The following is a 69991-nucleotide window of genomic DNA, read 5'->3' as shown; positions in this document are numbered from 1 at the left end:
AACCGATTCAATGGAACATTTCACCCTATTTATACTATTTAGTTTTAACTTACTATATCTCTACCAAAAGTGAATTTGAGTCAATCCTTCCTTATTCCAGCATAGTTGTTAACAAAGTCTCAAAACTCTTATTGCCTTGAAACAGTACTCCATTTCACAGTTATATAATTCAACTAAGATCAGTCCATCAATGGCAGGCAAATCTAAATCCCTTGTGCTAAACATATGTACACTGAACCTCATTACAATGTAAACGACCAGCCAACTTCAAACACCCACTAATCGAAAACAAAACCAGCGAACACAATCATAAATCCGCGTACATTGCCAGACAAAAATACTATTAAAGAGCGAAACAAATATACCTTCGAGAGTATGTCCTTGGCGAGACCAAGATGGGCTTGACAGTACTTGCAACTATACAAATTCCCTTCAAGGAAAATCAGAAATACCTTTCCCATTGTAATGATCCTCTCTTCTCACCAACAATCAATTCGTCTTCTGAAAAAAACAGATGAAAAATGCAGGTAATCCCCAGCAATAAACCACTAGAAAAGACGGCAAAAATTTAGAAAAAATAAAATGCACAAAACGCATGAGCATTATTCAACAATCTAGAATTTGCCGTGAAAATACATTGGAGGAGACCAAATGAAGATCGACAGAGCAGCGGTTCAAGGAAAAAAAAAGGCCCAAGCAACGCGATGTGATCAGAATCATCTCTACGTATTTATAGTAGTGTGCGTGCGTTGCTTGCTTGGAGAGTAAATATCACGAATAAAGATCTCCACTTATCATATTTAGATATTCCATAAAGTGTTTTTATTTGTTCCAATGTACTAAATATATGTTGTATAATTATATAATATTTTTTTATAATTTATTTGATTGATATTTAAAAGTTGATTAAAATATATTTTAAAAAATAATGAGAAACTACTTTATAATTTTGATATATTAATTAAAAAAAAGGTGATAATATTTTATATAATTTATTTGATTGATATTTAACTGACAATCAAAATATAATTATAAAAAATAATAAAATATTGATATATGAATTAAAAAAAAACTTTAAAAAAAAGAGAAATAATTCATTAGATTGATATTTAATTGTGGATCAAAATATAATTATAAAAAATAATGAGGTATTATAGCATGAATATATAAATTTAAAAAATAAAATGGAAAAAAATGGAAAAATAGAACAATGGTTGAACCTGCTACGCGACCCTTTGTTTTTCCTTTTATTTATTTATTTTATTGTTATAGATATATACATACAGATTACCACGGGCATATCTACGATAGGAAGTATCACTGGCTTTAATATTTTAAATATGTAATTATTAATGCATGAAAAATCAAATGTGCGCACTATATTGATTAGTAGGTAGAAACTAACTATAAATATAAATCAAATACACAATGTTGTGTTTTGTTGGAAATAGTTATATTGTTAATTATCAAGTGAATTATATTTTTATTATTATATAAATCGATTGGTATTTATTTAAATTTAATCAATAAAATATGCACCATGGATAGGGATGGCAATTTTTCCCACGAGTTTAGGGCTCCGCGGGAAAAACTCGAAACGGGAATGGGGATCCCCGATTTTTTCGGGTTTGGTTTCGGGTTCGGGGATTTTTTTAAATCCTCGATTTAGTTCGGGGCGGGTATGAGATTATTATCACCCTCCACGAAATCCCCGAACCCGCCCCAAAAATAATATCAATAATAAAATAATAGTACTATTAGTATTAATAATATTATTATTTTTTAAAATATCAATAATAATATTATTATTAATATTGATATTGTTATTAATATTAATATTATCTCTAATAATAATATATAATAATAAATTTTGATTTGAGAAAATCTTCGAATCCATCCTCGTCTTCCTATATTAATATTTTTGAAACGGGGATGGGGATGGGGGGAAGTCCCCAAACCCGAAAAAGCGGGGATGTGGACAGGGATGGGGGTGGGAATAGAATTCGGGGATGGGGATGAGGATGGGGATGACAAACCCGGCCCCGACCCGGCCCATTGCCATCCCTAACCATGGATGAATCTTTATATATATATATATATATATATATATATATACACACACACACACAAAATATAGACATTAAAATAAAATAAAGATGACAATGAATTGGATTTGGATATGATATCATATCATTCTCTCGTTTTCATTTATTCTATCACAAAAACTCTTATAAAACGATATCACGTATCAATTTTGTGATATCGTTTTTTTAAAAACTAAATATTTTATAAACAATTACAAAATATCAAAATTAATTCATCTCAACAATATTATCATATAGAAATTGCACAAGTTCCAACCTAATAAATTTTTTAGTTACATCCAAATATCATTATTTAACAAAAGCATATTCAAATTAATATTTCTTTAATATAAATAAAAATATATATATATATATATATATATATATATCAGAATTTAATCGGATATTCATATCAAGAATGAGTATGAGTAGAATGTTGCTAGACTCGTCTTTATCTCCGAACCAAAAATCTGCATACCCAATAACCTAATTATCTAATAAGGTCCAAAAAATCTCTTCACACTCTCTTCCATTTGAGTTGTATATCGGATTATCATACGGATTTGGAAAAAATTGTCATCCCCAATATAAACTATATTAAATAATTTATACCATATGTAATGTACCGGAAATATTTTCAATAAGAGCTTTTCAAGTTTGTCGAGAAAACAGATTATTTATTCATTCAATTATATTTTCATGAAAACAAACCAGTCGTCCAATAATTACCCAATAAACCGGATAAGAAGCAGTTAAGGCCGACCCTCCAACAGCCCTGAGATGGATTCACCCCCTCAATCCAACGGCCACCATCCCTCCACCTCTATCTCCATCACTGACACTTGTAATCTATAACCCAACCAAATACTACATCGCCACACGCTCAAATCTTGTATACCAATTTTCTTTTATCCTAGCTCCTTCACCATGGCCGCCGCCGCCGCCTCCTCATCCTTCATAGGCACCCGGTTCCCGGAAGTTCACTCTGGACCAGGCCGCGTCCAGGCACGCTTTGCTTTCGGGAAGAAGAAAGCTCCCTAGAAATCAGCATCAAAGACTGTTACCGACCGACCATTGTGGTATCCCGGGGTCAAGGCTCCGGATTATCTCGAAGGTACCCTTATCGGTGACTACGGATTTGACCCGTTCTGTTTGGGAAAGCCGGCTGAGTACTTGCAGTTTGATTTGGACTCGCTCGACCAGAACCTGGCCAAGAACAACGCCGGGGATATTATCGGAACCAGAACTGAGGCTGACGACGTGAAGTCCACGCCATTCCAACCTTACAGCGAGGTTTTCTGGCTGCAGAGATTCAGGGAATGCGAGCTCATCCATGGCAGGTGGGCCATGTTGGCAACTCTCGGAGCCCTGACTGTCGAATGGCTCAATGGCATTACCTGGCAAGACGCAGGAAAGGTAGTATCATGTATCAAAATATACCAAGGTTTTTTTACACCGAACATTTCGAACTATATATTTGTTGATTTAATAATTCAAAACGATCTCAACAGATTGAGCTGGTTGAGGGATCGTCATGCCTTGGGCAAGCACTTCCATTCTCAATGAGCACTTTGATCTGGATTGAGGTGTTGGTGATCGGGTACATCCAGACCCAGTTCCAGAGGAACGGCGAGCTTGACCCGGAAAAGAGGCTTTACCCAGGTGGATCATATTTCGACCCGCTGGGCTTAGCGGCGGGCCCGGAAAAGAAGGCGACCCTTCAGCTGGCTGAGATCAAGCATGCCCGCCTGGCCATGGTGGGGTTCTTGGGATTCGCCGTGCAAGCCGACGCCACCGGCAAGGGCCCTCTCAACAACTGGACCACCCACTTGAGCGATCCACTCCACACAACCATTTTCGATACCTTTGGATTTTTCTCTTGAACTGGGTTTCCATGTTATCTAAAGAATTTCAATGCTTCTCCTCGTCGATCTCTTGTAAAAATGGCGATACCCCGACTTTCACAGTGAAACTAAATCAGACTGCTACTTATCTTTTATCGTATAGTGATTCGGATTCCTACCATACAATTAAAACTTTAGTTAATGATGTAGAGCGGGTGAATTGGGTGAAGAATATGTGGGCAATTTCATCGGGTCGGATTGTTTTGATTGGGTGGGAATAAGAAAATAACTGAGATGTGTCCCAGCCAACTACTTTGCTCCCGAGAAGAAATAATGTTATATGAAACACGAAGGTAACCTCGTGAATGGACGTAAGAAGGAAATCCGGGGTGATCATTTCCAAACTTAAATCAGTATGAAATAAGAAAAAAGAGGAACCCTTTCACAAAATGATGCAGGCCATCTGTATTTTTTTCATACCCCTTACCCTAAACCAACCTGGTATTTATAACAACAGCAAGAATGATGACCTTGCTAGTATTCACCTACTAATTATAGTTAAGTGGTTGCGCATATCTTGTTGTCTGACACCTTTTCTGATATGTCAATCCGTATCTTTCACCTTACCAAATCATTTTGATTTTGTTAGTAATGATTATTGAGAATTAGATGTCCCATATCGCTGAACTCGAGTGAGGTGCGTTTTTTGAGATGACCCAGGTAAACAGCTTCCTGGGGAAGTTGCGTGAGAATCTGGGCTTCTGGTAGCCCGGGTAGAAGATGTTCCGGACATCCACTTGCTCGGTTTCTGAAGCATTAATCTAACTTATGTACTTTGATTTGGGCTATCCACATAATATCCCTGGTCATCCAACACCCGGGATCTTAAGAGGGTATCAGTTAACATTAATCAAGAAACAAGAGATTTTGTTTCTCCATCCAAAATATATTTATTTGCTTTATAATTATATCATATCTATTTAGAAAGCGAAATTCTTGGTGATAGCACCGATTATATACCCCCAATCCGGGTCAACTATGGTACGAGTTTTTGGATAGTCGAGAAGCCGAGAAAGTTAAGTAAACCAACCGGTGCTCCGATGGAACGGGGCTTATAGTTAAGCCCGGGTAGTACAGCTAGCAAACAGTGCTCCACATCACGGTTGTCCCACTCGCTCACTCCGGAACATGTGTCATCTTCAAATTCGCAGGTACGGGGTGCCATGACTTGATCATCAGGAGATCTTTCGGCACACATAAGAGTGATGTGATTAGATCGAAGTAAGTATGAATTGTCAGACTCAACAATGTCAGTGGACAGAGCATAGAAGATCATCTCACCATGACTAGCAGCTAGAGACTGAAAACAAAGTCATCATTCGCTTTTGTCCTATAAATACTAAGTTTGCTTTATATTAATGCATCCAAATATTGTTGCAATAAATGCGCATACTCTTTATACATCCTCCAACAAAAAGAAATCATTGGACCGACTTAAATATCGGAGTAGCTACGTGTCGAAAATTTTACCTGTTTTCGACACCCCACTATCTTTGTTATCTGAAATATTGAGACATACTAAGAACCGAACACCTATCATGCTGAGTCCGACATGTCAAAGCAAGAAGGAGCCTGGCCCAATAATTGTCCACCGCACGCAGACCCAATTTGTCCGGTGATCATCACTTGGGAATGGTGATTCTAATTCATGGGAACTGGGCCGTCTTTTAGCTTCCTTGTCGATACATCCGTGACTCAATAATTCTCACCAAGTTCATATTCGAATCATTCATGGTGATTTTTCCACGTGGATCGGTACTTCTAAAAATATACGTGATATTCTTGTAGCAATTAAATCAACGCTAATTGGGTCATAGGATCTAACCAACCAATTCATGTATTCTCACCGTAATTTGAAAAAAAAAAAAATTGGAATGTAGTGTCGCAAAACTATTTATAAATAGAATCATCAGAAAATATCCATTTTATGTCGGTTTTCCAATAATTTCGCACAAAAACTTTTGTGAACCAATCTCATGAGGCAAATCTCTTATTTATGATACTCATGAAAAAATATTATTTTTTATATCAAAATTATATTTATTATCATAAATATCAGCATAGTTGGAGATTGTGTATCAGCTAATCCATGTAATAATTCAAAACACAAAAATTCTATTTCTGTTGTGAAAAAGTAAAAATTTATGGTAAAAAGTAAAAATCTCAAACTCTCAAAATTTACCAAACTACACACTTTATAATATTTTTCTCTCTACTCAATTGTGATTTTCTTCACAAATGAGAGATCTATTTATAGGAAATCTTTACAAATAATCCAAAAATAAAATACATCATTACCTACATCATCACACACTAATTTTCAATATTTACAACTCTTATTTTCAACATTCAAATATTCAATACACACATTTTAAATATTATTTTCCAATACTCCCCCTTGTGATGATTATCATGATACGATGATGTCTTCATTACGTGTTTTTGTACTGCCTCGTTAAAAACCTTACTAGGAAAAACCCATTGGGATAAAAACCATAGTAAGGGAAAAAGAGTGCAGTCACGTAAACTCCCCCTCATGTTGACACGAACAATTCTTCACAAATTTCGTAGATTGCGCATCCCAATATTATATATGTGCTTTCTGAATATTGACGTAGGAAGTGCCTTTGTGAAGAGATCTGATGAGTTTTCACTTGATTGAATGTGACGAACATCAATACATCTATTCTTCTCAAGCTCCTTGGTGAATACGAAGAACTTAGGAGGAATATGTTTAGTTCTGTCGCTTTTTATGTATCCTTCTTTCATTTGAGCAACACATGCAGCATTATCTTCATATAGTATCACCGGCTTCTCATCAGATGATAATCCGCATGAAATTTGGATATGTTGGGTCATTGATTTTAACCACACACATTCACGACTTGCTTCATGTAGTGCAATAATCTCGGCATGATTTGATGAAGTTGTTACGAGCGTTTGTTTCTGAGAACGCCAAGATATTGCAGTGCCTCCACGAGTAAATACATATCCAGTTTGGGAACGTGCCTTGTGTGGATCAGATAAGTATCCAGCATCAGCATAACCAATTATACTTGGATTAGCATCTTTTGAATACAAAAGTCCCAAGTCTGTCGTTCCTCGTAGATAACGGAATATATGTTTAATTCCGTTCCAGTGTCTCTTTGTTGGATATGTGCTAAATCTTGCCAACAGATTCACGGCAAAAGATATATCAGGCCTTGTACAATTTGTAAGGTACATAAGGGCACCGATGGCACTTAGATATGGTACTTCTGGACCAAGAATATCTTCATCATCTTCACATGGACGGAATGGATCCTTTTCTATGTTTAATGATCTAACAACCATTGGAGTACTTAAAGGATTTGCTTTATCCATATTAAAACGTTTAAGGATCTTTTCTGTATAATTTGTCTGGTGAACAAACATTCCACATTCTTTTTGTTCAATTTGTAAACCCAGACAATACTTGGTTTTTCCAAGATCCTTCATTTCAAATTCTTCCTTCAAGTATGACACAACTTCTTGAATTTCTTTATTCGTTCCAATGATGTTTAAATCATCAACATATACAGCAATAATTACGCATCCGGATGTTGTTTTCTTAATGAAAACACAAGGGCATATTGAATTATTTACATATCCCTTTTTCATCAAGTGATCACTTAGTCGATTATACCACATTCGACCTGATTGCTTTAACCCATATAATGATCTTTGTAATTTCACAGAATAACATTCCCTGGGTTTTGAACTTTGTTCTTCATGCATCTTAAATCCTTCAGGGATTTTCATATATATATTACTATCAAGTGATCCATATAAGTAAGCTGTAACAACATCCATAAGACGCATTTCTAAATTTTCAGATACCGCCAAGCTAATCAAATACCGAAACGTAATTGCATCCATCACAGGAGAATACGTTTCTTCATAATCAATTCCAGGCCTTTGAGAAAAACCTTGTGCAACAAGTCGAGCTTTATATCTTACTATTTCATTTTTCTCATTTCGCTTTCGAATAAAAACCCATTTGTATCCAACAGGTTTTACACCTTCAGGTGTAAGGACTATAGGTCCAAAAACATTACGTTTATTTAGCGAATTTAATTCAACCTGGATGGCATCTTTCCATTTTATCCAATCCTGCCGATTTTTACATTCACCAAAAGATTTTGGTTCATGATCTTCGTTATCATTTATGATGTCGATTGCCACATTATAAGAAAATATATCATCAATTTCATCTATATCTTTTCGGTTCCATATTTTTCCAGTATTAATATAATTGATAGAGATTTCATGATTCTCGTCAGTTTGTGGTTCTGACAGAACATTTTCATCATCATGTGTTTCTTCAGGAACACCATTCTCTATTTTGTGATCATCATGTGTTTCTTCAGAAACGTCATTCTTTATTTTGTGATCATCGTGTTTCTCTATGAATTTTCTTTTTCGAGGATTTTTATCCTTGGAACCGACTGGCCTTCCACGCTTCAGGCGTTTAATGACATCATGAGTATCTTCCATTTGTTTCTTTGGAATTTCAATTCGAGCAGGGGCATTTGCAGCATGTATATATGATTTAGTTACCCCTTTTGTGTCTGCAAATGCATCTGGTATTTGATTTGCTATTCTTTGCAAGTGTACAATTTGTTGTACATCTTTTTCACATTGTTTTGTTCTTGGATCCAGATGTAACAATGATGATACATACCATGTAATTTCTTTTTCGGTATGTTTCTGTTCTCCCCCTAACATTGGGAAGATTTCCTCATTAAAATGACAATCAGCAAAACGTGCTGTGAACACGTCGCCTGTCTGAGGTTCAATATATCGAATGATTGATGGACTATCATAACCGATATAAATTCCAACCTTTCTTTGAGGTCCCATTTTCTTTCGTTGCGGTGGTGCAATAGGCACATACACCATACATCCAAAAATTCTCAGATGAGAAATGTCTGGTTCTTTACCAAATGCAAGCTGCAATGGGGAGTATTTATGATATGCACTTGGTCTGATGCGAATTAATGAAGCAGCGTGTAAAATTGCATGTCCCCATATAGAAATATGGAGCTTTGTTTTCATAATCATTGGTCTAGCAATCATTTGCAGACGTTTAATCAATGATTCAGCCAATCCATTCTGTGTATGTACATGAGCAACAGGATGCTCAACAATGATTCTCATAGACATACAATAATCATTGAAAGTTTGGGAAGTAAATTCACCAGCATTATCAAGTCTAATTTTCTTGATTGTATAATCGGGAAATTGATTCCTCAATTTTATTATTTGAGCAAGTAATCTTGCAAATGCAACATTTCGAGTTGATAATAAACATACATGTGACCATCTGCTGGAGGCATCAATCAATACCATAAAGTATCTGAATGGTCCACATGGTGGATGGATTGGTCCACAAATATCACCCTGAATACGTTCAAGAAACATTGGTGATTCAGTTTGGATTTTGACTGGTGATGGTCTTATAATAAGTTTTCCAAGAGAACATGCTTTACATTGAAACTTATTATTCTGAAAGATCTTCTGGTCTTTCAGTGGATGACCATGTGTATTTTCTATAATTCTTCGCATCATTGTTGAACCAGGATGTCCCAATCGATCATGCCAATTGGTTAATATCGAAGAATTATCAACTACTATGTTTGATTCAATGGGACTTATATGTGTATAATGCAATCCAGTAGGGAGCATTGGTAGTTTTTCAATCACATATTTCTTTCCTGATTTATATGTGATAAGACACATATATTTCTCATTTCCTTCATTCATTGTTTGAGTATCATACCCATGGGAATATATATCATTAAAACTCAACAAATTTCTTTTCGATTGTGGTGAATATAAAGCATCATTGATCAAAAATTTTGTACCATTAGGTAACAAAAATTGTGCTTTACCACATCCTTTAATCAAGTCTACATGACCTGATATTGTATTCACCGTTGTTTTTGTTGGTTTTAGTTCCAAGAAATATCTTTTATCTCGGAGGATAGTGTGCGTTGTACCACTATCGGGTATGCAAACTTCAGCTTTGCTCATAGCATTTTCCATATTTGAACTTCAAAAAAATTATGCAATGAAATAAATTACTTGCAATATATATTTAAATATAACACAAATCATAATTATACAATAAAACATTATTCTATGAATACATGAAAAATAGATTATTGTACATTTATATTCTACCATTATATTGTTCATTTTTAGAGAAATCGTTGAGAAAATCTGCAGCATCAATATTGTTCATTTCTATCCCACCAACATATTGATCAATTCCAGAGAAATCATTCATAAAATCACCAGCATCAAAATGAGTTGAATCACTCAAACGGTCACTGCGTTCAGTGAAGTTGGTCTCCTTTTCTTTCCCCTTTAATGATTCTTTATAAAGTTTACAAAGGTGCTCAGGGGCTCGACAAACTTTGGACCAATGTCCTGGAGTACCACATCTGTAACAAGAACTTTCATATCTTTTTGAGTGCTTCTCATTAACACTTGTATTCTCACGATGTCTTTTCTGTGGATGGTTTGGGACGTTCTTTTGAGATGAGTTATAAAAATAACTATCTCGATTATTTTCAAAACCACGGCCTTGACCACGACCACGGCCAATTCCACGTCCACATCCGCGTCCGCGTCCACGACCTCGACCTCGACCAAAACCTTGTCTTTGAATTTGATTTTGGTTTCCAGGTTTAAATTCATTTTTATTTACAGCATTTACTTCTGGAAATGCTGTTGATCCAGTGGGTCGGGACTGATGATTTCTCATTAATAGCTCGTTGTTTTTTTCCGCCACAAGAAGACAGGCGATGAGTTCAGAATATCTCGCGAATCCACGTACTCTATATTGTTGCTGTAGAGTAATATTTGATGCATGAAACGTGGAAAATGTTTTTTCAAGCATCTCAGATTCTGTGACCTCATGTCCACAAAATTTTAATTGCGAGATTATTCTATACATCGCCGAATTGTAATCACTGACTTTTTTAAAGTCTTGGAATCTCAATGTATTCCATTCATCCCGGGCGGTCGGAAGTATAACTTCTCTTATATGTTCGAATCTTTCTTTTAATCCCTTCCACAAAGCCATGGGAATTTTTTCAGTCAGATATTCACATTTCAATTCATCGTCGAGATGTCGACGCAAAAATATCATGGCTCTTGCCTTTTCTTGTGACGTGCATATGCCATTTTCTTTAATGGTCTCGCTTAGACCCAATGACTCAAGATGCATTTCTACATCTAGAGTTCATGGCATATAATTCTTTCCCGTGATGTCGAGCGCAACAAATTCGAGCTTTGTTAAATTTGACATGGTGGTACTAAAAAAAATTACGATGCATTTTATTAGTTAATAATTATTGCAATACAAAGTAACGGATAAACAACAAGTACACGTATTTGTAAAAATAAAGAAAACGCACGAGGAGGATATTCTCCGATAAATACAAGACTCGTGAGTATGACAACCAAAATAATTAAAAATATCATTGAGAAAGCCATCTTCTTTTTTCTTCGAAAAATTTGATGATGAATATTTTTTAGAGAAGAAGAGAAAGTTGGAGTGATGGAATGTGTTTGTGAGATCATATTTATAGGGCAAAAACTAGCCGTTTTTTACCATTTATGACCGTTGGGGTACAAAAAAAATAAAGGTATGTATTTGTATAATTTTATGGTAATAATATGATATATATAATATTAGACATGTTTAAATAATTATGTATATCATATCATAATATTATAATGAGTGTCATAATTTATTTTGTTTAAAAACCTTATAGGCTTTTATACTTGTCGTATCCCTTAGCGGGAGTGTGGGATGTCGTCTTAACATCCTCCCAGGATTTATAACAAGTTTATGAAAAAATTATTTTTATTATTTCTAATAATAACATTATATTGTATATTAAATAAATACACAATAAATAAATAACAGTAAAATAAATATAATTATTTTTGTTACCTTTTTCTTCTGTTTGGAGCTTGGAAAAGTATGTAGGACTTTTAGAGCTTCGTGCTGATAACGTGTTGTGAAAAAGTAAAAATTTATGGTAAAAAGTAAAAATCTCAAACTCTCAAAATTTACCAAACTACACACTTTATAATATTTTTTTCTCTACTCAATTGTGATTTTTCTTCACAAATGAGAGATCTATTTATAGGAAATCTTTACAAATAATCCAAAAATAAAATACATCATTACCTACATCATCACACACTAATTTTCAATATTTACAACTCTTATTTTCAACATTCAAATATTCAATACACACATTTTAAATATTATTTTCCAATAATTTCAAACTTTTATGGGTTTTATTCTTTAATTAATAAATTTGCATAATGTTAAACCATTATAATTAAAACTTCGTAGTATGTGTAAGTAGGATTTTCAACTAGCTTTAATAATTCAATAATGAAGGGGGTCCGGTTCAACGACCTCCAGTCTATTCATATTTGCGCATTCGGAATCGATACCAACCACTCAATCAAAGTAATAAAGCTTGAACCATCTATTTGTGACATTGAATTCTTGAAATAAATGTAATTTGCATGATTACGTATTGTAATGCCCGAGATTTTATACCGTGTTAAATTACGATTATTGATTTTTAATCGAGATAATTATGAAAGGGCTAACCGAGACACGAAATGAGATCGCGGGTGAAAAGTGATGTGCGAGGAAAGTAGCATCGGCGCACATGCGCGACCGGATGCGCGCACATTCGCCAAACAGGCAGAAGACCTCGCGCATATGCGCGGAAGATGTCGCGCATATGCGCGAAGCCTATGCGAGTAACTCCAGAGAGTCTCGCGCATATGCGCGGAGATGAGTCGCGCATATGCGCGAGGCAATGTGCAGGATATATGCGGAGACAGTAGGTCTCGCGCATATGCGCGATGTCAGTGCGCGCATATGCGCGAGTAGTCCAGGAGCCGGACCGTGCTTCCGGCGCATATGCGCGGATTTTGGGCGCGCATATGCGCGTGGCATGCAAAACGTAAGATTGCCACTTTATTGCATGAACGTGTATATATATATATACAAACGTTATAATCCTTCAGAAACGGGAAATCGAGAGAAACGCTATCAAAATTTTCCTGGAAGCTTGGAATCGCGATTGTGTAAAATCCGTCCGTTAGATTTTAAATTCGACTTCGGTACTGTGTTCCTATCGACGCAGGCTATAACTGTAAGTAAGTTTTACTACGTTTTGACATGTTTTGAAATTATGATGTTGTCAGAATTAAATGGAATTCATATATGACGTTCTTGACATGCTAGACATCATAGAATCGAAGTCAGATTAAAGAATAAACTGTTTGTGAAATTGTTATGAATTTCAGAGTTGATTTAGTTGAGATTCTATATCAGAATTGTGTTATTATTCAGATTATGAGTTGTACTGATACTGGTTATGAATTCTGGTATTATATCTGTGATGTTGAGATAGACGGGGTTATTGTGACTGTATTGTTATGCCGTCGAAACATCAGTAGATTGATATTGATCAGATTCAGTATTTATTGAGATTGATCAGATTCAGTAATGATTTCGATTGTATGGTGATATCATTGATATGAATTAGATTGTACCTTGTTCAGATATGGATCAGATTATATACCGATTTGAGTATTGATCAGAACAGGTCTTGAATTGAGTTATATACTGATATGGTATTTATATGATTGTCATTATCAGATTGGATATGGACAGAGTTGACTTCAATACTTCGTCTTCGTCGGATCGAGAAGATAAAGGTATAAATAAATGTTGATTCGGGATTGCACAACTCGAGTTAGGTTCGATTTGAGTTTCCCAAAATCACATACTTTACTTTATTGCATTGATATTTGCAGATTATCAGATTGATATGTTTAGTCTATTGAATTATAGCAGAGCCAGAGTTTGAGTCTAGGGCAGATAAGCCTAGCTAGGGCAGAACATCTGAGTCTTTGTCAGAACCGCGTAGACTCTAGACTTACGGTGTATCGATGAGCTTAGATGTAGATCGACGTCTATTGTAGACATTCGATACAGCATACAAAAGTCTAAATTAAACCGGGATCCCTAGATTAGAATGAGAGATGAGTCGAGTCTTAGATATCGAGACTAGAACTTGATTTACAGATTTGTATTAATTTATGTTTCGTAGATTACGATTCATGTTTTATTTACAGACTGATATTGATACATGTCGTTTGATTATGCTACATGTAATAAGATATAATTCATGCTTTTATGTTAATTCAGTTAACTGCATGTATACATTATTTATACTGGGATTTATTCTCACCGGAGTATCCGGCTGTTGTCTTGTTTGTATGTGTGCATGACAACAGGTGGGGCAAGATCGGGGTCAAGAAGATGATGAGAGAAGACGAGTTTAGAGTGGTGATTCTGGACGTATTGTAGACTTGGTTTAATACTTGAAATTTAGTAGTTAAACATTAGACTAGTTTGAACTAGAAGCACGTTGTACAAGATTTGTATTATTATACTGGTTTGTACAATAGATCGATTCCATTACCTTCCGCATTTAAAAAAAAAAATTTTTAGACCATGTTTATCTTAATTGATAATTAAATCCCAAAGATGATTATGATGATGATTAGCGTCCGGGTCCCCACACGTATATTCTATCACACACGACTTTATAAATGGTGATTGACTAGGTACTTTTGTGAGACGATCTCATTAATCTTAATTTGTTAGACCGGTCAACCCTACCGATATTTATAATAAAAAGTAATACTCTTATCATAAAAAGTAACTTTTTCATGGATGACACAAATAAGAGATCCGTCTCACAAAATACGATTCGTGAGACCGTCTCACACAAGTTTTTGCCATTGTGATATATTTTTATCTTCATAAACATTATTTTGATATTTTTACCCATTACTTCCTTTTTCATTCGACTAACATTTCATCATATTTCGATATTAATGAAAGAATGTTTATAAAAAATTATATATTTATAAAAATGATTAAATTTATAAATAATGAAGAAGTGATTAATATTTTATTTTAAAATAAAAGTGCGTAGTTAAATTCATATATTTAATTAGTCATGTTTCGAAATAAATAATGATGGTGATAACCGCCGATAAGAGGATAATGGAATAGTCTCTGTCTGGCCGATCACCGATGGCCCAACAAGTAGTACAAAATAATTAAATTAAGTTCAAAATTACAAATAACCGGCTAGTCCGGTGACTCAAGTGGATTTGTTCCACGCTTGTCCCTTCGATTCTAAATTTCTATTCTTTCTCGTCTTGACTCATTCAGCACCGATCTCCTGTTTTCGTTCTAGGTATACTTCTCTCTTTTGTAATAGTTATCTGTATTTATTTTTTTTCTTAGCTAAAATTCTAACATAGAACTATACGTAGTGTTTTCTTGGTTTCAAGGTCCTTAATTCTGTATGAACTATGATTATTCTTGGAATATTAATGAATATTATTTACCCTTTTTTTTTTCTCTTTTTCATTCCAATTTGAATGCAGTGTGCTGTATGTGAAATATGATGTGGGCGGGATGATTTGTTTATTGTAGTTTGGAAAATCATTTTTGTGATTTTGTGTTTTTTCCCCTTTTATCTCTTTATTTCTTCCTTTTCTTTTGTTAAAAGTAACTTTTTTGGTTGCATAGGCCAATAGTGATGATCCGAACCTTTTTGTTGCTTATGTAGATTTTGTCAAGCGGTTGAAGTTTCGCTGTGATTGTTTGTGTGCTGCGTTGACTTTGTTGATGCGCGCATAAGCAATGGTTTTATTTTATATTTTGCTTCCTTGACCAAAAAGTGGCTGGTGACTTGTTTATATTCTTGGTGGTGTTATATGGAATACAGTGGTTTCTGCTAGTTAAGCATAAGTTTTCTAGCTTGTAGGTATAAATTTAGTAGCAATTCACGGTTTTTTTTTTTTGCAATTCACGGTGTATGGTGTATATATTTAGGTGCTTACTTTGCCGAAATGAAGACTGGCGGAAGGAGTAAAGGGGCTGCCAAAAAGGACACAAAAGAAGCATTGAAACCGGTTGATGATAGGTTGGCCTTGATTTGAAAATGGAACTTAATATTACTATGTTGTATTAGATGAACTGTATTCATTCATAGCACTTTTGTTTGTTTCAGAAAGATTGGGAAAAGGAAGGTTGCTGCGAAGCCAAGTAAACCAAAGGCTACTAAGGCCAAGAAAGACCCTAACAAGCCCAAGAGACCCCCTAGTGCTTTCTTTGTGTTCCTGTACGAACCGTCATTATTCCTTATTTTTCGTGCCGTGGATGTCACGAGCATCATAGTATTCCATTTTTCAGATTTTGTATCCTACATGAGCTATATGGTTGGTTATTCAATGGTGGTTTTATTGCAGTGAAGAGTTTAGAAAGACTTTCAAAAAGGAAAATCCTAACGTCAAGGCCGTCTCAGCTGTGGGTTGTCTGTACTTCAATTTTTACTAGGGATGTCTTTTGCAGATTGTGTTTTTGACAAAGCGTGCCTTTGGATTTTTTTTTGCATATGTCTAGGTTGGGAAAGCTGGAGGAGAGAAGTGGAAATCGATGAGTGCAGCTGTAAGGGCTAGAAACTCTATTTGGTGCATGATCATGATATGCTGGAAGATTTTATAAGCATTTGGTTGTGGGGTGGGGTAATCATGTGTGTCACACACGCATAGATATATGATTAATATGTTCATTATGAAATGAACGTTAACCAGAGTATTTCAACTATGAACCTGAAGCGATGATTCTTGGGTATTAAATTTATATGGCATGTTGAAAATTTGATTTGTATGAAGCTACAGTTTTACTGTTATCATTTATTACAAATGCATCCTTAGGAAAAAGCTCCTTATGAAGCTAAAGCTGCAAAGAAGAAGGCCGAGTATGAAAAACTAATGAATTCCTACAACAAAAAACAGGTGTGGTTTTTTCAGATTCTCTCCCATAAGATGCAACATTTTATATTTGGATGTTTTTACCTGCATGCTTAAATGTTTGTCGTTCATAAATTGGCAGGAGAGTTCTGCTGATCAGGGGGACGAAGGATCTGAGAGGTCTGGATCAGAAGTTCACGACGACGACGAGGAGAGCGACCACGTACGTAATTTCGCTAAGTTTTGGACTGATGCTGTTATATATTCCGAAAGCAACATGATTAAACACTCAATATATGGTTGAATATTGTATTAATGAGCCTGTTTTCTTTGATTCTCGCATCCAGCTAAATGTTATGAATTGTTGCTTTTGTGTAGGACGATGATGATGAGGATGAAGAGTGAGATTCGCAACACAAAAAATCAGACTCAAGGCGGATCTCTGACTGGGATTCTGGATATGTATGATTTGGATTGTGAAAAAGGACAAGTATGAACAATGTAACTTATGTATAGTGTACGTATTTCATCGCAGTTATGAGAATGCAATTTGTCAACAGATTTGAATCATAACCACCCTGACGTATATGTCGTGTATACAGTAGGTAGAAGTCAGTTTAAGTACAAAACCTGGAGAACACAGAGCCTCAAATGCATTGTATCATAAAATTACTATTGAAACAAAAAAATGTTCAGATAAAATATCAAAATTTTCAAGCATGTTTCTAGGCCCTAGCCGTTTCAGCTGATTGTTCCACAAAATAAAGCCCCAGGCTGCCGAAATAAGATTTTTGAAGACAGGTGCTTACATGCCAATTGTACGTAAGACATGGGCAGAACATTTACAGCAATGTGTCTACTTCAATCTTGTTTCTTGCCGTTCTCCTCCATAAATTTTTGTAGCTCTTTCTCCCCTGCCGCGATTAGACGTTTGGCGGTGTCGAATGTCGTAAGCTTTATGCTGTCACAGCAATTGAAATGAAATTTAAAACTTCAGCACTTGTAGGAAACCTGTGGTTATATATCAAGAGCTGACAAAAGGCCATGTTCTTGAACAGAGTAAATTATGCCATCAACCCCATAAAAAGAGAAGAAAATAATGGAATAACAGTAGGGATAGCTGCAATTCAATTCAGGTCAATTGAATGTAAAAAGATGAACCTGCTGTTTGGTAAAGTCTTTAATGCATTCGGTAAGAAACCCCTGTATAGCCCCGATAAACCATCACGCGCCACAATGCCTGACCCAAATAGAAATTCATGGAGCCGTAAGCATAATCAAGCCGTGGGGAAACACTGCAAGGGTATATCACATAATCTTAAATATTCAATGCATCTCCAAGATGATTGTATACGGCTTTTTTTCACTCCATAAAAAATAACCCTGTTGCTACCAGTGCTTTAAACGAATCATAAATCTAATACAGATCCATGAAAGGCAGAAAGGCCAAAGTCAACTGTTTAATTTCCAAAAAATTTCATTCTCATGCCCATATCAGATAAAAAAAATAGACTATATATGAGAATATCTGTTCCTTTTGTAATCAGGAAATCTCCATTTTCGCACTCAAAAAATTGTTTTCAGCCACTATCAACTAACTTTGAACCTGTTGGTCATGAACAAACAAAAGACTCACACCTACCAATGTGCGCTTCCAGAAGAAACTTTAGCTTTATCGTTCTTCGTCAAAGCAAGGGTGATATCTTCAACATTTATTTCAACTTATGAAAAAATCGACATGTATGAACCCATCAGTGCAATAGCATATACATTACCTGGGAAGGCATCAAAAATTGTCTTGAAAGGAGAACCCTTCATTTGCATTTGCCGCCTAACTGTGTCCAAAGGATAAAACATGACTGTGGCTATGGTGGCTGAAACCAGTGCTGTTGCCAGGGATATTTCAGTCCTCTTTTGATATTTATCTGGCAGTGCCTTCTTCACCCTAGTGTTCAAGAGAGAATGTAGTTTAAGGTTTAATGTATTATACTTATTCTGCCTAAACAGAAATAAAACTTGAGATTTGAACAGTTAGCTCACAAGTCAAAAACACAAAAATTCACGGCAATGTAAGGTGCAATTCCAATAAGAGAAGGCCCTAGACCGTTATAAAAGGATGCAAATCCTTCCTCTCTAATCATGTTTAGTGAAACCTGCAAATCAAAAGGTTGAAATTAAGTCACAATATAATGGGAGCTGTCCAAATGGAAAAACTTATCGAATAACAAGTTTACCTCTGTCATAGTTTTATAGCCGGGTTCAACAGCTAACCTCAACCTAAGGACATCTAACGGGTAAGTAACCTGGACAAAGATGTTTGAGACACGAACACATGTCGAAAGAAAATAGCCAACTGTGAGAAACATGTGTGCCTGTGTGCGTTTGAGAGAGAGAGGGAAGGGAGAGCATCTTTGTAAAATTGTGAATTTCCAATTAAAATTTTATTGTCAACACATGAATCAAACTGTCATTGTACTTATGCTTTTATATCCAAGAGATCTCCATACCCTTAACATTCTCTTGAGCACTTAAGAAAAAATATTCTGATCAAATCAATCTGATTCATTATATTTAAGTTGATCCATTTTTTATAACTTACGAAAGTTGAAGTCATGCCAGCACAAGCACCTGCAGCTAGTCTTCCAATTACAGAGAGTTCCCCATCCTTTCCACTAAATAGTTTCTGAAATACAATAAAACAATAGTTGATCCACTCAACCTCAAATAAGCTTGACTCAATGTTTCCCTTAGAAGATTGTTGCACCACTACCTTGTAAGTTTCATAGGCGAAAAGCTGTGCTGCACTATAAGGTATAACTCGTATCACCTAGAGCATTTACAAGTAAAAAAACTGCTTTTAACTCAAGTTTGAAAACTTAAAAATCCAACTCAAAAAAAGCGGGGAAAACAGAAAGAAATTATGTGCGACTGCAGGAAGCAGCATGTTTGAAATATTTAGATAAGTAATGGAACACCAAACCTGGGGAAGGTTTCCTTTCCAGTACCCTTTTAAGCCTTCTACCTTCCCAATCAATGTGAAGGCCTAAAATACACATTCAGAAGGTTACCACATAAGAGAATGCTCAACAATATGGACAGAAATTATTGGAAGAAACAACACTTGAATGGAGCATCAAATCAAATTTTAATTTCAGAACCTGATTACGAAGTACAGATAGAAAAGGTTGAAGAGGATGAGGCATTGAACCACGAAGTAGTACTGGATAAACTTGAGTCTATGAAAACATGATGGAAATAAAAGAAAATTTTCCATAATTTATTAAGGGTAATCAGGCACCTAAACCATATGTATGAGAAGGATATCATCTGTTCACCACCCCCACACCAGGTGGAGTACAGAAAAGGTGTGGAATTAAATGAAGAGATCACCACATTGAAGTAAAGAAATAATTTGGTCATGTTATGGACTGTAGAGTTCATATAGGACTATAGGAGTATCTAGAAATTGTATCGGTACAACCACATATAGTTTCCAATTAATAAAGAAAGTGGACAAAACGGAAATTCTGGAACCATGTTACTGAGATAACTAGAATAACAGGGAAGACAGATGCGGAGTAGAAACCTCGATAAATCCGATTCCCTTCTTTGCAGATTCTTGCCCAACTCTGAGACCGTGTGTCTGCGAAGACACGTGAAATGGTGTTACGGGAGACGTAACAGGGAACAAACATATCAAATGCAAAAATATTAAGCACAACAAGGATATACAAATTCATTACCTTACTTTTAATCTTCTAAAAGTTTGTGCAACCACATACATTCTTATATATACGTGACAGCCAGCTTTTGTATGCATTTGACATACGTGACGACCGAAATTTCAAAATCCCAATACCAAAACTAAAGAAGCAAACTTATAACAAGAAACTCATCGGTGAAGGCGAAAGTAAAGCATGACGATTTTACAAAAACCACCAAAGTTACGAAACTCTCTCCAAGAAATATAGATAAAAGTCACCTGCATGAGCAGCTTAATACGGTCGAGCGGGGCGGTGAACGTCTTAGAGGCGGCACCAGCAATAGCCCCGGCAGAGAAAAGTGCAGCTTCTTTGGGAACCAATGCTACCAAAGCCAACGGGTGGTTCAGAAGCTGAGATATAGAAGGCGAAAATTCCTTTTCGACTGTCTTTTCTGCGACCGAAATACAAGCAAAATTGTTCGTGCTGACGCCAGTAAACCAGCCACCCTTCCACTGGTCCCGCTCCGTATAAGTGTTTGGGTGAAGACCCGGAATGCCTCGCCATACCAATTTGGTTCCGGTGTCATTCATTTCGGGCTGTTTTAGCCCCTCCTCTGGAGATAAGGTGGTGCAGTGCGAGCAGTAGAGAAGAATTCACAGGGAAATACAAGGCAGACGGACAAACCAGGTTCAAATTTGACAAACTATAAAAGAAATAAATTGATATTTGAATTATTAAAATAAAAAAATTAAAATAAAATTATATGTGAAAAAATAAAAAAACAAAAATGTAGTATTAATATATATAAAAATAAAATTGGAAAAAAAATTGGTATATTTTTTAAGTGATTGTTACTATTATGTACTCAATTTTAGTAAAATAGAATAGATAACATGACGTGAAACATGCCACGAAAGCACGAGACGTCGAGTAATAATAATAATTATTAACAAAATTTTACTTTTAAATATTTCAAATCTAAAGACAAAAATATTATTATTATTACGTATAAAAAGAATAGATTAGAAAGAAATAATTAAATTGACAACCAAAAAAATGATAGATTATTTTTAACACCTCTATTTTTTTAAAAAAAGTTAGGAAGATTCAAAAGATAGTGAGAAGCTTCTTATTTTAGAACAGTATAGGTAAACATGGCTGAATGTTCATTAATTTTTGCACTTTTAGAAACATGTAGAATAAAATTTTCAATTTCCCACCAAAGTATTTAACATTACTGGTAACTATATGAATCTCCAACCATAGTACCGGTCAAAACATGAATCAAACAATAATCAAGATGCCACAGGTCCACAAAAAATGCCTGTAGTAACGTTCAAAAATTCAGGAAAGCATCTAAATTGATGACGATCATACATGGGATGCTCGGATTTGATGATGCACTTGTTTGCACTAAAGATTTAGCACAACTACAAGATACTCAAGTTGAACGACTGGAGGTTTATTTCTTTAGGTGTAATGCAATACGCACGAGAGCCCAGATGATCGACTGCAAGACCTGCCTTTTCACAGCCTGTGAAGAACAGAGATTCGTCCTCTTTCCCTATTCTGCGTCTTCAACTCATTAAAAATGCAGGTCGGGAAGCAGGCAAGCATCTTGAGAAGGAAGCATACAAACATGCGGGTAAGTTTATCAACTGTTGCTGTGAAACACTATAGAAAGAAAAGGAAAGTTCCCATTCTTACCCGTCACCGCTTGAAGAAACTGATGGCTTTTGACTCGTATGATTTAAGGAGAAATGACAAGGACTTTATAAAGTTTTAATATAACATCTTCAATCACGAGTAAGGGGTAAGGGAAGAAGCAAGTGTTGAAAATAGGTTAGCTTCTTCAAGGGAGAAGAAAACGAGAAGAGTGATCCTTCATGAATGCAGTAAGAGTTATTTTTCACATTTTATAATAACCAATGATAAAGTCCACGTACACAATAAATATCACTTGCTATAATCAGGTCCCATTTGGATTGGAAATTGGGAACTCTACATCCCAATAATCTGAAAACACTACATGGATATATAAAAAAGTTTCCATCAGCATCAAAGTTGTTATGCTAATATAAATTTGAGTATCACGCAGCATAATGCAAATGAAGTTACGTCTCACATGAGGAAAGACAGGAGTAACCCCATTTATCTGGCAATTATAAGCTATGTTCTCTTCAATTTCAGCATCGTCATAATCTGAGGTTCTGATGTCAACTGCAAATGATTTGTGCAAAAAGATGGCCAAAGCCCCAGTTCAACTGCAATAAACTCAAGTTATACACGTCAATAAAGGGTAAAAGCATTGCCCCATTAATTTCATATTCTTGAGCACAAACAAGAGAGAAATACGAGATTGCTATACATCCACGAACACCTAAACAGATTGTTGATGTAACAGATATTTAATCCTGGAAAGTTTTCATCGTACATTCGTCGTACGAAAATGATAATATTAAAATATTGAGCGAGAATTCTAACACTGAAACTGGTGAAAATTTGAAAATAGAAAAGAAGGTCTCACAAAGAGTGCTCTACAGAGTGGTATCACACCATCCCATTTCAATCAAATTCCGTCCATCCATGCATGATCTATGATGAACAAACAATTCGATAAAAGCAAATGTGCCAGGCCACAGTAGATTAGCATTCAGTCGGTGGAAAGAAAATTCCCTGATACGCAATTCCTGCATGCATGCCAAAATACACAAAAGCTTAAAGCCTACAAACAATTGATAGAACCAAAGTTTGCCCCCAAAAAGTCATTTTTTGAACTTTGAAGTGCTCCACTAATCAACATTATGGCTACATGTTCCGCTTACCAAAACATATACACACTTTGATATCAGTGATAAAGTAGCAAGATGTTTGGCTCTTTCATAACACTCCAAGTTCTAAGACACAGTTACAGTATATACCTCCCAGAATCATCCTTTATCAGTCAATGATCATTCTCATACAAAAATTAATGATAAGAAGCAAAGCATAACTCATCATTCTAACCCTACAAATTCAAAAATTCAAAGTCGTTGATGAAACTCAGCCTTTTGCAAACACAAGCTTCCAGATTTCCAAAAAAAAAAAGAAGTGAAAAACAAATCTTTCTCAAACTCAAATATGCAGACGAGTATGATAAAAAAAGATAATCAAATAACATAGATACCATTCCAGGAAATTGGTGCCTTCTCTCCTTGAATTTCTGATTGCTCTCAATTTCTCCCTCTTCTGCAGAAAAAAGACCAATAAAACCCAGAATCTTCACAACTAATAGGTGTGAAAACATAAATAGTTATGACTGTGAAGCAATTCATGATTCTAATGGAAGGTGAGGTACCGGCACCGGCACCACGCCGTCTGAATCGGCGAAAATCGAAGACGTGGAGAAAAGTGCAATGTCCATTTTTGTTGCAGACAAGGCCTCGGAGCCCATAAGTTGTTACAACTGGGCTCACATCTTTTAATCTACCACGGTCTATTTTGGGCCTGTCAATTGGATAATACATATATTCTTCATAATTAACCAATTATTTGTATTTTCATTTGCAATTAAAATGTTGTAGCTGTACTCCCTAGATTGTTTTGAAAAATATTATAATTGCGATATGGTCTAACTTCTTGTCAACAATATTCTTCTTGTTCATACATCAATTTTTCAGTAGATCAAAAGTTTGCCAAAAACTTGTCTGAGACGGTCTCATGGGTCATATACATGAAAAATTATTACTTTTTATGCTAATAGTATTATTTTTTATTGTGAATATCGGTAGGTTTGACCTGTCTCACAGATAAAAATTCGTGAGACCGTCTCATAAGAGATCTACTATACATGTTATTGGGCTCGGGCAAGAAACAACACATGACTAGTATCTATACTTTTATATTAAGTATGAGGCCCTAATAATAACCGCTCTATGAAGACACCAATTTTCTTTCCTGTTTTACCATTTTTAATTTTTTTATATTTACTATTTACTATTTTATTATAATTGAGCCCCTAATAATAACCGATCTATGAGGACACCAACTTTCTTTCCTATTTTACCATTTCTCATTTTTTATATTATATTTTTTCTTAACAAATAATATTATATTCACCGTCATAAGGAAACTGCTCACGTGAAAAATAATATTATTTCTTCTCCAAACTAGCCACCGTGAAAAATAAACTCTCTTCTTTATGTTGTGAAGTCATTATGTTGTAATATCATGAATATTTAATATATTAGTCACATGTATTCAGGACACACGCAACGCGTGTGCCACGGTTACTAGTTTATACTGATGGGGGAATCATAAAACGACAGACATACTCATTCGGAAATGATGGTAGATCCGCATTAATAGGCGGACGCACAAATTCCTACATATTCCTACGTTGATTTAACCTTAACTTAATGTAATAGTAACTATATTATATTATCCTTCAATAGAAAACACACAAGTCTTATTCCAGGGTTGACTTGGCAGGTTGGACACTTGTGGGTGACTCTTTTTCCCACACCATTGCCAGTAGTTAATTATTCATTAATAAATAAATAAACCTAATAATTTAACTTCGTTTACATTATGTGTACATACAAAATATGATTTCTGTTGTCTGGAGAATTGATCTGCGCTGACTGATCCCAGCGCTATGAGCCCCAGGTGTTTCTTGAAGTTATATATATATATATAATGTCACGCCCGAGATCGGGGTTAGTCGACACTGACGTTATTCAACAATCACATAATTGCTAAACAACAAGCCTCGTAGTACAGTATAAACCGAAACCAGTTTATATCATAAATACCATAAAAATGGAATCGTCTTTACAACAGTAACTCTGGAAACGATAAACATCTGCGGAAGCGTTTATAACTTGAATTAAAAACTCACAAGAACATATTATTAATTAAAATTCTTCACGCGTCCACTATCAGTCAAAAAACTGGTGTCCGATTCTTCTTTCTCTATTTCTTCTTCTGATTTATCTGGGAGGGTAGAGTAAGGGTGAGTATTTTGGGAAATACTCAGCAAGTGGGGGCCGTTCGAGCACAACATAACAAAATGCATAAAAATTCGAAACACACACCTTTCATAACATGACTCATACCACGTGCACATTATTAACCAGACACTGAGATTCATCTACTTTCAATGGTTTACTGATATCAGTCCCTAATTTTTACTCCTCTAAGGGGACGAGGCCGTATAGCGGTTATGTCCCCCATCGCGTAAGGGTACGTCATAGTTGGGATTCCCACTCATATCGAGTTGAATTCTCACAGTGTCAAAACATTTACTCATGCCAAAAATTGTAACCAGAAGGGTGTAGAAGAAGAATTTGCACTCGATCGAATTTTAAAACACACGAAATGCATAACCGAAATTTACACATTTAAAACAAGCCCACTTACCTTGATCCTTGGAGAAAACGTGAAAATTCGAGAAACATAGAAGAATCATGCAACCGACACTTCGAAAACGCAACAGCACATCGCCCGAAAAATCAGCAGTCTTTAAAAATTTATTGCGCCTTATTGAACCATTGGATCGGGCTCAAAATTTCACAGTACGTTCAAAATTATGTCAAATACATTATGGACGGTGGAGATCGAGTTTGGAATTCGTTTTAACCTGCTTATGGACGAAAAACCGTAGGTATGCTGTTTCTCGCCTAAAATCTGAGCAGTTTTCTTACGAAAAACTAACCGCTGGATTTGGCCGAAATTTGGATATTGTATTTGAAACATATGGAAACATATTCTGAACGGTAGAGATCGGATTCCGAGTACACGAGCGAGAGAAACGAATTTCTGAACTTGGACAGAATTTTGATGACTCGTGCAGAATTTTGGAGAACAAATTTCGAGAATATGGAGAGAAATTCGAAAATTGAGGTGTAAAATTTGAATGGGAGGGTCCTACTATTTATAGGGGTTGGCTGCTATCCTGATCGTGTTTTATCCTTGTGTTTGAAATTTGAATCAAACTTTAAATTTAGGATAATTATCAATATTTTATCCATGATCTTGGATAATATTTTGAAATCTAAATATCCATACCTTGGATATTTCAAAATTTAGGGATCAAATTATCCTCTGCTTAATCTTTGTCCAGATATATCAAATCTTATATCTTTATCTGGTAAAAATCTTTCCAACTTTGAATTTATATCTCTAACTTTACCTGCTTATATTCAAATATTCCTTATTTAATTCTTTAGATCGTGGTCTATTTATTATCTCAAGTTCAAAATATATGCACAATATTATCTTAAATCTTGAGCTCAAAAATATTGTACATGATATAATTATCCACCCAACTTTAGATAAACTTGCAAATCTTACATATTAAATAAAATAATGAAATAGATACCCAAAGATTGAGTAATCCTAGCACATTTAATTTACAAAAAATATTATCACGATTATGCAAAAATCTTGGATTTTACCTATAAAATTTTAGGGTTTTACCCAATCTATTGATCAAATCTCCTGCTATTTCTCGTATTACATACTATTTAGTATTTATATCATTATATTTGTATGTATGTACCGTTTGATGTTGATCATAGACGGAGCCAAGGAGGGCGGGTGGGTGTGACCACTCCCCTCAATTTTTTAATTTCATTGATTAAGGATATAAAATTAATTATATTCTTCACCTTCCTCCTAGTATTTGTTCTTCCCCCCTCTAATTTTTTTTTTTGTCTTCCAACCTCCACTTCCTGGCTCCGTCCCTGATGTGATGATATTGAACGTCATTTTTATATAAGATCTATGATATTGTTTGGCTCGTAAATAACATCACGTAGAAAAGAAGTCGTGTGGTGGTTCATAATCGCATAATAATATCAAAATTAATCTTAATTCCTCATACATAAATAAGTAAGCGAAAAAAAAATTTAAAAAAAATTGCACCACGAGTTTTGCAAGCCAAACCCAAGGATAGATAGAGATCAAAACATAGCTAGGCCTAGCTAGCACAAAGGTGCATGATTGATTGGCAACTTTTTACCAAAACCCACCAATTAATTAATATTATCAGCAAAATCAAGAACCCCGTGAGGAATACTTTGATGACTGACTATTCTAGACGAGGAAAGGGCCTTTCCTCGCCTAGAATAGTCAGTCAGTTCACGGCCGGAATGCGTAGCTAGCTCATGCACGTGGGAGGAATTAAAAGCCAAAAATCTTTGCCACCACTCAATTTAGTACTGATCTGTTTCGTTAGGACAATCCTTGGATTCTTTATCACAAGCACATAAGATCCCCATGAAAAATTGGTGGAAAATTCAAAAATTTAATGATATCTAGAGTGATTTATTAAATGGATTCTGTTAATAGTAGGTCACCAACTTTAAAAAGTCTAAATTTGAAAAAATTGGCTTTGCCAGTTGGGAGACTCTTTCCACTTTCATCGTTGAAATAACATTAAATTCCCAATTGAACATATAAAATTTCATAATACGACATGATCCGACACTATAACAACTTACGTTTACCAAAAATATCGACCAAGCCTGGTAAAATTTTATTTCATTTATGATCAAATAATACGTTTCTCATAGCCCTATAGTTTTGAAATATATTGGATGAATTTATTGCCATAAAAAAATTGAGAACGGTCCAGCTAAAGAAAAAAACCCGTGATTCCCGACGTGAAGGCAGCTGCAACCATGCACTTTTCTTTTCTTGATCTTAATTAAATCTTCTATATGAACCACAAAATAAACAGGATTGTAAGAAGAACCAACGTTAGAGCACTTCAAGTTTATCAATTTTCTTCGCATTAATCTTGGATATATATATATATATATATATATATACACCATCTCGATCCAAACCAAGCTACGTAATTATCGCGATACTATTTTTGTATATATGGCTATGTCACAATTTATAGAAGGCAGTCAAATTTATAATCTCAATATATATTGTGGGGCTTTTATTTTATATATCGAATACAAAATTAAGTAAATTATTCCAAACTTGTAACAAGTAGCTAGGGTCGGTACTGCTTGCGCACATTATATCATAATAGATTTTCAAAGACATATTTGTATTTACTCGATTAAAATATTAATTACGTAGGACTCCATAATACAGCGAAACTTGGACATGATTTCAAGATGGAGATATATTATTAAGTAAAACAAAATCAAACACAAAGTATATGTTATTTAATTAATTCGTCCGACAATTCTACATTAATTTGATTAAAATGAGAGGTAAACTTCAGAATTTTTGTAGCAGTGCATATGAAAATTGAACAGAAAATAAATAATAGTTAAGGGGGCATAATTTTCTTGATAATGATGGAATATAAAAATGGTGGATGGTCCCAAGGTTTGTTTCTCCGAGTAAAACAGACAAATATTATAAAAGTACTCATTTTTAAAAAAAAAAAAAATTTAACTTGCTTACATCATTCCAATTTCCAGCCACTTTTCGCCTTATTTGAAGATTGAACTAGTCCACAAATTTCCGTATGTTGAAATCTAGGAAAACCGCAACTTGGTATGCATTCAAATAATAAATCCCATTAAATTACATACCCACCAAGTTTGTAGAAAATTTGTTTTCTTTTCATTTTTTATAAAATACATGTAAGACAGGAAATATATATATTAATTATGATGATAAATGAACATTTTTGTTATAAAAAAAAACACATGCATGTTAATTTTTATCACAAAAAAACTTTTTAAAATCTTTAATGGCATAACATTGAAAAGTTTGTACGTATATACTTGTAGTGTAGTATAGCTAGCATGCATATGAACGTTGACTAATAAGATGCCTAAAGATTTCCTTTTGATGTATTCTAATTGTTTAAGTGAGGGGGAAAGAGAGAAAGAGAAAGGTCTTTCATCTTCCTCTCACGGTCTAGCTAGATAGCTAGGGTTTTCTTGTTCACTATCTTCGACGAAGGGTAGTGGATCCGATATCTTTGGTTTGCCCCAAGTGAGACCCTAGCAGCTTTAACACTGTGATCACTTGGTATAGCTAGTTTGGTTGCACAAGAAGAGATAGAGAGTAAATGGAAGGAAGCTGTGAAACAGAATGTATGCACGATGAAAACGATAGCGAGAGGAAAATTAATGGAGGTAGCTCCAGCAATAATAGTTGTGTCGAGGAAAGCTCAAAGAAGCCATCCGTAAGGCCTTATGTTCGATCTAAGACCCCTAGGCTGCGGTGGACGCCTGATCTTCATCTGCGATTTCTTCAAGCGGTGGAAAGATTAGGAGGCCAAGAGAGTAAGTTTCCAACTTTGTGATCGTATGCTTTCATTATTTGGTTAATTATCACTGCTTTTTGGATTAATTCCACATTTCCTGTTGTGGTTTTGGTTGCAGGAGCAACGCCAAAATTAGTGCTTCAGTTGATGAACATGAAGGGACTAAACATTGCTCATGTTAAGAGCCATTTACAAGTAAGAACATAAAGTTATTTGATATCGGTGGAATAAAATTTTTCTTCCTTGAGAGTTAGTTATCTATATATTTACAGATGCACAGAAGCAAGAAGTTTGAGGAGCTCAATTACCAAGGTATATAGATATACATATATATCCCACTTGATACTAGCTAGTATCTATATTGTGCAAGAGGGATCCAATTATAATTGGAATATCATATGCGCGCAACTAAATTTATCCATTTTTACAGGGATGGCGAATGAGGGCGGGCTTTTAGTGGAAGGTGTAGATCGGAATATATACAATCTAAGCCGGCTACCTCTTCTTCCAAACTTCAACCAAAGGCAAGCTATAGATATAGATCATATATCATCAAGCTCGTTCTTGTCTTCACTTAATTAAGTTTCGTCTAGTATGCTATTTCAAATATTTTCCCAGATCATGTGGAGATGTTTTTTGGAATGGCGAAGCTAGGTGGATCGACAGAACAGGATTTTATGAAAGGATGTTGAGCAGCCACTATTATAGATCAGCAAATCTTGATCTTTACGCCAAATTACTCGCCTCTTACAATGAAAGATCCGATCCGAGATCCAACAAAATGAAATGTGAATTTGGATCTCCGCACAAGCAAGAAACCTGTCTGAACCAATCTAACCCTGTTGGGCTTAAGTCCATTCAGCTTACACAGCATAATCAGCAAAGGATTTCATCAGATAATGATCATGAGAAAAGTACCCCTTCAAGTATAGGCCAAAACATGAGCATCAAAAGGGATATGACATTAAAGAGAAAGGCCACAGACTGCGAACTCGGTTTAAATCTAACGCTCGGGCTAATATCAAGAAACCATGAGCAGCTAATCAGGGAGCGAGAAGAGGAAAGCAACTTGTCGCTGTCGTTGTACCCTACTCCATCATCTTTAAAGTTTAGGAAGCTGAATGAAAATTTAAGTAGTGAAAGTAGAAGTGGGGTAAGTACTCTGGATCTGACTCTATGAATTTGACAATTCTAAGTGAGATGTTGAGGTACTTGCTCCAGTGATATGCAAGTTCCCGATACTATCTTGTATGTGGCTTAAAATAATGTTATAGATATTATGCACGAGACCACCTGGCCTGAAGTTTGCTGCAGCTTCACACGCGCACACACACACGCGCGCGCGCGCACGCGCGCGCTCAGAATTGGTGTTTGAATGAAACTTTAGCATGGAAATAGTCGAATGGCATATGGTTTCAATCGTAATTTATGTACACTCAAAACTCATTCGGCGATGTTTGAAACTGAACAAGTATCAATATAATTTAGCTAGGGGGACAAAAACTTGAATTTTTCAGGGAAAAAAGTTTGATGAGTTCTTCGAAAACACTGTGGTTACTTCAGAAAACTAAAAATGAAAGGATATATTGATTTTGAAAATGCTTGTTATGCCCCAAAAATCCTTGCTCCACCTTCAAGACTTGTTCTTCAAACCCTAGCCTTGAAGTGTTGAAGGTGATACTTTTCCTTCCAGGTCTCTCAATTATGTAAAAATCACGTCATGATCACATGAGAGCTGAGACTCGACCTTGGTTAGTACTTAAACCATGCTTGAGATTTCGGCTCCAAAGTGTTACTTTATTATGTTGGGTCAACTCGGACAATACTAGACTTTTTCTATATTTTTTTTCCCAGAGTCGTTTTCTAGCTCTCGTTTATATATGTACGTGGCATATGAATTATTGACTTGACTTGGTTTTTTTGTTCGTTTTTTAGCTTCTAATTAATCAACCAATCAATTTAAAGAACAATTAATACAACTGAATTTTGGTGCAACTCGGTCTAAATATAGCCATATGGGAGCAAGCACAACTTCTAAATATATATATAGTACGAAAAGATTATACAATTTGTGTTTATCACCGTACAGTTACAGTTCAGAAATATGAATTATTAAAATTCTAACGTCATTTGTTGTGTAAAGATGATGTTCTATTTACTGACTTAATACAACTACTATCTAATCATGGGGAATACTAAATTAATTAACTTCATATAAATTCAACTTTTTTAAATAGCATAACATTTCTTAAATTTTGGAAATTTGATTGCATTAAAATCAATAAAACAACAAAACAAATTAAGGTATATAGTTTTTTTTATGACACGCAAACATACGGCCGCAACCTTTCGTTGTGCACTAAATAAACTCCGAACTAACGAGCTCAATAACCTGCAAACTACACTAACTAAATAAACCGCACTTAGCAAGTCATGTGCAATAAGCATGCCGAATAAGATGTTGGTAGGGAGAATTGAACTTCTGATAATTGATTAAGTGACCACATACTCCATATACTCCGAACAATCTTTTTCAAAATAGATAGTTTGTTCGTACCAATTGAGTATTCTTCGAAGATATGACATTAGCATGTGTTTGCAGATGTGTATATTACTAAATATAGTAAGCAATAAAAATGAAATGTGCTAAAAATAAATGCCTAATAAATTATGCGATGTCTCCAGTGTCCAGGCCTACGTTATTATGAAACTTGAAACAGTGAACAATATGATAAGATCAAAATAAGTATATTCCTAACGGTGAGAAAATTTCCAAAAAACTTTCACTTAGTCAGCCAAGACTCATGCTCTTAAAAGAACCGAAAAGGGTGGCTGTGGATGCAACTTTATCCGCCTAAACAAATGGAAAAAGTGAATTTGAGTAGCTTCCACACCTTACTTTACAAATAAAGCAAGCAAACACGTGTCTGTAAAACTCCCAGTTCCATCGTACTTTGATCATACAATGGCATCCCAAAATTTGGAGCCCCTTCAATTCACGGACGTTGAGGACCAGATTGATGGTAAGAGTCCTCTTCTTGGAGCATTATTCTTGTTTTTCTTCACTTTCCTCTTTGTTTACAATCTTTATGTACGTGCCCGGCGCTACCATTTCGGCAACCCCGTATCCGCTAACTCAAATGCACATCCGGCTCATCCAAGGGCCGCCATGGTAGGGGTTGATTCTGCCACCATAAGTGGCTTGCCCATGTTTGCATATGGATCAAGCAATAACTCTAGCCCAGAAGCAAAGTGTGCCATCTGTTTGAGCATATTTTCAGAGGGAGACAAGGTTAAAGTTCTGCCTTTTTGCCACCATGGATTCCACTCGGTTTGCGTGGACAAGTGGCTCAGGACTCGCTCGAGTTGCCCACTATGCAGAGCGTTCATTCATCGGATGGACCCAACGAATCAAGATCGTGAACAGTAGATATCCTTGATTTCTAAAAATCATTAGTAGTAGGGGGAAGAACGGGTGCTGACAGAGTTAGTTTGTTCTGGTATTTTCCGACCAAAGAATACAAAAGGCCAAAAAAAAAATCAGCATACTCTGCTAATGGCTTTTGAGTGAGCCTTGCAGTTGATGTTTCTTTCTTATTTATGCCACTAAGAAGGCCAACGAACACAAATAAAATTGAAAACTTTATTACAACACGTACAGGTAGTCAGGTACAAAAAAATAAAATGCAAATTTTAACAAGGAAAAATTTAGAAAAGAAAAAAAATGACATGAGCTCCGAGATTTTGATCACCACTCAATTTTACAGTCCCTGGAAACCAACAAATTATACTTATTAAGTTTGTTATAGAACTCTTAAAATCTTTTGTAGCATCGAGACACGTTATACTCAAAAGGGAACAGCTTGACAGTATCGCAGAATCTTGATAGTAATTTTGACCTGGTGATAGAAAATCATACAGGGGGTGAACAAATCTCGCTTGGGTGTCACCTTTCTCGACCATCATTGCCTTCAGATTAGAGAACTCCTCAGACAAAACACCATTAAAGTTGTTAGAAGCAAGGTTAATTATTCAGAGTTCGTCCTAGGTGCGGTTCCGAGGCAGCTACTATTACCATAAAATCCATTGAAATGTAAATTAATTATGCTCAATCTAGGCAGTCTCTTTAACCAGCAGGGGAAGCTGCCAGTTAAGTAGTTGTTGCCAAGATTTAAGACTTATAGACTTGTGCAGTTCATCAAAGATTTAGGGACCTGGCCATGTAGAATTTTCCAACCAAGAAGGAATTATTCCGTTCAATCTGTTGTTAGACAAATCAAGAACTTGAAGGCGACTGGCATTGCACAGTGAAGAAGGAATTGTGCAGATATTTTGTTATTAGCAACCGAGAAGGAAATGGAATATGAAAGAGAATGACCAATGTCAACTGGGATAAAAAGAAGAAAAATTGTTGCTCGACAAGTCCACGATGTAAGCTGGTGGAGTTGGAACCGGTATTTGTCCACCAAGCATGTTCGAACGCAGATCAAGGAAATCCAGCCCGTGAATAGTATAGGGTTCTTGGATACTCATGAATCGATTATGAGAAAGATTAAGAAAACGAAGAAATCCAACATCATTAACGACGAATGATTCTTCAGAGATGGGACTATCTGTAACTTGAAAGATGCCAGTCTCCGAGTTCCTAACCTGGGGAACAACGAAGACATGGAAGCTTTTTCACCTACATGCACTGACATATTGTTGTCAGAAAGTTCAAGACTCGGATTCTTAAGTTTTCGAAAATCAATTAGATCAATCGACCCATTGAATTTGTCAAAACACCATCCAAATTAATGTCTCAATATAATCTACCCAATCGATATAGATTTGAACATTGCGGAATGAACGAATCATGAATCAATACTTCACACTAAAACTCGTGTTCTTTTCAAATTAGCTTGACTAACTATTTCTTAATATTTCAAAGTATCAAATTTGAATTCGAATATATCTGAATATTATTTGCGCCAAATTCGATTTCTTTTTCCACTGACCCTAATTTTCTATTAGCTTGGTGAGCTAAATTTTACTTGAAAAAAATTTAATGACAACTAATCTGATGAATCAAAACTTAATTATCTTAATATATTCCTATTGATCTTGCAAATAGTAATACAAATTTTAACATATTATTATCTTAAATTTGATATATAAATATTCTCTAATTTTTTTATTAAGTATTTAATTAGTAGCTTGAAAAGTTAATTTATTATTTATAATGTTTTCATAACATAGGGCGTTAGTTTTAAATTTAACAAAAAACATAATTATTTATTCAATTTATATTTAAGATATTATTTCGTAATTCAGATCAATTAATTTGAAGATCGAACAGTAATTTATCAACGCTCGCAAAACAAAACATATAATTTCCAAACCTTTATTTTTGAATCTGATAAAAAAAAAAATTGAAAATTTTCAATTCAATAGTATAAAAGAATACAAACTTGCGACGCCACCTCTTTTTTTTTTTTTTTTTTTTCTAATTAGCATATAAATGGCATAAAATTCAATTCAAATAAACTTATATATATACCAACATCACCGCATAAAATCAATTAATTGTATTAAAGTTATATATTTGAAAAAACAATTATTTATTTTTTCATTATTTAAAAAAAAAAACTGTTCAAAACCTAACCGAATTAGCCGAAAAAATCTATTTTTCTGGACAAAAAACATTAAAATTTCAAAGTAATAAAACTGAATTTTTGAATTTATTCGTATTCCCACGAATTTGTTAGAAACGAAGTCTAGGGATTAAAGGGCAATGGGTAAGTAATATTACAAATTTGTCGACAAATATAAAATGCATTTAATATATTTCCTGTTGTGATTAATTTTGCTGAATAAAACGGGTTGGCAAAGTTGAAATAGTTGACTAACATTTCAGAAGACGGAAGATGTGTTTTACGCGTATAAAACACGTCTTCACACAGACAAGAGGCTATATAAATAGAACTCCCTCCTTCATTCTGAAATCATCTCTTCTTCGAGTTTTCTTTCATCTTATAAGCATTTGAGTGCTTAGTTCTATAATATTTGTGATGTGTTTTGTTCTCCTGTATTAAGAGAGTGTGTGTTCTTTTTGAAAACACAGTGAGTGAGTTATACATCACAAAATATTATAGTGGAGTTCTTTTCATCTTGCCCGTGGTTTTTACCCTAATAAATTTTAGGGGTTTTCCACGTAAATCTCGGTGTCCAGTTTATTCTTTATTTTCGGGTTTTATTATCTCAAATTCCGCACGTGGAACCAACAAGTAGTATCAGAGCCTTGGTTTAAAATTTTTTAAAATTCTGAGTATGCTCTGTGGTTGCAGCCTAGACTGATCTTCCACATCAGAAAAGATTTTTTGAGATTTTTTATTTAAGGCGTGATTATTTTGTCCGGTCTACTAAAATTGTTGTAGACATAATGGCGGGAAGATACGAGATAGCAAAGTTCAATGGAAGCAATTTTATGCTGTGAAAAATAAAGATACAAGTAGTTTTAAGAAAGGAGAATAGCTTGGCGGCTATTGGAGATAGACCGGTGGAGATTACGGACGATGGAAAGTGGAACGAGATGAATGATAATGCTATTGCTAATTTACACTTAGCTATAGCTGACGAAATTTTGTCAAGTATCTCTGAGATAAAAACAGCCAAAGTTATCTGGGATACTCTGACAAAGATGTACGAGGTCAAGTCACTACACAACATGATTTTCCTAAAGAGAAGGCTTTATACTCTTCGGATGGCGGAATCCTCATCAATGACCGACCATATCAAGACACTAAATACTCTATTTGCCCAACTCACTTCTATGGGGCATAAAATAGGGGAAAATGAACGTGCAGAGCTTCTACTTCAAAGTCTACCAGATTCATATGATCAACTTATCATCAACATAACCAACAATATTCTTATGGGCTTTCTAAGATTCGACGATGTCTTAACTGCGGTTCTCGGAGAAGAAAGTCGGCGCAAGAATAAGGAAGATAGGTTGAAAACATCGAAGCAAGCAGAGACTTTACCGATGATAAGAGGAAGATTTATGGACCGTGATTCCAGTGGGAGCCAAAGGAGAGGTAGATCAAAGTCAAGAAGTAAGAAAAAAAATATTTACTACTTTAAATGTGGTGGTAAAGGGCACTTCAAGAAAGAATGTACGAGTATCGATAAAAGTTCTCAAGAAAATGTGGCTAGTACTTCAGGCAGTGGTGAAATATTATTCAGCGAAGCGGAAACAGTTGCAGAAGACAGACACAAATTTTGTGACACATAGATTATGGATTCAGGTGCGACGTGGCACATGACGTCTCGGAGAGAATGGTTTGATCATTATGAACCAGTCTCAGGAGGATCTGTATTCATGGGAAATGATCATGCCTTGGAAATCGCTGGGGTCGGTACTATCAAAATTAAAATGTTTAATGACACTATTCGCACCATACAGTAGGTACGACATGTGAAAGGACTGACGAATAATCTTTTGTCCTTGGGGCAATTGGATGACATCGGGTGCAAAACTCGTATCGAGAACGGGATCATGAAAATTGTGAAGCGCGCTTGTGGTTATGAAGGCGGAAAAATTCGCTGCAAATCTGTGTGTACTTTTGGGAGAAACACACAAAGAGGCAGAACTAGTTGTTGCATCAATTGATTCAGGAGAAGAATTAACGGTGTTATGGCATAGAAAGCTCGGGCATATGTCAAAACGAGGTTTGAAAATTCTCTCAGAACGGAAGCTGATGCCGGGACTTACAAAAGTGTCACTACCCTTTTGTGAGCACTTTGTTACCAGTAAAGAACACAGATTAAAGTTTGACACTTCTACTGCCAGGAGTAAAAGCATATTGGAGCTGATTACAAAAGTGTCACTACCCTAGGAGGAGCGAGATACTTTGTCTCGTTCATTGATAATTTCTCTATGAGATGTTGGGTGTATCCAATCAAGAAAAAATCAGATGTTTTCCAAGTCTTCAAAGATTTCAAAGCGCGGGTTAAACTTGATTCTGAAAAGAAAATCAAGTGTCTGAGGACTGACAATGGAGGAGAGTATACTAGTGACGATTTTGATGCATTTTGTCAACCTGAAGGCATCAAAAGACAATTCACGACGGCTTACACAGCTCAACAGAATGGAGTGACGAAGCGGATGAACAGAACCTTGTTGGACAGAACAAGAGCTATGTTGAGGACTGCAGGTCTAGAAAAGTCATTTTGGGCAGAAGCAGTCAAGAACGCTTGTTATATTATCAATCGTTCTCCTTCAGTGGCGATTGATCTGAAGACTCCGATGGAGATGTGGACTGAGAAGCCGACAGATTATTCTCATTTGCATACATTTAGAAGTCTTGTGTACGTTCTGTACAATGAGCAAGAAAGATCGAAGTTGGATTCAAAATCCAGAAAATATATCTTCTTGGGCTATGCTGATGGAGTAAAGGGGTTTCGTTTGTAGGATCCTACTGTTCACAAACTTGTCATCAGCAGAGATGTTATCTTCGAGGAAGATAAAGTAAAGGGAGACAAAGGCACACCGAATTCAGAAACTACTATTTTTCAGGTGGAAAATAAGACGGACGAAGGTCAAGTTTCTTGTGAAGCAGTACCAGAGCACGAAGAACAAGAACATGTTGAGTCTGAGGTTTCCAATGTGAGGCATTCAACTCGAGACAGAAGACCACCAGGTTGGCTTTCAGATTATGTCACTGAAAGCAATATTGCATATTGTCTATTATCAGAGGATGGTGAGCCATCGAGTTTCCACGAGACTACTCAAAGCTCGGATGTATCATTGTGGATGATAGCAATGCAAGAAGAATTGGAGGCATTGGACAAGAATAAAACTCGGGATCTTGTTACACTACCACAAGGGAGGAAAGCCATTGGTAACAGATGGGTCTATAAGATCAAGCGTGATGGCAATAACCAAGTGTAGCGGTATCGTGCTAGATTGGTGGTAAAATGGTATGCTCAGAAAGAAGACATTGACTTCAATGAGATATTTTCTCCTGTAGTTCGGCTTACAACAGTCAAAGTAGTGTTGGCATTGTGTGCGGTGTTTGACCTACATCTAGAACAGCTAGATGTGAAAACAACATTTCTTCATGGAGATCTTGAAGAAGAAATCTATATGCTCCAGCCAGAAGGTTTTGCGGAAAAAAGGAAAAGAGAACTTGGTTTGCAGGTTGAACAAATCTCTGTGCGGTCTCAAACAGGCACCGAGGTGTTGGTACAAGAGATTTGATTCCTATATCATGAGCCTTGGATACAACAGACTGAGTGCAGACCCTTGTACATATTTCAAGAGGTCTGGTGATGATTATATTGTTTTGCTGTTGTATGTGGACGACATGTTGGTAGCAGGCCCCAACAAAGATTAGGTCCAAGGATTGAAGGCACAGTTGGCTAAGGAATTTGATATGAAGGACTTGGGACTAGCAAACAAGATTCTAGGGATGCAAGTTCACCGAGATAGAAGTAACAGAAAGATTTGGCTTTCACAGAGAAATTATTTGAAGAAAGTCTTACAACGCTTCAACATGCAAGATAGTAAGCCAATCTCGACCCCTCTTCCTGTTAACTTCAAGTTATCCTCCGAGATGTGTCCTAGCAATGAAGCAGAGAGGATGGAGATGTCTCGAGTATCGTATGCATCAACAGTGGGAAGTTTGATGTTCGCTATGATCTGTACAAGACCGGACATTGCTCAAGCAGTGAGAGCAGTTAGTCGGTATATGGCGAATCCTGGACGAGAGCATTGGAGCACTGTTAAGAGGATCCTTAGATATATTAAGGGTACCTCGAATGCTGCATTATGTTATGAAGGATCGGATTTTACACTCAGGGGCTTTGTCGATTCAGATTATGCAGGTGATCCTGATAAGATGAAATCTACTACTGGTTATGTGTTTACGCTTGCAGGGGGAGCAGTAAGCTGGGTTTCAAAACTGCAGACAGTTGTGGCATTATGTACAACAGATGCAGAATACATGGCAGCTACTCAAGCTTGCAAGGAGGCAATTTGGATTAAAAGGTTATTGGAGGAGATCGGACACAAACAAAAGAATGTTTCTTTGTTTTGTGATAGTCAGAGTGCCTTGCATATCGCAAGGAATCCAGCTTTTCATTCCAAGACAAAACACATTGGAGTACAATTTCACTTTGTGCGGGAAGTAGTAGAAGAAGGAAGTGTGGATATGCAGAAGATCCATACAAAGGACAACATAGCTGATTTTCTAACCAAGTCAGTGAACACTGATAAGTTTGAGTGGTGTAGATCCTCAAGTGGCCTAGCAGAAACGTAAGCAGCAGGGAATGGCAAGATTGAAAGGATATGTGGATATGTGTTTGATTCTCAATCAAATCTCCAAGTGGGAGAAATGTCGGCAAATAGGAAATGCATTTAATGCATTTCCTGTTGTGATTAATTTTGCTGAATAAAACGGGTTGGCAAAGTTGAAATAGTTGACTAACATTTCAGAAGACGAAAGATGTGTTTTACGCGTATAAAACGCGTCTTCACACAGACAAGAGGCTATATAAATAGAACTCCCTCCTTCATTCTGAAATCATCCCTTCTTCGAGTTTTCTCTCATCTTATAAGCATTTGAGTGCTTAGTTCTATAATATTTGTGAGATGTTTTGTTCTCCTGTATTAAGAGAGTGTGTGTTCTCTTTGAAAACACAGTGAGTGAGTGGTACACCACAAAATATTATAGTGTAATTCTTTTCATCTTGCCCGTGGTTTTTATCCTAATAATTTTTAGGGTTTTTCACGTAAATCTCGGTGTCCATTTTATTCTTTATTTTCAGGTTTTATTATCTCAAATTCCGCACGTGGGACCAACACTTTTTTCCCTTCAACCAAATGCTCGATCCTTGCATGTTTTCTCCAAAAAAAATTTATGTTTAAACTCAAAATGTATACAAACAACATAATCAAATTCAATCCATTGTGAATGTTAATGAACGGGACAGTGATCGATGCTATGTAATATTATAACTAGGTAATGACCATCTTTACACAGCTGGTGAAGATGGATAAACAGAACCTCGACATCCACTCAAACCCCGAAATTCAATTGTAAAACTTCAATCAAATTCATTCATGGTAGCGGGGGGAGGGGGAGAAGGTACTTTTAAACAGCTAGAAGTTCAACGTGGAAATAAAATAATAATAATTTGACCGAAGTTTGAATAGTTTGATCTACAAAAAGTAACAGCTAAAGATTCATTATACATACAATTTTTTTTTTAAAAAAAAAAAAAAGTGGATCTATATATGTATGGGCAAATCTTGACCATCCATCCTATCATGGGGCAATGCTCACATGGATAGGATGAAATAAATCTTACAAAATGTAGTTCAGGAAAGTAAAACAATATTAAAAAAAGGAAAGCCCGGATCGCAGAGGCAGAACTAGAAAAGGGAGTTACTTGGATCTCTGCCTCATCTTTCGGCGCTTCCTCTTCAACCTCCTCATACGCTTCTTCTCCCACTGTTATAGATCAGAACGCAGTACAAACAAATCAGAGATTACAGAATGTAATTCTCACGATTTTTACTTCAGCGATGCAACTATGGCGATCGTAAGATAGCTTACCTTAGCTCTCCTGGTGAACAGAGAGTGTTGTGATACTCGGAACCGCCTCTTTTCAAAATACTTCGAGTGGCAAGCGAGAGCACGACTAGGGATGTAAATGAACCAAACCGTTTGCGAGCTATTCGAAGCTCGGCTCGATAAAAAGCTCGTTTGAGTTTGTTTGTTAATCATATCAAACCAAGTCCAAGCTCGATTTTGAGCTCGAAAATTTAATCAAACCAAGCTCAAGCCTAAGGATATTCGGCTCGTGAGCTCGCAAACATGTTTGATAATAGGCTTGCGAGCCCGAGCTCGAGCTCGGTTTTTTTAGGTGGCTCGTACTCGAGCTCGAGCTCAACTCGTTTAGGTGGCTCGCAAGTCGCAAACAAGATTTTGGAATGTTCAATAATATACTGATTTATGTTTTTTTAACTCTTATTTGTGTCGTTTTGGTTATTTATGAATGAAGTTACATTTTTATGTATGATTTAAAATTAGTTTATAGATATATTTAATTTTTAACAAGCTCAATTCAAAATCAAACTCGAGCTCAATTCTATGCTTATCGAGCTCGAAAGCGAGACGAGCTCAAGCCAGGTTTGTTAAAAATGCTAAACAAGCTATTAATGAATCAAGCTCGAGCTTGGCTTGATTAACATGCTAAACGAGCTTTTAACGAGCCGAGCTCGAGCTTTTCTCGAGCTCAGTAATTTCAATACAAACCAAGCTCGAGCCTGAAAATAGAAGCTCGAATCGAGCTCGAGCTCGAACTCGAGCCTCAAACAATCTTAAACAAACCAAGCTCAAGTCTGATACTGTTTGGTTTGGTTTGGTTTGGATCGTTTACATCCCTAAGCACGACAAAAATCCTAAGTTCAGGAAATTGAAATCAATTTTCATTAACATGAAACACTATACAATACGTAAATTGTAGATTAGAAATCTACGGTGTTACTTTTCTAAAACTGTAAAAAAAAATATTTAAATATATTTAATATTCGTAGATTTTTAATTCATTAGTTTAAATATAACCTTCTGATTTTCACACTCAGTCATTTCGTCCTTAAAAGTATGAAAATTGTTTTGTATACAACACACGTCTATTACTATATTATTATTATTAGTATTATTATTATTAAATTACCTAAACACGTTATATTGATTAGTTAATAGGAATTTAATTTATAGTTCATAATTATTTTCCTCTCCTCTTAATTAATCATTTCAAATTTTATCTTATATTTTATTTAATTGAGAACCAAGTAAAAAATTTAGTATCCGAATAATTTTTAGAATCATAAAATATATTGAGTAGGGCAACAAATCACTGAATCAGAATATGTTTTAACAATGTAAAAAGATAATATCAAACGTGGCAAGCTATGTATTAGTATTACCACCATTCATATGATTCTCTCACGCCTCACTTTTCAAAATAAAAATTATTATAAGAATCGTGAAGATGGGTTGCTTTCAGACAAATCTTCCACTGTCTGAGGATGCCTTCATTTAATTACCATTTCACTGAATGGTTCAAAATACTCGCCCAAGTCGAACGATGCAACATGATTAAAGCAAGTGGATCACGAAATTCAGTAAATGAGAATAACTTCCTTGTATGCACGTAGTTTTCTCTATTCACAACAATACCTTTCATAAAGAAATTTCGACGCTCAAAGTAGAGACTTAAGTAATAACAGAATCGTTACATTTTTCAGGTTCCCACGTAATCTACTGAGGATTAGGATGGCGACTATTCGCTGCAGAGACCCTGGAACCCCATTCCAGAAGTTCTTTGCTAGTATCATCCTTGTGAACGATAACTTCAACGAAGCACAAGCAGTCTTTCTTGTCATGAGTTGCGGTGTTAATTGCTTCAATAAGTTCTTCTTCACAATGTACCTATGTGCAACAAGAAAATAAATATTTTGACTGGAAAGAAATTGGATATGTGAGACGTAAAGCAAATTCCACTAACCTTAGCAGTCCAGCAGTTGCCTTCATTGTTATGCATCGCGTCTACCAAGGCAGTGTAGTTCCAGTTCTTGATCACATTATATGGCCCGTCATGGATCTCTACTTCGATTGTGTAACCGCCATTGTTTATAAGAAAGATAATTGTCTTTTGACCATACCGGATCATTGTCGACACGTCCTGAGCAGTCACCTGCCATTCATCAACAACAACTACAAGGGTTGGAAACAATCTAGTCATTTTAAAATTTTAATAGCGGCAACACTAGTGATTCAAGAAGTTTTCAGTGGGAATTCTACTTGGTGCGTTCATAAATTACCAAAATCACTCTACCCTGAACTCAATCATAAAATAGAAGAATACTTTTATCAGCTTTCACAACTCTAAATGGATAATAGGCACACCTGAAAGCTCCCATCCCCAATGCAAGCAAGCACTCGCTTTTCTGGTACAGCCTGGGCATAACCAAGAGTTGCACCAACTGACCAACCAATGGATCCATACTGCATCTGGAATTCATACCTGCGAGGAAAATTCCACTCAAACAATGCTGTATATCATGTGGTCAAAATCAATCACAAACCACACAAGAGTGCATTAAACTATGCCATCTCTGATTCACCAGAGCTCACCCGCATCCTGATGGCAATTTAAGTTTCAGGCAATTAAACCATGAGTCACCCGTCTCAGCGATGACAGCTGTCTCCCTCGACAACATGTTCTGAATATGTTGAAACAAAATGTTGACCCTCAAAGGCTCCTTCGGTTCACTTTTCGGAGGATGTCCCTCAGGAACATAAATCCTGTGGTAATTCTCGTGAGCCGTTGTATTGGGCTTGAGCCTTTTCGCAAGGGCAGTCAGGAAATCTTTCATCAGAACACATCCAAATGCAGGACCATTTCCAATGGTCACTCGATCAGGCTTCACGGTGATCGCTTTCTCTTTCTTAAGAAGCAGAGAGTAACCAACCGAACTGTAGTCATTGAATATTGGTCCAACAAACAGGTGTGCATCGGCAGATTCCACAATTTCGGCACAAAAAGCTGTGCTCACTGCACCCCAGTAGATGCCTATAAAATGGGGATGGTTCTCCGGGACTAGTCCTTTAGCCGAAGGCATCGCAGCAAGGGCATAGCCACAAGCATCGGCCAGTTCAACAAAAGCATTGCATGCCTTTGCAACTCGCAGATTTGGTCCACCCACCATCACTGGCTTCACGGCCTTATTTAAGAACTCTACGGCAGCCTCAACTGCAGCTTCCAGGCCTACTTGATTACTTGTTCTACATGCAGCAGAAATGAAAATATTACAAATTGAATGCAAAACACAAGAAAAGGCATATATCATCGAATTGGCACATCAAACTACAGAAAAATCAAACCATTCCATACTCTGGAGTCTCAAATTTATCTCGCTGTATTATATACACAAAAGAAGACAGAAAAGTATCCCAGGCATGAACAACCTAGAGGACGAAACTTAAGCTTACCTGGGGGAGATTGAAAACGGAACGGGCTCACGTTTGAACGTGGGGTGTGGAATCGCCGACAAATTACAGCTCACGCTGATATACACTGGCTTACTCTCCTTTAAAGCTGTCGATACTGCAGCGTCTATCAGCTCATGCGCATCGTCCAAATTATTCACCACAGCCTAAAAACAACCAACAGTCAGTCGAACAATTCTCTTTTAAGATGATATGTAATTCAGTATAACACAGGGTTCAACAATAACTAAATCATTTTTAAAAAAAACCCAACATGGTAAATTGATCAATTAGAGCTTGGCTAGCAAAAATGGTGACAGATTATGTGGCAGGACACGTAAAAAAATCGAGATATGAAGCTAAAAACACAAATATTAATAGATTATACCTGATAACAAGTAACAGTTTGGAAGCAACGGAGTTCCTGGGTAAAATCCGGGAGCCCGATAGTGTGATGTAGGATCCGGTTAGTACCGTAGTCATTAGAATTGGGACCACCAACAATACAAATAACCGGAAGATTCTCACTGTACGCGCCGGCGATCGCGTTGAGAACACTCAAGCCTCCTACTGTGAACGTCACAGCACAAGCACCTACTCCTCGAGCCCTGGCGTATCCATCGGCTGCGTAGCCAGCATTGAGCTCGTTGCAGCAGCCAACCAAATTGAGCTCCGGCTCAGCTAAAAGGTCGTCGAGCAACGTCAGATTAAAATCGCCGGCCACTGAGAACACGTCCTTCACGCCAACCTGGACGAGCCGGCGCGCTAAGTGGCGGCCGACAGTAGATTCGGAGGAGTCTAACGACTGCACAGCGGAGCTCTGGACGGTGGAAACGACACCATTTCTGGGTAGTGCCCCAACATCGGTACACGTGGGGGAAGTACACGAATCCGACGAGCCAATCTTAGTATCCATAGTCAATTGTTTTTGGAATTTGAAATAATGAGAGTAATTTAGATGTAATGTAATAATTAAGGAAGGCACTAGAACACAACACGACACACCCCAACTAACCAACGCCACATATACATGTTATATATAATTAAATTAGAGAGTCATGCAATAATTAATTTTTAATTATTGTTAAGCAAAATTATATTTGTACCATCGTTGTATACAATATTATAATAAGGTGAAGAGGTATCGAGTAATTAACTTATTTGTAATTTATCTACAATTATCATATTTTAAAAAAATTAAATTATTAAATTTTTTTATTTTAATATAAACGTTTGAATATTTAATTATCACTGTAAATCCTAAACATTGAAAAAAATATATTATGTATATTGTTTTCAATAACTAATATTTTAGACTCTCAGTGCCACATTCATAATTATGACCAGAAATGAAAAATGAAGACGTGAGTTTTGAGGTTAGCCGAGAAGACAAGTTCCTGTTTGCTTTTTCATGTCTCCGTCTCGTTGACACGTGGCATGTGGTTTGGTGTGATTAAGAAGCCGACATCTGTTTTTGTTTTAATCGTATAAATCCCTGGGCCGATGTTGGCTCCAGGTATTTAAAGGTTTTGGGGGATGTGCTTTTCCGTAAAAGCGTGTTCTTGGGTGGAGTGGGTTGGGTGAGAGAGCTGAAAGTGTTCGGTCTTTTGTAACAGCGTGTCCTGCGGTCCCAAGCCCGCTGAAACGCTCTCACTTGGGGACGCATTACAAATATTGAAACGGACCGTCGCACAGATTTTGTCTACTGTGATTTATTTGATTATTATGATTTGCATATCATTGCATTGTCTCAGTATTTATTTAGTATGCATCTAAGATAACAAATGGAGATTCTATCATCATTAAAAAAATTATAGATATCGAAAAAGTGTTATCTTATGTTAAATTAAACTTATTCTACAATTTAATATTTTGAAGTGTAAGCATATTTGCCCCATACGGGGCTTTACTTCTTGATTTGAAGGGGCAAAAACACAATGTTTTAATAGACATAAGTGTTAAATACTATTTGCTCCATTATCATGTACACCGCAATAAATATACATCAATAAAATGATAAGTAAAAAATTTTAAGGTAAAAAAATAATAAGTAATTCAACAAAATAATAATAAACGAAAATTGCATCATTAACAACGACCAAGATTCTATTTATGTCACTTTTCATGAAAAAATTTGTTTATTTATGATTTTTTTTTACACTGGAAATTGTCAAAGAATTTTTTATTTTGTCTAAGAGTAAGAAAACACTCAGAGCAACAATACTAATGACAACTTCAACCCCGTTATTTTAGTGCAGAGAATTGTTCTCTAATGAGGCTGAGCTATTTTGCCAAAGCAACATCAATTCTGGACATAGAAATGGTTGTCGATGAACATATCAGATTTCAAGAGTCTATCGCTCGATATAAAAAGATAAAAGACAAAGATATTCACTATGTACTATAAAATGATTTAATTTATCATTTATAGAAGGAATATAGTTCAAATGTTTGAAGTTGGATTCATACTGTGTTGTTTAAATAAACTTTATATATTCAATTTATTTATCAATTTTACCAATAAATTACTTGTATTCATTTACGAAGTTAAAATTTTGCAAAGTCGTAGCTGTAACAAGACGAATATATTAAAACGTTATATACTATTTTTAAAAAATAAAGAAAGAACAGATATATTACAAAAAATTAAATTCTTAAAAACTACGAATCAATTGTGAACTAGTAATAATAGTTTTTTTAAACGTAAAATGATAATGATGTGAATATCAAGAATACAGTAACAATATCCATCTTCCCACTTCGCTCATTTTATTATATTTTAAGTTTCTTTTAATATAATCGTGTGTAAAAAAAGATATTTTTTTTATTTTTTTTAAGAATGCAAAAGATGTTTTTAAAGCAACAGAAGAGCCGCTGAAAATACGTGAAACCATCACATATAATGCTAATCCCTCTATTTGTGCTACTCCTAGGGCGGTGAGAAGATAAGACATATATATGAATATCATTCTACTACTACAAATTTTTTGATAACATTATTCAAAATTTTGAATCCTGAACCGCGGAGTCCTTATTCGATCATTTTAATATCTCCTACTAAAAGAAAAAAAAAAACATTTCAAATAGGCTCGATGTTGATGCCATGAACAAATATCAAAACTCAGCATCTGCAGCTACAAATAGCAGATGCAAACAGTTGTCTAAAATTCATCAGCTACAACCGGTTCTCTGTCAACACCACCACGACAATAGACAAAAGAACCTTGAACAGTTTAATGACCTTGTAAAATCAACAAGGTAAGCAAAAGATCTAAAAATGTTCCACCAGTGCAAGATGCCATTCAGGTTTATCCCCACTTCTATCGTTTTAGAGAATTCTGAGGGGTTTAGCCCTAGATCAGCCAAGAATTCCTACTTCTACATGAATAACAGGTATTCAAAAAAAATCAGAAAAAGAGGAAATGCAAAAAGAAGAAGGTTGGAGCTACAAGAATTATGAGGGGTTCAGCCATAGATCAGCCAAGAATTCCTGCTTCTCCATGAATAACAGGTATTCAAAAAAATCAGAAAAAGAGGAAATGCAAAAAGAAGAAGGTTGGAGCTACAAGGTTGCATTGTTTGTGTATCTCTTCTCATAAATGCCAGTTATTTGATCAGCCACGGCCCACACAATTGCCTGACCAGGTGGGATTCTCATCAGCCGAGGCAATAATCCTCTCCACAGTGCACGCAGCCCTTCCTCTGCATGTATTGTTTTGATAGCATGAAACAACCCTTTATACTTTAACTCGCCTCCAGACCGATTCTGAGCCATAAGCCTTGTTTTCACCACATCAAAGGGACCTGTACACACCGGACCAGCAGTCCCTGCAAGAAATCCCGATATCATAGACTGCCAAGGCAGTAGCACCTTTCCGTCACCGTCATGCTTTCTCCAAAAAATCCCATCAAAGGCATTCTTGGCTGTAAACATTGCAGCTTGGTTTGTTCCATTACGCATGATAGTTGGGGTGGCTCCTGCCCACAGACCAAGAAAGCCCTCTTCACGAGTGATCATATGAGCACAATTAACAGGGCCCTTGTACTTGAGGAGCTCGGGACTCAAGCCTCTCTGCTGCTGCAGTCTTATTTTCACCACCTTCATTGATCAATTTCACCGCAGTAATTCAGCCCAATATCTAGTACCCACGTGTATCATGACAGAGTATTGCGATATTATACCAAGTGCAACCACTATTATAGATTCTTATTTCTCAAAAAGTCATACAAACCCTTTTTGAAGGACCACAGACGTCATGCTTAACAAGACAGACAAAACAAAAAAGGACAAGTCTGGAATTTGCAGAGAAGATCGATTCAAATGGAGGTTTTTTTTTTATAAAATAAGCATGATGTTTTCAGAAGCTGTGAAAGCATAGAAATTGATTGTTATTTGTTTATATAAATCCTTGAAAACATCTCAGCAATCTAAACCTCCCTTGTCTTTTGCTCTGTTAAACCATATTAACTCGGAAGAACTTGAAATCAATGCCATCAGCACGTTTTTTATGAAACAGAGACTACATTTTGCGGTCTGTATGCATTATCATGTTCAGAGCCGCACTAATGGAACTCATGTTCCTGCCATATGCATCAGTTAAGAATGTGCTTCTGTTGGATTAAATACATGAAATCAACACACAAAACACATACTCCTCTCAACTTTTGATCGTGATAGAGTAGATGAGAAGCAAACATGTCATCTTATCTTTTAACTACAAACTTGTAATCAAGAAACAATAGCAAGTTGTGGGATTATCTTAATCATTAAAAGTTGAATTACTATGCATAATCCAATTATTCACAGCCCCATTGTGACATTTTCCAGAAGGCAGAATCTCCCAAGCTGCAACTGATGTAACCGTAACACCGTTTGAAAGGTAGAATTTCATTCTTAGAATTTTTTTTAGAAACAGCTGATCTAAAATGACATATATTTCTGCACTTTAATTAATATCAGCAACCACAATTAGTGACCCCCAACCCCGAGGGAGAAGAGAGAGAGAGAGAGAGAGAGAGAGAATTATCAAACGAGTTAAAAGAAAATTCAACTAACAAACCTCGAAGGGGGTGACAATAACAAGAGCTTCAAGCACACCAGCACCGAATCCAGCTACCATTCGACCATTATGGCTCAGATTTCCCGTCTTAGAGTCCTTGAACGCAGACTGCAGGACCGCATTGGACCCCATCCGCAGTGCGTACTTTAGCGTTAAATGTGTGGCAAACGGCGTCAATCCCTTCCAGAGGGCCCGCAAGCCTTCGTTGCGCGTGATGGTGGTACCGCAGTGGATGATGCCTTTGTAAGAAGCGGAGCGGTCCAATTGGAGCCGGGTTTTGATGACGTCGATCGGTTGCAAGCAGGATGCCTCCACTATTCCCCCCAGGGAACCCGACACGGCTTTTATGTACGGCGGGATTGTAGTGGTGCTTTTCTGATCACTCCGATCAGCCATTGAAATTGGAGAATAGCGAGGGTTTTGGCTAAGATTGGATCCTCTTTAATTCTTCCGGAGAACCGGTGATTTTCGGAGGGGTTTTTGTCTTTTTGACAGAGGGTAGCTGTCGGATGGGGGGAACCAGTATTATTCCATCATTTGGAACACCCGGGAAGTGCTGTCGCACTCGTGAGTTTCTGTCCAATCACTGTTGATTGGGCTTTATAGTCCAGCCCACCCATTTCCCCTTGGTTCAGCCTATTGTCTGTTTTATTTGGAGGATCGGATAAGTTATTTTTCTTAATTAAACTGTTTTTCGTTGACGTGACGTATTTTTCTCGATCAAATACAGTATTTTTTTTATAATTACAATTTTGATTCATCGATAAAAAAATATTAAATTAAATTACGAAACACCGAATCTCATGAAAAACAATAGAAAACCTGGTCATAAAATATTTATTGTTGGTCTTACCTGCGGCATGTAATAAATATGAAAATAAAAAATAAATTAGTCACCGCGATTTAAGTGAAAAACCATCAAAAATTATTAGAGTAAAAATCACGGGCAAAATAAAAATAATTCTACTATAAAATTTATATGGTGTACAACTCACTCACTGCGTTTCCAAAGAGAACAAAACTTTCTTAATACAAGAGAACAAACACCTCATAAATATTATAGAACTAAACACAAAATTTATAAGATGAGAGAAAACTCGAAGAATGAATAACTTTAATAAAACGCGTTATCTTCAGAAGCAAATAACATATTCGAATTCTCCACTTTCCATTTAAAGAAGTCTGCCCCAACTTTAATAGATTGTATGTACTGTCATTCTTTGACTAAATGACTATGCCGACATTTTTTCTATTAGTATGCATGTATATATATATATACTAGCGACTGAGACACACGCGTTGTGTGTAACATAATATTAGATATTTGAAAATATTGTTTAATCAACTTATATAATGAATACTGGACATTTGTAATTTTATATGAATATTATAATTAGTGTGTTCGTTGACATTGTTGTGTATGACAAAAAATCTATTTTTCTATTAAAATTACTTTCAATAAAAAATGCAATAATATTATGATAGAAAAAAGAAAAGTTTTTTGGTGTTGAAGATGAGGGTAAAAAAAGAAGAAATTTTGATGTCCTTCTCAAACAATTTTTCTAAGCCTCTCAGCTATTATAATATAGAATATATATATCTCATACTCTAACACAAGTATGACAATGAGTCAAGTTCATTAATGGGAACTCTAACACAAGCATAACTAAGGATGACAATTTTCTCCGAACTTAACGAAAAATTCGATATTCTATGTGAGTAGAGGAGGGTATGAATGTTGTTTTCTATCTGATTAAATAGATTAATAATCGGGTACGAGGATGAAGATATGTCTTAAATAATCATATACATATCGGACCTGAATATCCGATTAAATTATCTATATATGTGTGTGTGATTTTTTGGTGATGTTATCTTCGAACTTGTTGTGAGCTGGGCGTGAGAGGTCGACTGAGATGATTTCTCACATAAGCTCCCGGTGTAACATGGTAAATGGGAACGAGGTTAGCCTTTGGATGATCTCCCAGTGAAAGCAGGTAACTTGGGGTATCCGGAATATGTTTGATCGAGAGTAGGTTGAACATATGTCGTAGAATTTTCATTTTATTAAAATTTATATAAAAGTTTAAATATATATAGATATATATTTCTCTTGTAAAATAAAATGTATTTGTTTATAATTTTAAAATGATTCGATTTTTAAAATTGAATGTAATATTTTTTTATTATTTTATGAAAATAATAATTTAAAAGAAAAATCCTTAATTTGGATAGCTTTTTTCAAAAGAATTAAAAGAAAAATCCTTAATTGTGCAGATGGAAACATAATAAAGACGATCTGCTTAGGACATAAACCATCGTAATCTGTACCGTCGATTGAATGCATCGACGGCTAATAATCATTTAACAACTAATCCTGGATCCCTCTTATTACCGTCGATAAAAGAAAGAGATCAACGGCTCATAATCACTCTTGCGGAGAACAGCTCCCTCTATAAAAAGTCGAAGCCCCTGCTTTGCCATCGCATCTACGCTATCAATCAATCAATTAATCAAAGTCCATCGGTTTAAAACCGCGAGAGCTTTGAAAATGTCAGGCAGAGGCAAGGGAGGCAAGGGTTTAGGAAAGGGCGGAGCAAAGCGCCACCGCAAGGTTCTGAGGGACAACATCCAGGGCATAACCAAGCCGGCTATTCGCCGGTTGGCCCGCCGTGGTGGCGTTAAGCGCATCAGTGGGCTCATCTACGAGGAGACCCGTGGCGTTCTCAAGATCTTCCTTGAGAATGTCATCCGCGACGCTGTTACTTACACCGAGCACGCCCGACGGAAGACCGTCACGGCGATGGATGTCGTTTACGCCCTCAAGAGGCAAGGACGAACTCTTTACGGCTTTGGCGGCTAAGTAATTGCAAGCCATAGGTTTAGTTGTTGGTTTTTAGGGTTTCTCATTGTATTTAAGTCCCCATCTTAAATTGGTTTTTTGCTTTTACTCTGTCAATTAAACGAATTGCGGTATCTGTCTATGTTTGAACTCGTAGAAATTTTTCTTCTATTGCGATTGGTACCAATGACGTCGATTTTTGAGTGCTGTTTCTTTGCTGAATTCAATCCTACATATATTTTAAGAAAGAACATAATCTTTAATACCAGATTTGATGAAGATGAATGAATGGAAACATACCCCATGGGTCAGACCCTCCTTTGCATCATAATCAAGCTACAATTTACTTAAAAGAATTCGCCAACCATTTTGTCAGCTTGTGCATCTTGAAGAATGGGTAATTTGTTTCTTCTCACATGATAATCAAGCCACCGGAGATGTCTGACATTGAAGGTGGAGGCAGGAGGCCTGTAAGCCTTGCTCTCGCTCTGTGTGGAAGAGACAACTTGTTGAAGAGCCAAGATTACAGTGAGCCCGATTTTATCTGGCACCTAACAAAACTGTTTCATTTTGCTATAAAACTTGTCCCTGAATCAGAAAAGAATACATCCAAATCGCGTAAATGTAAGAAAGCTAAAAAACAAGGAGATAATGATGTGTTATATTCTCGGAGGTGAAAAGATCAATCTCGTTATTTTACTTCAAAAAATCAAATTTTATATGAAGTTATTTAGTTGCCTCGCTCGATTTAATGTAGTAATTTATTCTTGGTGGGGTTGAAAAAGCCAGCCAAATAGGATAAAACACTCTCCTTCATTGTAATCGTGTAGTAGCAGATTGATACCCCAACAATTGAGGGTCAAAACACTTTCAATCATAATGTCAAATTACCATAGAAAATTACCCCGTAGTTATTTTTTTACAACAATGCCATTCTTCACACTCTCTTAATCCATCATGGATATTAGGCTTTGAGACATATCTCTGAGTCGACAGCCTCACTTTCTAAGACAATATTTCTCCAACATTCAGCCATGACATTACGGATCTTGCTTCCGCACACCAACAATCTTGTTTGACAACAAACCTAGGACCGAAGAACGAAAATCAACAAATCTGTATAAGTTCAACTGGCAACATGTGCTTCTCATAGATAACCATCAAAGAGAGAGAACTCAAACAGGAAGTGTTGTATTATGTTTACTGAAAGCATAGCACGCGAGAAATGTTGATTGTCATCAAACTCATTTGTAAAAGTGATCACACAGTTTAGATCATAAATAAACACACTAGGTAATGTACTCCACCTCAAGAGTTTACAAGGATGTAAATAATCGCTTAATGCCACTTTTCTGCTCTGAGGTAATAAGCCTGCTTGGGGACTTGATGTTGAATTTGATTCTTAAGTTCCCCTTTTTTGCCAGGTCAATTTGCATTACTGAATACTGGGATCAAGCTGCCTACTTCAAATGGAAATGCCATGCCGTTCGTTTTTCAAGATTAGTTTGTTTTATGTTACCCAGCTCTCTTTCACCCCTGAAAGTGTGATATTCTGATAAAACTTTAAAAGCAAAATCATCAGTTAGAGAAAACTTCAACGCTTGAAGGTTATTTTAGGTTTACTTAAATTTCAACTAAATTAACTGATAGTGGTTCTAAGACCACAAAAAAGATTTAGCACATAATTGTGAGTAAATTAGAATAACACAACAAAAAAAATGAAATTCACTAAAAAAAAAATAATAGTTAGCATCTTTAACCCAACCAAAGTTTGACATTTTCTAAGCCACAAGTTGACCAAACAATTCAAACCTGTCGCAAACAGTAATTTATAAATTGTGCAATTTTCTGCTAGAAATCAAACAATTTCGTGGAGAACCAACAACCCTTTTTACCAATCATGCAAAGTTAACATAACCAAAGCCAATTAAATTCCTACCATACGTAATTAACAGCATTAATGAATTCGCTACCACAGCTTAAAAATTATCAAGCTTACCCACTGGCATCCGCAACATGCCAACATCCCGCGAAATTTTCATCTTTTTGGAGGTTCCCTTGTACAAATCCTCCAAACTACAAGGTAGCATCCTCTCAATAGCCGCAGCCTTGCGCGGCACATCACCAGAGCCCCCTTCCCCACCGGCACTATTCCTGAATGAAGCGAATATATCCTCCATATTGTTGGAAAACCTGAAGGGAGCCGTCGTCGCCCCACCAAACGGGCTAGAAACGGAAGGTTGTTGGTCCGCATGATCCCCTGAAAATCCACCAGCTCCAGGCGGCGGTACCTGTCCCTTCAATCCTTCCTCACCGCACTGATCATAAACCGCCCTCTTCTGTGGATCGCTCAACCTGCAATCACAAAACAAACCAAGAATTACAAAGAAAATAATTGGCTCATTCGCTGGCATTAATGCGAGTGATTGCACATGGAATGCCATAGAAAAGAAACATCGTAAGCTTCGGAGATTTGATTGAATTTGGCTTCGGCATCTTTTTTGTTGTTAGGGTTCTTGTCGGGATGCCATTTCATGGCGAGCTTGCGGTAAGCTTTTCTTGATGTCATCGTCTTTGGCATTGCGGTCCACCTGCAGAATCTTGTAGTAGTCGACACCCATGCTTTTGCTCACTCACCCTCCCAAGTGATCCATGGTCCACTGGTGCCGCCACAAATGGGCCTATGCAGCCCAACTACGGATTAAGAGCCATAATATTAGTCCAAATCCAATCCATAATTTTAGTTTTCATAAAGCAGGGGCCCAACAATTTACACCCGACCACGGTTCCCAAAAACCGAGGAACCATATCTAAAAATTGGGACCGAAATCGTTTTTTTCAGTACTTACTAGTTCGGTTGCCGTTTCTAAAAATAAGGAACGAAACTGTAAATTAATTTAAAATTTTAAAATTTTGTAGTATATATGTAGTGCAATTAAACTATTTGACCTATATAAAAAATTCAACCTCTTATTTTTAAATTAAAAACTAGATATTAATATTATTGTATTATAGTACATTGTTGAACAATTGATATCAATTTTGTATCGTAAATTTTCTTTTAGACCTTAAATTTAAATTCAAATCGGTTCAAAGCTTAATCGAAATAGTTAAGAATAGAATCGAACCGTCAAAAACCAGAACTGAATCATATCCAAACGGTTCGGTTCTAATTCGGAGATAAGGAACGACTCCTTGATAGAAATTTCACCTTGCATTGGAACCACAATCGTCGGTTCCAGGACCGGCCATATACCACATTAAGACATAAATTATACTTTATGTATATTTATATCGTTTTATGTGATTAGAATAATGGAACCTCGTATCATGATATCAGAACCATGGTTAGGCCTGCACAACATCATTGCAAATGCTCGAACCGAAGAAAAAGGACGGACAATTTGCAAGCAAATACTGAATTTCAGAAAAATTACAGGCGGTTTTGCTTTTCAGGTTGAATCGAGGGAATGTAATTGTAGATAACACGTCCGACAAGCAATAACGTCGCCTCACCCACAGGTTCGGGTGAATAGACATCTAACATACCAAGAAGACAACGGTGGATTATTTATTGACGATGCTTTTACCCCTAACCGAAGCATAACAAACAGAAAACACGAGGATCCAATGTAAGCCAAGTCATGTATGCGCACACACAAGAAAAAGAAAGATTTATTTATGCTCCTTGGGTATTCATCGGACAGGCCACAAGCCATTCATCGTTTACAAAGACAAGCTACAGTTGGTCCCAAAATAAAGTTTAAAAAAAAGCAGTAAGTTGCATCGTATCATTATTCATTACATTTACATGTCAAAAACATAAACTTTCAAGGACACGTGCTGCTAATTACTCTTGGGATGTACACTGAAACAGTGGACGCGAAACATAAAATCAAAAACATTCTTCTCTTTTTTAAAAAACATTCGCAATAAGTATCTTTACAACAAGAAAATTTTAGTCTACTATGGAATTTTCTTCACATAAAGAAAAAAAACTCTACATGTCTTGAAACTTTATCGATACAGTGGACTGTGGAACTGCTGGGAGGAAGTAATCACCCACTAAGTGTATCATGATTTCAGTCTTTGTTACGGAAAGCCGACACTAACTTACTCAACCAATGAATTGGCCAACCAGTTCAACAAAACTTCAAAATGAATCACTGCCTGTTTCGAGATTCTTTGGCAAATTAGTTCATCGCATTTCATAACGAGCGGGGCTAATTGGGAACAACAGTCAAGTTGATGGTTCCTTTGACATATCCGTCACTGCTTCCTTGTCTGAATTCCCATTTTCTACAGACTTGCTCTGAGTTGGTTTTTGTTGACTAGATGCTTGAGCATCTGATGCAATGCCAAGAACCACCAGCGAGGACCTGAAATGGGGGAAAAATTATCCATAGTCAATCCAACCCCACTATCAAAACACAAAATCAGCTTGATAAGCTGTGTGTGTGTGTATGATAAAACCTTGGAAGTGAGGATTTTATGTGTGGTTGGTTTGCATGGGCAACCAAAGGAGACTTGAGAGCAGGTGTTCTGTTCAGCGCATTTTCAAGCTGCGCCGGAGGTAGCTGAAAAGATTAAGAAAAAATATTCCGTCGTAAACAAATCCCACGGTACGTCATCAAGATGATTTATTACTGCATAAAGAACGTTCCAGTGCAAAACCTCAAGAGAGCAATTATAAAGCGTTTGTTGCACACACAATATACAACCAGTTCCTAACCTTAGAAAGAACTGTAGGCACTTTTATAATGAACAAATGGAGAGCTTGTGCATTTAACAGATCTATAGTCCAACTAAACTTACAAACAACTCATAGATTCCTAAGCTTATAAGCATTCTCTACATAGATGATAAAAAGTGTATAAAAAATTCCAAACGGACTACAACTATCGCAATTCTTATTAGGTGAAACGCTTTCAATGATCATAAGATAGGGTTCAGCAGGGCCATGTTTTTTTTTGCATTGAAGAATGAGAATGCGGTAATTAAATACAAAGATTATGAGTTAAAATGAACATGACCGGTCTAATTGACCACATAGTGATACTGGGAGGAGGAAATGACTAAAAATTGACAATTTAGAGTTTACGACACACCTGAAGCAGCACACCAAAGGATTGTGGCTTTGTCAAAAGAGCACACTTCATGAATCCTACCCACAGTTTCGGGTATTTCCATATCTGAAATTTATGCATATCACATATATTACCTAGCAGAATAGGAAATGTTTTTAATTTGCGATATGTGGCTGATAACTGATGACATACCTGCTTGCTAACAAGACGAGAAAGAATCTCCATTATGAATTCTACCTGAAAAAGGTTACCGCAAGAGTCAAAAGACTAACAAAAGGAGGTACGCTGGCATTATCTATTGACATAAAAGGAATGAGATGGATTCTCTACTGCTACAAGTATAGGCTACGGTAAAGTAATCTATTCGAGAAGGAATATCTTGACATCCTAAAATAAAACAAATTCTTACACATGGATTCACGGTCTCTGTACACAAGGTATCATGAAAATAATAATATAAATGTTTGTAGAAATATTTTTCTCACTTGAACATGCATGTAACTGTTTACTTGATTAACAGCATGTAGACAATGGGCATCTAACAAGCGCACCAAGTTGGAAAAACCATAACAGAATCAGGGTGCTAATAAATAGCTTGCACTTACCAGAGAAGGAAAAGCCCCTATGGCCTGCAGTACTGTCCGCATAAACAATAAGGGTAGAGGAATTTGCTCAACCTACAACGCAAATGTAATGTGATTTATCTCAACATGGTGAGCTAAAAGTTACAAGTCTCGAGTTTTTAAAGGTTATTACCAATTGATTCAAGACCTTGGCTAGAACTTGCTGAGAGAATATGTCTCGCTGCTCAAAACAAACGTTACAAGCATCTGTGACCTGCTTAAAAGGATATTTCCAGTTAATAAGTTGATCCATCATAATCAATTCATAAGTTAGAATGATCATTGCCTTCTTCAAAGGAATCCCATCCCTCTCAGGATCAATCCCATGGATGGCAATTAACGATTCAGCTGGAGTCAACACTGGACCAGAGTTATTTAACCCCTGGACATAACAATTTGAAAGCGAATTTGTTTAGTAAAAGAATAACCAGACTGACCGTGAAGAAAAAAAGTAATCAGTTTTCTAAAGGGGTGCTCACATGCGTGTTATACAAACTGAAATTATGAAAGTTGAGTTAAAAAAATGGTACAAAAAAATAGATGCGTGGGCATACCAATACATTTCTCAGAAAATTATTTTTATATAGGCTTTGGTTAATTCACTATGATTAAACAGATTCAAATTGCTCTATAAATAAAAAAAATGAGAGAAAAAAATAAGATAGCTTTTCGTTCATGAAAAGGAACTCCTTAAGGGCTGCATAGAAACTATTACAATGTAAAGTCGAAATACAAGACTATCAAACATCCAAATACAAATGATATGTTCCACAAACAGCAGAGCCCTTTTTTGTGCTGTGCCAGCTTACTAGCAAAAAAATTTTCCAAAAAATATGACCAGATACACAGTTGGATACCTGAATAACTCGAGAGAGAGCGACTTGAAACTTATCCGGTGGAGCATTCACAAGATATGGAAAAATCCGCACAACCTGACAAGGAAAGGAAAAGATTTGGTAGTCATAAATGGAGATGACACCAAAGAAAGCATAAAAACCATCCTTACACCAGCAGAAAACAAGAAATATTGAGCAAGCATGGGAGAAAGATTTAATCAGTTAAAATCATTTTCAGCTCAAGCTTCATTTACCACCATATAGTGAATCTAGTGAGACCAAAAGAGAAAGCAACAGTGATGGAAGCAGAACATTTGTCCTGAACCCTTCGACCCATTGAGTATCACCACACTGTGTATAGATCAATAGAGAAAAGGAGAATAGAATGGCATACCTTAAAATATTTATGCATGATGATTACCGATGAAAAAATTATTAACGGTGTTCTATGGATCGCTGCCTCTAACAGTGTTAGCAACTAGAGCTTACACGACCATATCCCGTTTACAGAGAACTTAATGGAAAAGCAGATAAAGTATTTATTTTCTATTAATTGAAATGGGCCAAGAGTACAGTAATTTCATTAAGTCAGAGGGGACCCTTGGTAACTGCAGGCTGTAAAGACGGAAGAAAATCCCTCACAGGCAGAAATTGAAGCAAGATTTATTAAATGGAGTAAGATCAGGTTAAAAAATATTTAGCAAGAGTAAATGCAGACGTCAAAAAGAAATTATTAACAAAGACAAATCCAAAATAATCAGTGGAAAGGATTAAAAACCTCATTTTTAGGCAGGAAAGGCAGTATCGGAATAAGAATGTCTACATCCTGTAAAAAATCACAAGTTAATATAGCTGTAACTTACAATTCAATTAAGTCTGATTTGACAATTAATACCAGAACATAAATAGATCATAATTTTCAACTTATAGACGCTGTATAGCACTGAAATAAAATAAAAAAATTAATTCTTCAGCGAAACATCATTTTAAAATAGACTTATTATTGGTTAAGTAAATGATAGAAAGCATTGATACATGAAAGTTAAGTTGAAATTTTAAAGGAATAATCCAACATAGAAAAGACACAGAGGGTCGAATAGTTGTTAAAGTGAAAGATATAATGGCCACCTTAATTTTTGTATCATATAACCTTCGTATGGTAGCTAATAACTCTGGAGAAGGAATTGTTCCATCGGTAAGTGTCTGCACAGCCTGCATTTGTATACTTGATTACCAGCAAATACAAACATTTCTACTCACACCAGTTGGGACAAGAACATAAAAAAACAAAACCTGCATCAAAAGTTCTTCGCTTCCAGATGGAAAGTCTGACATAATATCAAGGAGCTCATGGGATGAACCAATTGTTCGAACAAGCAATGGGAGTTGGTGATGAACTGTCTGTGCATCATACAGCTATTGTTAAAAACAATACATAAATTTGACCAGTGTTTCATACTGTAGTAAAATATAATCATGACTGCATCAAACCTGCTTTGCCACCTCGGACATGCTTTTATAAACATCAAATATTTGACGAATAAGGGAGTGCTTCTGATAACAAGACAAAAAACTATCATGTCTCAGACCGAACAAGCAAATTATTCATAATGGAAAGTAAACAATATTTTTAAAAAACATGACAATAAGAACACCTTTGTGCAGAGGGCAAAAAATAGAGACATGCACCGTTGCACTTCAGCTACAGCAGAAGATTGGCCGCTTGCAGATGCAGCCACGTGCTGAGTGTCAGCAGCAATGTTATTTATTTTCGTTCCCGTTGGTTGATTCTCACTTGATATCTTTTCATCCTAAATATAAAGGATACCAAATCACAAATTCCAAAAGTAAATGAGTTTGCTTAGAAAGTCTCGCCAGAAAATTTGGATTCCCAGATTACAGGGGCAAGAATATACTTTACTTTATAAAGCTAAATAATACTATGTTGATTTCATATGCTTTATGACGCCATCATGCCTCCTTTCTTTCTCTTTGCCCCCCAAAAAAGTTCAAGGAATAACGCTACTTTCTATTTCCCCGGTGAACGTTCTTTTACAAACTTTGCACACTGAGGCACTTGAATATAAGTTATGTAAACACTTAACTACTGATAAGACGTTAAATTTGAGATGGTTACCATCAGCAACTGCATAACATCAGCCTCATTCGTACCAACTGTTTGATTGTCATTGGCAACTGACAGCAACATTTCCTTGGCAAAATCTTCAATTTTTTCAGATATGAATGATAAAGGATAAAGTTTATTGGCCACCTAAGTAGTTGAAACAACATAAATTGAGTTCGTAATAGTTGTTTTGGGGAAAAAACCACTAGAATAGTACAAGAGTAAGTAAATCATTTAGTACCAGACGTATTGCCTTCATGCGTACTTCTTCAAGGTGATGAACAGCACTCTATAAAATCAAGGAAAAAAAATCATATCACCCTCCAGTAAGGAAAGCAATCACACAAGAACTAAGAGGTCAGGGCAAGAATGTACAATACTACAATCTAAATAAATCCTTTAGGCACCTAAAAAAACACATCTGGAAATCTGGAACACATGCAAGGGAGAGAAATTAGGCTCACAATAGTATTTCGGAAAGGGGTAGGTGATTACAAAGTCGATGATCATGCAGACTCAACAAATGTTGCAAGCTACACTAAAATAGGTGATCCACACGTACGACTGGGCTAGTTTACCTATAAGGAAACCTCAAAACCATTTCATTGCTAGACAAAATATATGTTTCATATGGTTTCTTGATAATAATTCTTGAAGACCATCACCCTCAGCCAATTTTGACGAGCCAAAATCTAAAAAAACAATGCTGGAGTCTGGACTTTGAAAAGCAGAAAGTGCGGAGAAAATAGAGACTAGCATCTAGTCCCTTCAGGGGCAAATGTTGCATGGTGAAACATAGTAAGAAGAAAACCTTCAAAGCAAGTTTGAGGGTAGCATCTCGGATAGGAGGTCTCAGTAAAATCAGGCTCCACACGATACTGAGGCCCTGGATAACTCGATCTCCACCATGTAACTCTTTATCATCTGCATTGCATCCAGGCGAACACAAGCATTCCAACAATTTAAAAATTGAATTTGGTAAATAAGGAACTTCCCCAAGCAATCTATTTAGAGATTTGTCAGAAGCAGGAAAAGAATCCCTTAGCGTTTCTGACTGCATGAAAAACAGGACAATGTTATAAGAATGCAATACCCCATGCATTTATAAGTAACAAACCAGGACACAAGAGACATGATATTTACCACGTGGAGAAGAAAAGTTTCGTAAACAGATGTAGCGGTTGTAGAAGAAAAAAAGTCACGGTCTTCTTCTGCCTCACCAAATAGCCTGTAGAGGACGCGCAATGTTATCTCGTGCCCCTGGAAACATGCATAAATCATCCGCATGGTAGAAAACCATAAATCAAAAAAGAACTGCAAATCCACTAAAAATAGATTATTTCAATTTCGTGCGCATCACAATACTAAACCAGTCTCATAAGATCTCCAATAATCACATATTAACTCAACTAGGTGAGAACATATATAAATTAGTAATATGCTACATGTGGATCCTAATTCAGGAAAGACCACTCAAAAGCGTTGTAAACTACAATTAGCTACAAAAACAACCACAAGATGATGCTTTTGCAGAAGAAAAAAAGTCAGAGTAACTACCCAATTTTTTTTTAAAAAAAGTCATACAAACATTACATGCATCGAAACATTAATTTCAGCGATGTCTCACACTTCTAATAGCTTTAGATATTAGATGATGTAGTCATTCCCCACAATCTATGACTAAGCCAAGAGGCTAAGCACTTATTCCAAGTCTCAATGTCTCTCATTTAGGAAAGTGTTATTGCCACTAGGCTAAGGTTCACACAAAGAAAGATGTGAGGGTGCATTCTTACATGTCACACATCTCAAACAGCTCATATTTTTTACAAATGAGGTCATCCAAGGAAGAGAAAATGAAACAAATTGGCTGCATTATTGATAAGCACATGGAGGTGACGAAGTTGACAAGAACTTACCATAAAAGCAAGAATAGTTTTCAATTCAGTTAAATAAAGATTGAAAAGATAATATGATTTCTTGGATCCAGAAAAAACAAATTGTACTCAATTCAAGCTACCTCATGTTTTACATAGTCTGAAAATATATGCATCTTTAGCGACTTCCATGGATCTAACTCTGAAGGAAACTGCATCAAACAAAATCCTGGTAACAAAACCTCGGTGAAAACAACATCACAAGATTCAGACACACTTATGTAGCGGGGGTTTACCTCAATTCCTGAGTGTGCAAGAATAGAAACACGCAGTTGCCATCCTCCAGCAGCTGTAACTTGCTTATAAGCATCAATAATGCGCAAAAAAGCAAGCTCTTGTAGCTGATCCTTCTGTTCATCGACAAGGACAATGACAGGTGCTGTTATCTTGGGGAAAACCAACTGTGCGATCATCCCGAGAGAAGTTGGCATTGAGGAATTGATGCTAGTTGAATCTGTTACAGCCACTTTAGGGCTAAGCTCCTCAGACCTATCAGTTGACAAAGATTGAGCCAATTCTACAGGAGAATTACCAAAATTAGTGGCTTTGTCATTATTAGCATCCTCTAAATTGGTAGAATTTGATAAAAGAGCGGTTAAATTTTCATCAATTCTGCCATCCTGAGTGGACAAAGAAAGACTGGGTATTTCTTCCTCCTGAAGTTTGGCATCGGTGACTTCAGATTTTATGGCTGAATTACCAGTATGAATTCCAGATGGAATATCTTCACAAGAACCAGATTCACCAGTAGATACTGATGCTTGTTGTCTAGAAAAATCTAGGCCGTCATATGCAACATTTCCGTCACCCACAGTAGCCTGTGTTACCTCTTCTTCTTGAGCATGCTACAGAAGCAATCAGGTTAATGCACTGACAAACAAGCAATTAAATGCAAACCAACTTATAGAAGGAACAACACACGCTACTCTATATATAATTTACAAAGGGAATGAGTAAGCAAATCGGATTAGATGAAACTTGCCTCAAGCTCTCTTAAACCTGAATGATGATGAGATCCAGTTTTATCTTCTTTCAGTTGGGAAGAGCTTGGATGTGAAAGTATTTCTGTCAATAACAAGGACAAATTTTTTATATGGGCATCATGTTCAACACCAGGAGGAGGACCTATATCCAGAAGTGGGACTTCATCTCCTTCAGATTTAGGGTATATGGGAGGAAGATTACGGATGTTAGCCATAACTACGTCAGCTAGCAAGTCAGCTGATATGCTCGAAATGAGAATCTCCAAAGATGCAGCTGCCTTTTCACCCTGAGCAACCAATACACTAAACATAGCAACAAGCTGTGGAACTGGTCCGCTCTCTGCAGCTGTATGGGATGATGCTCGCCCAACTGAAGGGACATTCACCTGATTCCCTTTTGGATCATGGACTGATCCGTCTATAATGCCAACTGTTGATTTTACACGTTTTCCAGACATATTATCCTGAGTAAAATCTGAACCGTCGTGCAATCCGGGTCTTTTCCTCCCTGCATAACTCTGTTCAATGGCAAGTGCTCCGTCAGAAGATTTACCATCCTGAAAGAAACTCGAGAGATTACTTGCATGTGTTTCCTTTCATCATAAGTTACCAAAGTAGATGGATAAATGAATAGAGGAATGCATGTAGAAGGATGTTAATAAGGTATGATCAATGGCTCTCCAATCCTCCTCCCAAGGGAAGGGTGTACTTCTCCTTAACAGGAAAGATTGTTTCATCACTCTTATTTTCCTCCTTTGCCAACATTTCCACCAAAGAGTAAGGGCCATGCCCCTCCCCACCTCCAAATACCAATGCACACTCCGCGCAAACCCCCCCACACCCCCCAAACAACACAAACTTTTAATATAAACAAACTAATACCTCATGGGTCTGAGAAATATGTGAATCATCTTTCAAGTCTATTGTTCCATTATTCTCACGCATTAGGTCCCATTCTTGTTCAGATGCTTTTCCAAGTTCCATTTCGCTGAGTGCACTAAGAAGACGGTCCCGCCACTAAATAAAAAAAGAAAAGATCGAGTATCAAATCCAAAATCATGCCAGAAATTCCAATAGCTAAAAGATTACAAGGTCAAAATCAATGTGAAATTACACCAGCTAAAATAATAGGACTAGAAAACAATTCTCTTGGGCTGATAATGAGTAGAAAAAAGAACAAGACATTTCAACAACAGCTTCATGATGACAAAAATGTCAGGCAAACGCGACACAAGGATTGTCACCGGGAAGACTGAGGAGAATAAAGTGTTTCTAAGAATGCACATGTCCTATATGAAACACAAATCCTAAAACCCAACGCCATAAAATAAAAATTATACCGGAACAGCACCGGAGTGTGTACAATTCAAACAACATTCAAAAGCATTCTTCAAAGCATGACGCGACCCAGAAATATGAAAGTCTTCGCTAGCAGAGACTGAAGGATCCAAACCGAGTAAAACTGGCAATATTCGACCATAAAAAGCTGGCCTTTTCCTTGCAACTGTTGAAAGACTGAAACAACAGAACCAAAATGAAAAAACAAAATAAAATAATAACAGTTAGAAAGAGAGACATCGAGCACTGACCTTTTGATCAATACGATAATCATTAGATTACTAACTGATTTCACAGCAGGGAGTCTCAGTTGATCAAGCAGTTTACCCACACTTTTACTTGCTTCAAGCGACAGATCTCCAACATTAAGTATAGGATGGCCTCCACGAAGCCACGAGACATTGAATTCCTCTACCAAAAAAATTAAGTTCAAATATGCATTTGAATGTATAATCTACATCCAGGTAACGCACCAAAACTTTACACTTGCACAAATTAGCAACCAATTTACCTTCAGAAACTTGATCAGAGGAAGGTTCCAAAGAACCATTAGGGTCAGGTGAGTAAAGTAAAACAACTGATTCGACAAACTTCAATGCGGGCAACCTTCTCCCATCACTTCCCACCTTAGTGTATTGTTCAGCAGTTAGAAGATCCTCATAAACTTGCACATTCAAATAAATTACCATGTAATAATGCCACAATTACCTTAAACGCCAATGAGTATATCTCATCTCTTAACTTTAGTACATATTCCCAAGATGATTTAAGTGATTCATCAAACTCACTTGAGTACAAGCCCTGGTTATTACATGTCAAAAAAAGGAAGGAAAAAATCAATCACAAACAGATTCACACCTAGAACAAATAATAAAGTATTCATTAACATAGACAAGAAGCAAAAGAATATAACAAGGCCTAGTTTCATGAAGGGCCAAAACAAAGGATTTAATAGAGCTTAGCACGTCCAAATGATCATCATCTAGTCCTATCAATGTCACATCAAAATTATAAAAACCAATAGAATACTAAAAACATAAAACATAAACCAACCTGGATCACAACTTTGATGAGAGTACACCGAAATATATCAATGGCACATGTGATAGCCTGGCGAGCAACAGCAGGTACATCATCCTTCAGAATATTTATCAGTGCCGGTACAATTTCAGGCAAGAACTCTGCGTGCTTCAATCCAATTTGGCCAACTATCCTGCATTGATTGAAAACAATATGTAGACATGACAGTACAATGTAATCTCAATTCTAGTCCTCTTTAGCATTTTGATTCGGAAAGTAAAAGATGCAACCTCAAGATGAACACATTTAATCCAGCAAGCTTAGTTCAAATCAGATTGGAACAGCTGAATAAAAGTGCTTGCTTTCACAATTAGGGAGAATATTTGTGTAGTATCCACACACTGAACTGATATTTCGAAAATTATTGCAACCACAGGTAAATTTCGAAGCCAATCTTTTTCCGATTAAGAAGCATAATTTGTTTGCAGAAGCCTAGCCTAGGTACATCATAGTGCAACTAAAATTTAAAATATATTAGACGCGGCGGGAAATGAATTGAAGCTGTTCATGAACAGCAACCCTTTCTGTCGCAAAACCTTACGGAAACCTAATATTCTTGCAGGATTTATAGCGGGATAATTAAAGAATATAGTGATTGAGGTTCACGTCAAGAAAGCTTGGATCGAACACAAAATTTAATTTCATCTAAGGGAGAGCCCAAACATGGTGAAGCTCAATTAGAAGGCAGCTGTAAAACGTGTAGTATAAAAGTTTCAATTTGATAACATGCAGTCAGTTAAGAGGGAAAATTTTTATCGCCAGAAGACACTGAAGGTTGATATTTGGCCTGTAAGTTTTTCGTAAACAAATGGGAAATATTGCTTTCAGCAATTTAATCTTGGCCTGCAAAACTCTCACACACATGGGAAACATTTGCTTTAGCAATTTACTCTTCTTAATTGAGCTATTCCACATAATTGGATTACAGAAGCGCATACTCAGTGATGGATTTCCGAACGGGGCTGAAACTATCAGAAAGGAGGTCAAGGAGAGGGTAGAGGAACTCCTCAAACAAAACAGAGTCCACGCCACACAGCTCCTCTCGGAGCCGCCGCAGCTGGTTGAGCTTTGATGCAATGTCCCCCGAACCTCCGTACTTTACTGATTTTATTCGACCCGAAATCTTCGCTCGCGAAATCGAACCCGTCCTTTTGCCCACCATGGCAGCTGGCCACGAAAGGAAAGTAATTCAACAGTTTTCAGGACCTACGGGCAGAGAAATATGGCTTCCATGGTGTTCACACGGAGTTCGGCCCGGAGAGGAGCAGGGAAACGGTGACCGTTTCTCGGAGGTGTCAACTGAAAAATAGCAGCGTCGGAGTTCGGTTCGTTTGGTCGGCTATTCATTCTTTGAGGGGCCCAACATCCAAGTAACCCAATTTCATAAATTGATCAAGAAAATTCTTTATTGGGCCCAACTTGGTAATTCATTTACGGATTTGGGCCTAACGAGTTGGGCGGGTTTGATACCATCTAAAAAACTATATCGAAAAAGAAATAGGAAAATTCATTCGGGCTATTATTTAAATTTTAATATTATTAAGTCATATCATGTGACATGTAAGCCATGGACAGAAACTATTCGGTTAATTTACACACCAAATATGCCTAGAAATTAATGAGTTTTATGAAATAATTTTTTTGAAAACATAAATATGATTTCTCTCTTTCCAGTTGAAATAGATTTTTGGGTGAGAAAGATAATGTTTTGATTGAGATATAATAGACTGCATACAAGCTAAAAGTATTTTTCCGTTTAGGCGAAGGAGGAAATCTCCGATGTCGCTCGAATTGAAGGGTGGAGTTAGATGATTGTCGCCGATGGATTTGAAAAATGGCAAGTTCTGAGAAGATAATTGTTCAAATGCTTAGAAATTTATTTGTAGTTAAAAAAATTAGTTTAGATGATATTTTTAGTTTTATTTGATATTAAAAATTGGACAAAATGAGTACAATAATTGTTTTTCCAGTATTATCATAGCCAATAAATAGACATCACAAAGACTGTAAACATTGTGTGCTAGTCACTACTAGGTCCAAATTGAATCAACTTGGAATCCAAAGCTAGCCCGTTATATTATGGACCCAGAGTTTCATACAAATATAAACGTATCACTTGGCGGCTGTGCGAGAAAACTTGAACTAAGACATAGAGATGGTAAATATGAGAGGGAGCAGAAGAAAAAACTTAGTGTTGTCATATCCTCGGTTGAGGCATGAACAACTTTTTCCAAATGAGAATGTGAGGAACTTGACCCTACAACAGTTAGGACAATTTATTACCAAAACAGTAGAAAATTCTATGACAAGATCGATGGAAAGAGAATGATGAGAACACCGAGGGGTCATCAGAGTCGGGTTGAAGTTACGCAACACTGCCAAGTGGAGAGAATCCTGATATAGAAGATATGTGGAAGGAGATAAGTAGGGATGTCAATGGACCGGGGCGGTGGCGGGTTTGTCATCCCCATCCTCATCCCCATCTCCGAATTCAATCCCCACCCTCATACCCGTTCCAATCCCCGTTTTTTCGGGTTCGGGGAATCCCCAAACCCGAAACTTCGAGGATCAACTTCCCATCCCCGCCCTCATCCACGTTTCAAAAATATTAATATTACAAGACGATAACGAATTCGGAGATTTTCTCAAACCAAAACTTATTATTATCTATTATTATTAGAGATAATATTAATATTAATATCAATAGCAATATTAATAATAATAAAATTGTTAATATTTAAAAAAATAATATTATTATTATATTATTAATATTAATAATACTATTATTTTATTATTGATATTATTTTCGGGGCGGGTTCGGGGATTTCGAGGATGGGGATAGTAATCCCATACCCGCCCGAATTACATCGGAGATTTAAAAAAATATCCGAACCCGAACCCAAACCCGAAAAAATCGGGATCCCCATCCTCGTTTCGAGTTTTTCCCGCGGGGCCCCAAACCCGCGGGGAAAGTTGTCATCCCTAGATATAAGAATTTTGAGAAATAGGTTTGGAAACATGGATCCAATGCCAAAGAGAGAGAAAGTAATTTTTTCCACGTCATCTTAAAAGAAAAGTTTCCTTTAAGATTCAGACAATTAAGCATAAGAGAATACGATTGACATACCAATCATGAGGAACACTTGAGAAGATTTTAGAATGCAACTGTAATGACCCGATTAATTATATGTTATTTGTCAATAATAAGTTATAAGCTA

The 69991-nt window shown here is 36.3% G+C and overlaps 8 protein-coding genes, 1 long non-coding RNA gene and 3 pseudogenes across 18 annotated transcripts in view; 4 read left to right on the top strand and 8 right to left on the bottom strand.

Annotated features, from left to right (window-relative positions):
* The window catches only part of LOC142550964 (protein yippee-like), a 3114-nt gene extending 2365 nt beyond the window's left edge, over positions 1–749 (bottom strand). Inside the window, exons 1-2 of one of the 2 annotated variants that reach the window (XM_075660018.1) lie at positions 637–749; positions 366–501 (exon numbers count right to left, since the gene is read on the bottom strand). In XM_075660018.1, coding sequence (XP_075516133.1) covers positions 366–461 — 96 coding nt within the window. In that variant the 5' untranslated portion in view covers positions 462–501; positions 637–749. Of the gene's footprint in view, positions 1–365 lie in introns of both variants that reach the window. The other variant, XM_075660017.1, reaches the window with a different exon arrangement.
* Positions 750–2875: 2126 nt separating this feature from the next.
* Positions 2876–4083, top strand: LOC142550963 (chlorophyll a-b binding protein CP29.1, chloroplastic-like; annotated as a pseudogene).
* Positions 4084–15220: 11137 nt separating this feature from the next.
* Positions 15221–17453, top strand: LOC142551770 (HMG1/2-like protein). Of its 3 annotated transcripts, none has more exons than XM_075661161.1 (8): positions 15221–15330; positions 15975–16065; positions 16153–16263; positions 16391–16448; positions 16545–16589; positions 16859–16939; positions 17037–17117; positions 17273–17453. In XM_075661161.1, exons 2-8 carry the CDS (start codon positions 15992–15994, stop codon positions 17297–17299), a joined length of 477 nt encoding a protein of 158 aa, XP_075517276.1. In that variant the 5' UTR covers positions 15221–15330; positions 15975–15991; the 3' UTR covers positions 17300–17453. The 3 variants fall into 3 exon arrangements, with proteins under 3 accessions (XP_075517276.1, XP_075517279.1, XP_075517277.1); XM_075661164.1 differs by lacking the exon at positions 15221–15330 and adding an exon at positions 15404–15427; XM_075661162.1 differs by lacking the exon at positions 15221–15330 and adding an exon at positions 15666–15902.
* A 93-nt stretch (positions 17454–17546) lies between these two features.
* On the bottom strand, positions 17547–21283 carry LOC142551768 (putative envelope ADP,ATP carrier protein, chloroplastic). 4 transcript variants are annotated; one of them, XR_012821620.1, is made up of 10 exons: positions 20877–21283; positions 20481–20537; positions 19875–19937; positions 19665–19721; positions 19494–19577; positions 19129–19197; positions 18935–19047; positions 18670–18839; positions 18056–18189; positions 17547–17855 (listed from the first exon to the last, which is right to left on the bottom strand). XR_012821620.1 is itself a non-coding variant. In XM_075661158.1 (10 exons), exons 1-10 carry the CDS (start codon positions 21186–21188, stop codon positions 17756–17758), a joined length of 1104 nt encoding a protein of 367 aa, XP_075517273.1. In that variant the 5' UTR covers positions 21189–21283; the 3' UTR covers positions 17547–17755. The 4 variants fall into 4 exon arrangements, 3 of the variants coding, with proteins under 3 accessions (XP_075517273.1, XP_075517275.1, XP_075517274.1); XM_075661158.1 differs by having other exon boundaries at positions 18056–18134; XM_075661160.1 differs by lacking the exons at positions 17547–17855; positions 18056–18189 and adding an exon at positions 18229–18311.
* Positions 21284–21515: 232 nt separating this feature from the next.
* LOC142550756 (uncharacterized) lies at positions 21516–24016 on the bottom strand (annotated as a pseudogene).
* A 5342-nt stretch (positions 24017–29358) lies between these two features.
* LOC142550962 (myb family transcription factor APL-like) lies at positions 29359–31137 on the top strand. Of its 2 annotated transcripts, none has more exons than XM_075660015.1 (4): positions 29359–29843; positions 29943–30019; positions 30097–30136; positions 30255–31137. In XM_075660015.1, the coding sequence occupies exons 1-4, from the start codon at positions 29627–29629 to the stop codon at positions 30404–30406; spliced, it is 486 nt and encodes a 161-aa protein (XP_075516130.1). In that variant the 5' UTR covers positions 29359–29626; the 3' UTR covers positions 30407–31137. The 2 variants fall into 2 exon arrangements, with proteins under 2 accessions (XP_075516130.1, XP_075516129.1); XM_075660014.1 differs by having other exon boundaries at positions 30079–30136.
* A 2063-nt stretch (positions 31138–33200) lies between these two features.
* Positions 33201–34363, bottom strand: LOC142550961 (uncharacterized). Its single transcript, XR_012821452.1, has 2 exons — positions 33374–34363; positions 33201–33267 (listed from the first exon to the last, which is right to left on the bottom strand). It is a non-coding gene; the product is annotated as an uncharacterized LOC142550961 (long non-coding RNA).
* Positions 34364–42972: 8609 nt separating this feature from the next.
* LOC142551767 (pyruvate decarboxylase 1-like) lies at positions 42973–45842 on the bottom strand. Its single transcript, XM_075661157.1, has 6 exons — positions 45254–45842; positions 44869–45032; positions 44011–44661; positions 43783–43900; positions 43382–43570; positions 42973–43305 (listed from the first exon to the last, which is right to left on the bottom strand). Exons 1-6 carry the CDS (start codon positions 45779–45781, stop codon positions 43135–43137), a joined length of 1821 nt encoding a protein of 606 aa, XP_075517272.1. The 5' UTR covers positions 45782–45842; the 3' UTR covers positions 42973–43134.
* Positions 45843–47942: 2100 nt separating this feature from the next.
* Positions 47943–50518, bottom strand: LOC142551766 (mitochondrial succinate-fumarate transporter 1-like). The gene is made up of 2 exons (XM_075661156.1): positions 49926–50518; positions 47943–48964 (listed from the first exon to the last, which is right to left on the bottom strand). The coding sequence occupies exons 1-2, from the start codon at positions 50319–50321 to the stop codon at positions 48428–48430; spliced, it is 933 nt and encodes a 310-aa protein (XP_075517271.1). The 5' UTR covers positions 50322–50518; the 3' UTR covers positions 47943–48427.
* A 1892-nt stretch (positions 50519–52410) lies between these two features.
* Positions 52411–52970, top strand: LOC142551765 (histone H4). The gene has a single exon (XM_075661155.1). The coding sequence runs from the start codon at positions 52477–52479 to the stop codon at positions 52786–52788; it is 312 nt and encodes a 103-aa protein (XP_075517270.1). The 5' UTR covers positions 52411–52476; the 3' UTR covers positions 52789–52970.
* A 112-nt stretch (positions 52971–53082) lies between these two features.
* LOC142552381 (uncharacterized) lies at positions 53083–55525 on the bottom strand (annotated as a pseudogene).
* Positions 55526–56657: 1132 nt separating this feature from the next.
* LOC142551764 (uncharacterized) lies at positions 56658–68133 on the bottom strand. Of its 3 annotated transcripts, XM_075661154.1 has the most exons (28): positions 67712–68133; positions 66747–66906; positions 66402–66494; positions 66205–66319; positions 65945–66104; positions 65696–65870; positions 65238–65372; positions 64355–64912; positions 63905–64217; positions 63609–63826; positions 63456–63524; positions 62582–62698; positions 62250–62492; positions 61680–61727; positions 61451–61585; positions 60969–61124; positions 60805–60867; positions 60607–60714; positions 60442–60525; positions 60092–60139; positions 59335–59409; positions 58764–58859; positions 58611–58691; positions 58460–58531; positions 58047–58091; positions 57876–57959; positions 57241–57344; positions 56658–57146 (listed from the first exon to the last, which is right to left on the bottom strand). In XM_075661154.1, the coding sequence occupies exons 1-28, from the start codon at positions 67933–67935 to the stop codon at positions 57008–57010; spliced, it is 3918 nt and encodes a 1305-aa protein (XP_075517269.1). In that variant the 5' UTR covers positions 67936–68133; the 3' UTR covers positions 56658–57007. The 3 variants fall into 3 exon arrangements, with proteins under 3 accessions (XP_075517269.1, XP_075517267.1, XP_075517268.1); XM_075661152.1 differs by having other exon boundaries at positions 63609–64217; XM_075661153.1 differs by having other exon boundaries at positions 63609–64217; positions 64355–64873.
* Between the last annotated feature and the right edge of the window lie 1858 nt (positions 68134–69991).

The sequence above is a fragment of the Primulina tabacum genome, chromosome 7 (genome assembly GCF_025594145.1).
Source record: "Primulina tabacum isolate GXHZ01 chromosome 7, ASM2559414v2, whole genome shotgun sequence".
Lineage (NCBI taxonomy): Eukaryota > Viridiplantae > Streptophyta > Magnoliopsida > Lamiales > Gesneriaceae > Primulina > Primulina tabacum.
This window is presented reverse-complemented; position numbering and strand designations above follow the sequence as displayed.

Bases quoted from the DNA above. Each gene is read 5' to 3' on its own strand.
- LOC142551764 (XM_075661152.1), bottom strand. From the start codon at position 67,935: ATGGTGGGCAAAAGGACGGGTTCGATTTCGCGAGCGAAGATTTCGGGT. The intron at 66,320-66,401 runs GTAATTGTGGCA...CAATACACTAAG, and splicing joins TATACTCATTGGCGTTTAAG to GTGGGAAGTGATGGGAGAAG. The intron at 61,586-61,679 runs GTACTAAATGAT...TCAACTACTTAG, and splicing joins GCATGAAGGCAATACGTCTG to GTGGCCAATAAACTTTATCC.
- LOC142551766 (XM_075661156.1), bottom strand. From the start codon at position 50,321: ATGGCTGATCGGAGTGATCAGAAAAGCACCACTACAATCCCGCCGTAC. The intron at 48,965-49,925 runs GTTTGTTAGTTG...TGATCAATGAAG, and splicing joins TTATTGTCACCCCCTTCGAG to GTGGTGAAAATAAGACTGCA.
- LOC142550962 (XM_075660014.1), top strand. From the start codon at position 29,627: ATGGAAGGAAGCTGTGAAACAGAATGTATGCACGATGAAAACGATAGC. The intron at 29,844-29,942 runs GTAAGTTTCCAA...TTTTGGTTGCAG, and splicing joins AAGATTAGGAGGCCAAGAGA to GAGCAACGCCAAAATTAGTG. The intron at 30,137-30,254 runs GTATATAGATAT...CCATTTTTACAG, and splicing joins TGAGGAGCTCAATTACCAAG to GGATGGCGAATGAGGGCGGG.
- LOC142551767 (XM_075661157.1), bottom strand. From the start codon at position 45,781: ATGGATACTAAGATTGGCTCGTCGGATTCGTGTACTTCCCCCACGTGT. The intron at 43,901-44,010 runs GTGAGCTCTGGT...TTTTCCTCGCAG, and splicing joins AAATTGCCATCAGGATGCGG to GTATGAATTCCAGATGCAGT. The intron at 43,306-43,381 runs GTTAGTGGAATT...TGTTGCACATAG, and splicing joins GCAACTGCTGGACTGCTAAG to GTACATTGTGAAGAAGAACT.
- LOC142551770 (XM_075661161.1), top strand. From the start codon at position 15,992: ATGAAGACTGGCGGAAGGAGTAAAGGGGCTGCCAAAAAGGACACAAAA. The intron at 16,590-16,858 runs GTAAGGGCTAGA...ATGCATCCTTAG, and splicing joins GGAAATCGATGAGTGCAGCT to GAAAAAGCTCCTTATGAAGC. The intron at 16,940-17,036 runs GTGTGGTTTTTT...ATAAATTGGCAG, and splicing joins ATTCCTACAACAAAAAACAG to GAGAGTTCTGCTGATCAGGG.
- LOC142551768 (XM_075661158.1), bottom strand. From the start codon at position 21,188: ATGAATGACACCGGAACCAAATTGGTATGGCGAGGCATTCCGGGTCTT. The intron at 19,938-20,480 runs GTTTCTACTCCG...TGTGTATTTTAG, and splicing joins AGGGAATCGGATTTATCGAG to GCCTTCACATTGATTGGGAA. The intron at 18,840-18,934 runs GTGAGCTAACTG...CTTGAACACTAG, and splicing joins AATTTTTGTGTTTTTGACTT to GGTGAAGAAGGCACTGCCAG.
- LOC142551765 (XM_075661155.1), top strand. From the start codon at position 52,477: ATGTCAGGCAGAGGCAAGGGAGGCAAGGGTTTAGGAAAGGGCGGAGCA.